The 72,089-nt window shown below is 42.4% G+C and overlaps 1 protein-coding gene across 2 annotated transcripts; it reads left to right on the top strand.

Annotated features, from left to right (window-relative positions):
* The first annotated feature begins 27,391 nt into the window (after nucleotides 1–27,391).
* LOC106568818 (noelin) lies at nucleotides 27,392–54,398 on the top strand. 2 transcript variants are annotated; one of them, XM_014139509.2, is made up of 6 exons: nucleotides 27,392–27,879; nucleotides 39,615–39,764; nucleotides 40,093–40,248; nucleotides 43,156–43,375; nucleotides 48,993–49,099; nucleotides 51,956–54,398. In XM_014139509.2, exons 1-6 carry the CDS (start codon nucleotides 27,814–27,816, stop codon nucleotides 52,628–52,630), a joined length of 1,374 nt encoding a protein of 457 aa, XP_013994984.1. In that variant the 5' UTR covers nucleotides 27,392–27,813; the 3' UTR covers nucleotides 52,631–54,398. The 2 variants fall into 2 exon arrangements, with proteins under 2 accessions (XP_013994984.1, XP_013994976.1); XM_014139501.2 differs by lacking the exon at nucleotides 27,392–27,879 and adding an exon at nucleotides 36,539–37,267.
* The last annotated feature ends 17,691 nt before the right edge of the window (nucleotides 54,399–72,089 follow it).

Below are 72,089 nucleotides of genomic sequence, written 5' to 3' on the forward strand. Positions count from 1 at the left end.
AATGACTACCAACCATGTGTGTGTTAATGACTACCAACCATGTGTGTATTAATGATTACCAACCATGTGTGTATTACTGATTAAAAACCATTTGTGTATCAATGACTACCAACCATGTGTGTATTAATGATTACCAACCATTTGTGTATCAATGACTACCAACCATGTGTGTATTAATGATTACTAACCATGTGTGTATTAATGACTACCAACCATGTGTGTATTAATGACTACCAACCATGTGTGTATTAATGATTACCAACCATTTGTGTATCAATGACTACCAACCATGTGTGTATTAATGACTACCAACCATGTGTGTGTTAATGATTACCAACCATTTGTGTATCAATGACTACCAACCATGTGTGTATTCCTGACTACCAACCATGTGTGTATTCATGACTACCAACCATGTGTGTATTAATGACTACCAACCATGTGTGTATTAATGATTACCAACCATTTGTGTATCAATGACTACCAACCATGTGTGTATTAATGACTACCAACCATTTGTGTATCAATGACTACCAACCATGTGTGTATTAATGATTACAAACCATGTGTGTATTACTGATTACAAACCATGTGTGTATTAATGATTACAAACCATGTGTGTATTAATGACTACCAACCATGTGTGTGTTAATGATTACAAACCATGTGTGTATTAATGATTACCAACCATCTGTGTAATAATGACTACCAACAATGTGTGTATTAATGATTACAAACCATGTGTATATTAATGAAGACCAACCATGTGTGTATTAATGATTACAAACCATGTGTGTATTAATGATTACAAACCATGGGTTTATTAATGATTACCAACCATGTGTGTATTAATGACAACCAACCATGTGTGTATAAATTATTACAAACCATGTGTGTATTAATGATTACAAACCATGTGTGTATTAATGATTACAAACCATGTGTGTGTTAATGATTACAAAACATGTGTGTATTAATGATTACAAACCATGTGTGTGTTAATGATTACCAAACATGTGTGTATTAATGATTAAAAAACAAGTGTGCGTTAATGATTACAAACCATGTGTGTATAAATGATTACAAACGATGTGTGTGTTAATGATTACAAAACATGTGTGTGTTAATGATTACAAACCATCTGTGTATAAATGATTACAAACCATGTGTGTATTAATGATTACAAACCATGTGTGTATAAATGATTACAAACCATGTGTGTGTTAATGACGTCCAACCATCTGTGTATTAATGACTACCAACCATGTGTGTATTAATGACTACCAACCATGTGTGTATTAATGACAACCAACCATGTGTGTATTAATGATTACTAACCATGTGTGTATTAATGACTACCAACCATGTGTGTATTAATGACTACCAACCATGTGTGTATTAATGATTACCAACCATTTGTGTATCAATGACTACCAACCATGTGTGTATTAATGATTACTAACCATGTGTGTATTAATGACTACCAACCATGTGTGTATTAATGACTACCAACCATTTGTGTATTCATGACTACCAACCATGTGTTTATTAATGACTACCAACCATGTGTGTATTAATGATTACCAACCATTTGTGTATCAATGACTACCAACCATGTGTGTATTAATGACTACCAACCATTTGTGTATCAATGACTACCAACCATGTGTGTATTAATGATTACCAACCATTTGTGTATCAATGACTACCAACCATGTGTGTATTAATGATTACAAACCATGTGTGTATTACTGATTACAAACCATGTGTGTATTAATGATTACAAACCATGTGTGTATTAATGACTACCAACCATGTGTGTGTCAATGATTACAAACCATGTGTGTATTAATGATTACCAACCATCTGTGTAATAATGACTACCAACAATGTGTGTATTAATGATTACAAAACATGTGTGTGTTAATGACTACCAACCATGTGTGTATTAATGGTTACAAAACATGTGTGTGTTAATGATTACAAACCATGTGTGTGTTAATGACTACCAACCATGTGTGTATAAATTATTACAAAACATGTGTGTGTTAATGACTACCAACCATGTGTGTATTAATGATTACCAACCATGTGTGTATTACTGATTACAAACCATGTGTGTATCAATGACTACCAACCATGTGTGTATTAATGATTACCAACCATTTGTGTATCAATGACTACCAACCATGTGTGTATTAATGATTACTAACCATGTGTGTGTTAATGACTACCAACCATGTGTGTATTAATGACTACCAACCATGTGTGTATTAATGATTACCAACCATTTGTGTATCAATGACTACCAACCATGTGTGTATTAATGACTACCAACCATGTGTGTATTAATGATTACCAACCATTTGTGTATCAATGACTACCAACCATGTGTGTGTTAATGATTACAAACCATGTGTGTATTAATGATTACAAACCATGTGTGTGTTAATGACTACCAACCATGTGTGTGTTAATGATTACCAACCATGTGTGTATTACTGATTACAAACCATGTGTGTATCAATGACTACCAACCATGTGTGTATTAATGATTACCAACCATTTGTGTATCAATGACTACCAACCATGTGTGTATTAATGATTACTAACCATGTGTGTATTAATGACTACCAACCATGTGTGTATTAATGACTACCAACCATGTGTGTATTAATGATTACCAACCATTTGTGTATCAATGACTACCAACCATGTGTGTATTAATGACTAACCAACCATGTGTGTATTAATGATTACCAACCATTTGTGTATCAATGACTACCAACCATGTGTGTATTCATGACTACCAACCATGTGTGTATTAATGACTACCAACCATGTGTGTATTAATGATTACCAACCATTTGTGTATCAATGACTACCAACCATGTGTGTATTAATGACTACCAACCATTTGTGTATCAATGACTACCAACCATGTGTGTATTAATGATTACCAACCATTTGTGTATCAATGACTACCAACCATTTGTGTATTAATGATTACGAACCATGTGTGTATTACTGATTACAAACCATGTGTGTATTAATGATTACAAACCATGTGTGTATTAATGACTACCAACCATGTGTGTGTTAATGATTACAAACCATGTGTGTATTAATGATTACCAACCATCTGTTGAAACATCTGTGTAATAATGACTACCAACAATGTGTGTATTAATGATTACAAACCATGTGTATATTAATGAAGACCAACCATGTGTCTATTAATGATTACAAACCATGTGTGTATTAATGATTACAAACCATGGGTTTATTAATGATTACCAACCATGTGTGTATTAATGACAACCAACCATGTGTGTATAAATAATTACAAACCATGTGTGTATTAATGATTACAAACCATGTGTGTATTAATGACTACCAACCATGTGTGTATTAATGATTACAAACCATGTGTGTGTTAATGACTACCAACCATGTGTGTATTAATGACTACCAACCATGTGTGTATTAATGACTACCAACCATGTGTGTATTAATGATTACAAACCATGTGTGTGTTAATGATTACAAACCATGTGTGTATAAATGTTTACAAACCATGTGTGTATTAATGACTACCAACCATGTGTGTATTAAAGATTACAAAACATGTGTGTATAAATGATTACAAACCATGTGTGTATTAATGATTACAAACCATGTGTGTATTAATGACTACCAACCATGTGTGTATTAATGATTACAAACCATGTGTGTATTAATGATTACAAACCATGTTCGTATTAATGATTACAAACCATGTGTGTGTTAATGATTACAAAACATGTGTGTATTAATGATTACAAACCATGTGTGTGTTAATGATTACCAACCATGTGCGTATTAATGATTAAAAAACAAGTGTGCGTTAATGATTACAAACCATGTGTGTATAAATGATTACAAACGATGTGTGTGTTAATGATTACAAAACATGTGTGTGTTAATGATTACAAACCATGTGTGTATAAATGATTACAAACCATGTGTGTGTTAATGACTACCAACCATGTGTGTGTTAATGACTACCAACCATGTGTGTATTAATGATTACAAAACGTGTGTGCTAATGATTACAAAACATGTGTGTATTAATGATTACAAACCATGTGTGTGTGTTAACGATTACAAACCATGTGTGATTTAAGGACTACCAACCATGGGTGCATTCATGACTGCCAACCATGTGTGTATTAATGATTTACAAACCATCTGTGTAATAATGACTACCAACCATGTGTGTGTTAATGACTACCAACCATGTGTGTGTTAATGATTTACAAACCATGTGTGTATTAATGATTTACAAAGCATGTGTGTATTAATTATTACAAACCATGTATGTATTAATGATTACCAACCATGTGTGTGTTAATGAATTCCAACCATCTGTGTATTAATGACTACCAACCATGTGTGTATTAATGACTACCAACCATGTGTGTATTAATGACAACCAACCATGTGTGTATTAATGATTACAAACCATGTGTGTATTAATGACAACCAACCATGTGTGTATTAATGATTACAAACCATGTTTGTGTTAATGATTACAAACCATGTGTGTATTAATGATTACCAACCATTTGTATATCAATGACTACCAACCATGTGTGTGTTAATGACTACCAACCATGTGTGTATTAATGATTACCAACCATGTGTGTATTACTGATTAAAAACCATTTGTGTATCAATGACTACCAACCATGTGTGTATTAATGATTACCAACCATTTGTGTATCAATGACTACCAACCATGTGTGTATTAATGATTACTAACCATGTGTGTAATAATGACTACCAACCATGTGTGTATTAATGACTACCAACCATGTGTGTATTAATGATTACCAACCATTTGTGTATCAATGACTACCAACCATGTGTGTATTAATGACTACCAACCATGTGTGTGTTAATGATTTCCAACCATTTGTGTATCAATGACTACCAACCATGTGTGTATTCATGACTACCAACCATGTGTGTATTAATGACTACCAACCATGTGTGTATTAATGACTACCAACCATGTGTGTATTAATGACTACCAACCATTTGTGTATCAATGACTACCAACCATGTGTGTATTAATGATTACCAACCATTTGTGTATCAATGACTACCAACCATGTGTGTATTAATGATTACAAACCATGTGTGTATTACTGATTACAAACCATGTGTGTATTAATGATTACAAACCATGTGTGTATTAATGACTACCAACCATGTGTGTGTTAATGATTACAAACCATGTGTGTATTAATGATTACCAACCATCTGTGTAATAATGACTACCAACAATGTGTGTATTAATGATTACAAACCATGTGTATATTAATGAAGACCAACCATGTGTGTATTAATGATTACAAACCATGTGTGTATTAATGATTACAAACCATGGGTTTATTAATGATTACCAACCATGTGTGTATTAATGACAACCAACCATGTGTGTATAAATTATTACAAACCATGTGTGTATTAATGATTACAAACCATGTGTGTATTAATGATTACAAACCATGTGTGTGTTAATGATTACAAAACATGTGTGTATTAATGATTACAAACCATGTGTGTGTTAATGATTACCAAACATGTGTGTATTAATGATTAAAAAACAAGTGTGCTTTAATGATTACAAACCATGTGTGTATAAATGATTACAAACGATGTGTGTGTTAATGATTACAAAACATGTGTGTGTTAATGATTACAAACCATGTGTGTATAAATGATTACAAACCATGTGTGTATTAATGATTACAAACCATGTGTGTATAAATGATTACAAACCATGTGTGTGTTAATGACGTCCAACCATCTGTGTATTAATGACTACCAACCATGTGTGTATTAATGACTACCAACCATGTGTGTATTAATGACAACCAACCATGTGTGTATTAATGATTACAAACCATGTGTGTATTAATGACTACCAACCATGTGTGTATTAATGACTACAAACCATGTGTGTATTAATGATTACCAACCATTTGTGTATCAATGACTACCAACCATGTGTGTATTAATGATTACTAACCATGTGTGTATTAATGACTACCAACCATGTGTGTATTAATGACTACCAACCATTTGTGTATTCATGACTACCAACCATGTGTTTATTAATGACTACCAACCATGTGTGTATTAATGACTACCAACCATTTGTGTATCAATGACTACCAACCATGTGTGTATTAATGACTACCAACCATTTGTGTATCAATGACTACCAACCATGTGTGTATTAATGATTACCAACCATTTGTGTATCAATGACTACCAACCATGTGTGTATTAATGATTACAAACCATGTGTGTATTACTGATTACAAACCATGTGTGTATTAATGATTACAAACCATGTGTGTATTAATGACTACCAACCATGTGTGTGTCAATGATTACAAACCATGTGTGTATTAATGATTACCAACCATCTGTGTAATAATGACTACCAACAATGTGTGTATTAATGATTACAAAACATGTGTGTGTTAATGACTACCAACCATGTGTGTATTAATGGTTACAAAACATGTGTGTGTTAATGATTACAAACCATGTGTGTGTTAATGACTACCAACCATGTGTGTATAAATTATTACAAAACATGTGTGTGTTAATGACGACCAACCATGTGTGTGTTAATGACTTCAAGCTGTGTGTGTTAATTAAGCAATAAGGCCCAAGAGGGTGTTGTATATGGTCAATATACGATGGCTAAGGTCTGTTCGTAGGCATGACACAACCACTGAGGTGCCTTATTGCTATTATAAACTGGTTACCAACCTAATTAGAGCAGTAAAAATAAATGTTTTGTTTTATCCCTGTTATACAGTCTGATATTCCACAGCTGTCAGACAATCAGCATTCAGGGCTTGAACCACCCAGTTTATAATGACTATTAACCATGTGTAGCCTCAATACCAGTCTTACTTACTCACGCTGCCTTGGGGTACATGTAATATTTTACATTTCATTGTCTGACTTGCGAGACTAAACTTTGTGTTTGTTTGTGAATAAGAAATTTGTGTTCAGCACAGACGACAGCAAGCACCACACACACTGAAAGAGAGAAACAGCACCGCTATCATTGTCAATGACTGCTGGAGTGTGTGTGTGTGTGTGTGTGTGTGTGTGTGTGTGTGTGTGTGTGTGTGTGTGTGTGTGTGTGTGTGTGTGTGTGTGTGTGTGTGTGTGTGTGTGTGTGTGTGTGTGTGTGTGTGTGTGTGTGTGTGTGTGTGTGTGTGTGTAGCTGTGTATGCGTGCATGCGTGCATGCGTGTGTGAGAGAGCGATAGTGAGTGAGATACATAGATAGAGAGAGAAATGCTTCTGTCTGAGAGTAAATGCCTCTTCCATTTTTAGTGTGACCACAACTCTACAAACAACCTAGAGCACAACATAACCAGCCTCATAAACATCCCTGTCATCAACACCTCTACAAACAGCCCAGAGCACAACAGAACCAGTCTCATAAACATCCCTGTCATCAACACCTTACAAACAGCCCAAAACACAACAGAACCAGCCTCATAAACATCCCTGTCATCAACACCTCTACAAACAGCCCAGAGCACAACAGAACCAGTCTCATAAACATCCCTGTCATCAACACCTCTACAAACAGCCCAAAACACAACAGAACCAGTCTCATAAACATCCTTGTCATCAACAACTTTACAAACAGCCCAGAGCACAACAGAACCAGCCTCATAAACATCCCTGTCATCAACACCTCTACAAACAGCCCAGAGCACAACAGAACCAGTCTCATAAACATCCCTGTCATCAACACCTTTACAAACAGCCCAGAGCACAACAGAACCAGCCTCATAAACATCCCTGTCATCAACACCTCTACAAACAGCCCAAAACACAACAGAACCAGCCTCATAAACATCCCTGTCATCAACACCTCTACAAACAGCCCAGAGCACAACAGAACCAGACTCATAAACATCCCTGTCATCAACACCTTTAAAAACAGCCCAGAGCACAACAGAACCAGCCTCATAAACATCCCTGTCATCAACACCTCTACAAACAGCCCAGAGCACAACATAACCAGTCTCATAAACATCCCTGTCATCAACACCTCTACAAACAGCCCAGAACACAACAGAACCAGTCTCATAAACATCCCTGTCATCAACACCTTTACAAACAGCCCAGAACACAACAGAACCAGTCTCATAAACATCCCTGTCATCAACACCTCTACAAACAGCCCAAAACACAACAGAACCAGCCTCATAAACATCCCTGTCATCAACACCTTTACAAACAGCCCAGAACACAACATAACCAGTGTCATAAACATCCCTGTCATCAACACATTTTACATTTACATTTTAGTCATTTAGCAGACGCTCTTATCCAGAGTGACTTACAGTAGTGAATACATACATTTCATTTTCATTTCTTGCATTTTTTTTATTTATTTATTTTTTGTACTGGCCCCCCGTGGGAATCGAACCCACAACCCTGGCGTTGCACACACCATGCTGGCGTTGCGAACACCATGCTGTACCAACTGAGCCACTGAGCCACACCTCTACAAACAGCCCAGAGCACAACAGAACCAGCCTCATAAACATCCTTGTCATCAACAACTTTACAAACAGCCCAGAGCACAACAGAACCAGCCTCATAAACATCCTTGTCATCAACAACTTTACAAACAGCCCAGAGCACAGCAGAACCAGCCTCATAAACATCCCTGTCATCAACACCTTTACAAACAGCCCAGAGCACAACAGAACCAGCCTCATAAACATCCCTGTCATCAACACCTCTACAAACAGCCCAAAACATAACAGAACCAGTCTCATAAACATCCCTGTCATCAACACCTCTACAAACAGCCCAGAGCACAACATAACCAGTCTCATAAACATCCCTGTCATCAACACCTTACAAACAGCCCAGAGCACAACAGAACCAGCCTCATAAACATCCCTGTCATCAACACCTCTACAAACAGCCCAGAGCACAACAAAACCAGCCTCATAAACATCCCTGTCATCAACACCTCTACAAACAGCCCAGAGCACAACAGAACCAGACTCATAAACATCCTTGTCATCAACACCTTTACAAACAGCCCAAAACACAACAGAACCAGCCTCATAAACATCCTTGTCATCAACACCTTTACAAACAGCCCAAAACACAACAGAACCAGCCTCATAAACATCCTTGTCATCAACAACTTTACAAACAGCCCAGAGCACAGCAGAACCAGCCTCATAAACATCCCTGTCATCAACACCTCTACAAACAGCCCAGAGCACAACAGAACCAGTCTCATAAACATCCCTGTCATCAACACCTTTACAAACAGCCCAGAGCACAACAGAACCAGCCTCATAAACATCCCTGTCAACAACACTTCTGTCCTATGACCTAATGAGCTATCATTTCCACCAATTTCCACCAACAAGCATATTAAACTTGCCCAACGGACAGAAAAATAGAGACAACCCAGCGCAAAAAACAAAGACATAAAACCCATTCCTCTTTCCCCTTCCTTCTTTCCTTCATCCTCTCGCCCATGAGGTCTGAAGCCCAGCTAAAATGAGAATGATTGGCGGACATTAGGGCTGAGACATGAGATGCTGCCTGCCCTTCCCCTGTGGGCCCTCTGTCCAGTCCCGTTGTTCAATCCCACTTTTATGGAGCTGGAGCTCTCTCTCTCCCTCTATTATTAATATCTCTATCTCCCTCCCTTTCTCTCTCTCTCTCTCTCCATTTCTCTCACTCTGTCTCTGTCTGTCTGTCTGTCTGTCTGTCTGTTTGTCACACACACACTTCCTCTCCATCTTTTCTCTCTCTCTCTCTCTCTCTTTCTCTCTCGTACTTTGCCAGTCCAGGATTAATCATGAGCCTAAGTTATGGGCGGCCTCAAAAAACCAGAGGCACATGAATGGGACATCTCAGAGACATAAAAGAGCTGAGAATCATATTTTTAATATCTGTCGCTGTATCTCCGTGGAGAGGGCTGCCAAGCTCAGAGGTGTTGGTGATGGATGGGGAAAATAATGGCTGATGGCCCGGGAGGGAGGGACGTGAATTACAAAGGTTCTCTAATTCAAATTCAGATTGCTTTATTGGCATGAAATAAAATGTATAGATATTGCCAAAGCAGTATAATGGTACAGCATTTCAGTAAATACAGTAAAATGCAATGAGGATAATGAAATACAGTTCATTTCAGTAGTTGTAATAATAGTGCATATAATCATGTATACAGGTACAACACTACTGCTGTTGTATTGTGTAATATTCAGTCAATACATTTAATTAAATAAAAATATGATTATGTGTAACGGCCGTCGTAGGAAGTGGACCAAAATGCAGCGGGTACGTGAATGCTCATCTTTATTTTATGACGCACACTATACAAAAACAACAAAACGAAAAAAACGAACAACAGCTAAACAGTCTTGCAGGCTAAACATAGCAGTGCAAAAACAACCTCCCACAATACCCATAACAAACACACCCCTATATATAGGACCTTCAATCAGAGGCAACGAGAAACAGCTGCCTCCAATTGAAGGCCCAATCCCAATTAACTAAACATAGAACTAAACACCCTAGATCAGACATAGAAATACACTAATATAGAACATAGACCAAAACCCCGGAAACTCTAAACAAACACCCCTCTACATAAAACAAATACCCCCCTGCCACGTCCTGACCAAACTACAATAACAAATGACCCCTTTACTGGTCAGAATGTGACATTATGAAAAAGAAAGAAGGGCTAATAAGTAAACAACAACATGTACATGATGATGGTTCCACTATGTATTACTGGCAGTTATATACAATGTAAATACTTCAAGAAATGAATGGTCATGTCTGGCAATAATATTTGCGGTTTCTCCCTCACCCAGAATAATTCCCAGCTTATGTTATTAGTAAATGAACAGACGTTGGGAGTTGATTGAGATATTTCTGTAACGTGTGCGCTGGGAGTTGGGAAGTGTCACAGTATCTAACGAAGGTGGCGCCCCTCCTCGGTCGGGCGGCGCCCGGCGGTCGTCGTCGCCGGCCTATTAGCTGCCACCGATCATTGTTTCTGTGTCTTTTGGTTTTGTCTGTCTATCCCGCACCTGTTTTGTGTCTGTAATTAGTGGGGGGTTATTTAGTGTGCATTTTCAGTTGGGATTCTTGTGCGGGATTGTCTATCTGTCGCTAGAGGAATGGTGTTAGTTAGCGCTGGCTTTATATTAAGCGTGTTACTGTTCTGTACGGTGTTTGCCGGGCTGCGCCCCGTGCGTTAAATGTTTCCGTACGATTCTCCTGTTTTGGGTGTTATGCGCACCCTGTGCTTTTTTTCGGACGCCTTATTGTCTACGGTGGAAATAAACTTTTGATCTACCGGACCTCAGTCTCCTGCATTTGACTCTGCTCCTTTCCTGCTCCTAAGAGAATACGTGACAGGAAGCAATTATTCAGGGAGTGAATAATTGAATAAATGAACAAAACATAATACAAAACAAGAAACACGAACAACACACAGACATGAAACTGAAACAGAAACAATGACACCTGGGGAAGGAACCAAAGGGAGTGACATAAATAGGGCAGGTAATCAAGGAGGTGATGGAGTCTAGGTGAGTGTCAATAAGCGCTGGTGCATGTGACGATGGTGACGATGGTGAGTAATAATCAGCAGTCTGGTGACCTAGAGGCCAGAGAGGGAGTATACGTGACAATTTCCTTGCTAAAATATGATCTTATTTGGGAGTATTTCTCAGAGTAGAGGAAAAAGGGCATCTCTGTCTCTACCTCCCCTGTGGTGCAGGGGAGATAGACGCTACTCTTTGGGTAGCCATGTCTTTTTGTGTCTCCCTTTTTCTATAGCCCATTGGTGATCACTGAGCCTGAATTTGGTCAGGATCTGTCTCTGTTTTGTATCTCGGACAGAATAGAGATATTCTGCCAATTTGTATTCCCTTTTGAGGGCCAAATAGCAATTTAGTTTATTCTGTGTTTTTGTTTATTTTTCCCAATTTGTCAAATAGGAAGTTTCCTTGCTGTAACAACCTGATTGATTTCCCTGTGTGTTTGGTTAATAGGGTTGTTTAGTGCTTTTAACAGCTGACATAGGGGACTCTCTTCAGGGTACAGTTCTTGGGTTTCCAGTGCTTCGATTTGTATGTTTTGGGGCTTCATTTCAAATGGTTCCTTTTTTTGCATGCATTATTTGGTACTTTCTTTTGGTTATTTAGTACAATTCTGCAGAATTCATAGATTTTCTAAGTTGATGTTGATTGCCCAGTTGATATTGTAAAGAACATTAAGTTGTTCCTGTAGACCTTGCTCTATTGGTGACAGTAGGACAAGGTCATCTGCATAGAGCATGAATCTGACCTAATCTTTGAGGGTGAGTCCAGGGGCTGCAGATCAGTCCAACAACACTGCTAGTTCGTTGATGTAGACGTAAATTACACCTTTGGCTCACCACTTGCCCTCGTGCAAAAAACTCTGGTCTTTTATTGTTCAGTTTAATTGTCATACACGTCGTAATGATCGGACCAAACTGCAACCACCCACAAACAAGAGAAAATGAACCCACTTAAATATGGCCTCCAATTAGAAGCAACGATAACCAGCTGCTTCTAATTGGAGGTTGTTCCCAAAACTAACATAGAAATAGACAAACTAGAAAACCCACATAGAAATAGAAAACATAGAACATAAACAAAAAAAACGAAACACACAAAACAAACACCCCCTGCCACGCCCTGACCAAACTACAATAACAAATAACCCCTTTTACTGGTCAGGACGTGACATTAATACTACACTTGTTGTTCAAGTAAATAGATTTTATGATGTCATATACTTTACTCCCAATGCCGCTTTGGGGGGTTTTGTAATATAATCCATAATTCCATGTGGAATCAAAATAATTCTTAAAATCAACAACACATGTTTATACTTTTCCTCTGCTTTTTTGATGTACATGCTGGTTTACTAGTGTGTGTAATGTGTGTATGTGGTCTGTTGTTCTGTGTTTGGGTAGAAAGACTGCTGAGAGCGATATGTTGTGTGAGGAAGGTCTGTATTCGGTCATAGAGAATCTCGCTCTCTCTATCTCACTCTCTACCTCTCGCTCTCTGTCTCTCTCACTGTCGCGCTCTCTTTCTCTCTCTCTGTCTCACTCACTTTAGTAGCTTAATAGGAAAGGAGAGACAGATAAAACGGTAAGCAATCATTGCAGTACTTTAACTGTGTAACGGCTGTCGGGAGAGAGAGTAGACCAAGGCGCAGCGGAGTTAGTGTTCATCATTGACGTAATTTAATGGACGAAAGAACACTACACAAAACAAGAAAACCGACAGCCAAACAGTACTGTCAGGTGCAATACAAAACAGAAACAGAAACAATTACCCACAAAACCCCAACGGAAAAACAGGCACTTATGTGTGACTCCCAATCAGCAACAACACTCTACAGCTGTGCCTGATTGGAAGCCACACGGCCAAAATCAATTAAACAAACCAACATAGAAAAATGCACATAGAACGCCCACTCAATGTAACACCCTGGCCTAACCAAAATAAAGAACAAAAACCCCTCTCTATGGCCAGGGCGTTACAAACTGGCCAATTATCAACCCAGAAAGAATTAGAAAACTTTACAGTTTTTCTCAATTGCTAAAACACCATTTCTGAAACCTTGCTCCATTTCCTGAAAACATTAAACACAAAACCTCATCTTCAAGCACTATTTACATAACCTCTGACTCCTCTCGCAAAATGAAACATTCGCCTCAAAACAGTTTTACCTGTGTTCAAAATCAAACACTGCTCTCAAATCATAAACAAAGTGATCAAAATGATATACACTCTCAAGCAGTCAGTAAACAATACACCGAAAAATAGAAAACACATTGTTCAAAATATACAATTCTCAGGGAGCAGTAAATTCTTAATCTAAACAAAATTCATATTTTTCCGTCATTGTCTTTTGATGAACGAAAACATGTTCAAAATTGATCAGAAATTACTACTCTGCTTTGCTCTTTGCAATTTTGTTTTTTGTTCTTCCTCCTCCTTGTACCCCTATTTTTACAGTACTGTACCCTGCATCTCACAAACTTGTCCTTTGTCTCTGTGATACTGTAATTCTTGTTCTTTGTTGATATGAACCTGCAACCAGTCAAAATCTATTGAGCAGTCAGTACTGTTAATAAATGGAAAGCACAATGTTCAGGGCCATACAATTTGTCCATTATACAGCCTACAATGCACTGTACTACAGTATACAATACTAAAAGGGACAAAAATCAAAGGAGTAAACATGTGATCAATGTGCTTCTTCTTGTCTTTGGGCTGGGTCAGGCCAGAGCACTTCGTCGACATCACAAGCAATATTGTCCCTCCTGAGGCAACGGGGGAAGAAGCTTCTTGTGTGCTGTATCCAGCCCTGACATGATTCCTCACCTATATCACCACAGGCTAAATCCATGGCTTGCAGCAGATTTGCTCTGGTGTAGGGTTGTCTATCATACACTTTCCATCTCCAAGAGGAGAAAAACTCCTCAATCGGATTCAGGAAAGGCGAGTATAACTGCCCATTGATGTTAAACCATTCCCTTACCTGAGCAGCTCGGTGGAAACTGACATGGTCCCACACTATCACATAGGTGGGAATGGGATTCTCATTTAGCTCTTGACCCTGCTGCTCTTGAACCTGCTGCTCAAATAAAATATCTCTTAGACTGGCAATACATCTTAGAAGGTGCTGGGTGTTATATGGCCCGAGTGTAACATGGTGATGTAGAACACCATGGTTGCTGATAGCAGCACAGATTGTGACATTGCCACCTCGTTGACCAGGGACTTCAACAATGGCCCGCTGTCCAATCATGTTTCGGCCTCTCCTTCTCCTCTTTGTTAGATTGAAGCCTGCTTCATCGACAAAGATGAACTCATGGGGTCTGTCCAAGAATTCCAAGTCAAATATTGTCTGTGTAGAAATACAATATACTGTATGTAGGATTTTGTAAGTCGTACAGAGACAGTGCTATATTGTAGAGTACAATTAGGCTTACTGTATGCACTTCTGATTCACATACATTGTATGTACTGAAGAGTAATGTCATTCACATAGTATGTGTTAGTACTGTAGACAATCTGGATTACAGTAAATGTTTCTGAATGTACACTTACTTGCACATACTGAGCTCGCAGTTCTTTCACCCTTGGTGAGTTGCGCTCAAAAGGTACTCTGTATACTTGTTTCATTCGCATCCTGTTACGATGGAGTACATGGTCAATTGTGGAAATGCTCACACTGTCGATTCCCTGGAAGTGTGTGTTGTCTTCTATCACTCGTTACTGGATTTCTCTGAGTCGTATTGCATTATCTTGAAGGACCATGCAACTATAACGGCCTCTTGCTCCCAAGTGAATATAGCTGTCCTTCCACCTGCATGTGGCAGCCTTGCAATTCTACAAAAAGTAGTTGTGCAGTTACAAAACATATTCATGCAGTACAATACATACAGTGATTAACTTTACAAATGTCTATTGAAACAGCTGCATATAGTGTAGTACAGTAAATTTGCAATTACAAAAATACGGTAGTATACTGTACCTGTTCTCTTCTCTGAATGTCTTTACTATGGTGGACACAGAAAATCGGCTCAAATTCGGTTGCACTCAAGTCCTGCTTCCCTCATTGTCAGTCCATGGACAAGAACATGGTCTATAACTGTTGCTCGAATTTCATCAGATATTTCCACTCTTTGTCTTCCTCTTCGTCCTCCTCTTCCTCTTTCTTGCCCTCCTCCTCCCCTTCCTCCTCGTCGCCCACCTTGCATACGCACTTGTCCTCGTCCTCTCACATTGTTTCTTCTATCCATTCTCAGACTTTCTCCTTCCCACCTTCAACAACCTGTTTGCTCTCTGAACTGGCTTATATTGGTTGTGTCGCATCATTTCAAACAGGTTAAATACATTTTTGTTGTGTTCAATCAGTGACATGTGTTCTCTATTTGTATTTGATTGTTGCCACTTGTGTTTACCAGTATGGATGACATGTGCATTAGAGTGCAGAATGTGTTTTGAGAATGAGAATGTGTTTAGAGTTTTGCTGAAAAGTCTAAGTGAGATCTGCAAATTGTGTTTTACCATGTGAAATGGTTTAAGGTATTGACAACAGACTGCATAATTAGCTAAATGAGTCCAGGCAACTGAGAACTTTGTTCAGCCAATGGGTTTTAGTGTTTTAACAATTGAGAAAAACTGTAATCAAATTAATTTTGGGGGGAAACTTCCCTCCGTCTAGTCATTTACATTACATTTACGTCATTTAGCAGACGCTCTTATCCAGAGCGACTTACAAATTTGTGCATTCACCTTATGATATCCAGTGGAACAACCACTTTACAATAGTACATCTATATCTTTTTTTGGGGGGGGGTTAGAAGGATTACTTTATCCTATCCCAGGTTAAAGAGGTGGGGTTTCAGGTGTCTCCGGAAGGTGGTGATTGACTCCGCTGTCCTGGCGTCGTGAGGGAGCTTGTTCCACCATTGGGGTGCCAGAGCAGCGAACAGTTTTGACTGGGCTGAGCGGGAACTGTGCTTCCACAGAGGTAGGGAGGCCAGCAGGCCAGAGGTGGATGAACGCAGTGCCCTTGTTTGGGTGTAGGGACTGATCAGAGCCTGAAGGTACGGAGGTGCCGTTCCCCTCACAGCTCCGTAGGCAAGCACCATGGTCTTGTAGCAGATGCGAGCTTCAACTGGAAGCCAGTGGAGTGTGCGTAGGAGTGGGGTGACGTGAGAGAACTTGGGAAGGTTGAACACCAGACGGGCTGCGGCGTTCTGGATGAGTTGTAGGGGTTTAATGGCACAGGCAGGGAGCCCAGCCAACAGCGAGTTGCAGTAATCCAGATGGGAGATGACAAGTGCCTGGATTAGGACCTGCACTGCTTCCTGTGTAAGGCAGGGTCGTACTCTGCGAATGTTGTAGAGCATGAACCTAACTAACTCCAACTCTTCCCCAACTCCACCAAAGCCTGTAGGTTCACTTCTTAATTTCCCATGGAAGTGGTTACGGTCTGTGTCGCTACATGAACTTACTTTTCTTGCTTTCCCTGTCTGCTTCTTATAACCATCCTCTTCTTGCTCTTCTTCATCATCTTCCACTTTTTTCTCTTCCTCACCATTATTCAGTTTCTCCTTTCTTCCTCTTCCTCCTCATCTTCCTCCTTTTCCTCCTCCCCTTCCTCTTTCTCCTCCTCTTATTTTATCTTACTCCTCGTCTTCCTCTTCATCACTTTCATAGTCTTTCTCCTCCTCCTCTTACTCAGCCTTGCTGTGGATTCTTTCCTGTGACACCGACTGTGAAGAGACAGGTCGCTAACTCTATCTGGGTCACTAGCTCACGCTAATCACAACTGTCAACGCAAGTAGAGGTGTTTTAACTCTGGGATAAAAATAATCTGTCCTGATGAATCTCTGTGGTGCCGCAAGGAGATCTCTGCTGTTAATAATGGATCATATCTACACACACACACACTTAAACGCTTCTCACGTCAATAGACTGTGGCGTAACTGCTCAATAATGGATCATATTAACCAGGCTGGATCTTCGTCACACAGTCATAAAGGACTGAGGGGACATTGTGGCTAGCTATGACTGTGGTTTTTAATAATGCATCATGTCTAGGCACCCTGTAAGAGTAGGATTAGTCTTGGACCGGTTGCTAGACTAAAGCAAGTGGACTGGAGAGCATTGATGAACTCTGTAAAGCAAGTGGGACTTCCTCTTAGTGCACATTGATCTACCATCACTTACAGAATCATCATTTCAACACTTCATAATCACATTCTGATCCAGTACTGTATACTGTAGGCCACACACACACATATGCATGCACGCACACACACACACACACCACTCATACAACATAATGGAAGCAAAATTGGTAATATCTATTTTCTGTTATTCAAGTCCCATGACAGTGAGAGCTCCATTTCATGTGTTCAGTATATCTAGACTGTAGGGATATTGTATTGCTGTTTTTAAGAGAGTGATAATCACAAATGGCACCCTATTCCCTATATAGAGCACAACTTTTGACAACAGCCATATGGGCCCTGGTCAAATGTAGTGCACTACAGGGAATAGGGTGCCATTTGGTATGCCAGCAGAAATGTTCTGCTGCTTGTGAACAATAATATATTTTAGGCTGCAGTTTATTCAAGGGTTTTCCCATTAACCTCTTAGCTAATTTGAGGGCACCTTCTGTAGCTAGTGTTTCCGTTCAAAAGCACACCAGTAAAAATAAACATTTTGTCCAGAAGTCAATAGAGGGTTAAAGTATAATAGGATCTTAACCTGACTTCACCACCTTACCAGGTAGTACAATTGACAACAATCATCAGTCTATGCAGCCTGTTCTTCACATTACATTACCGCACAATATCTCTCTGTGTGCATCTCAGATGGCACCCTATTCCCTATTTAGTGCCAGAACCTGATCAAAAGTAGAGTATAAACTGAATAGGGTGCCATTTGGACGGAGACTATGTATTTCTTTGGCTCAGTGCTTTGTAACCAGAGTGGATTTGAGTGTATATGTTTAGCCAACTACAGCTAGCTGGGTCCCTCTGTGAGCTATTTGCCTGTTTAAGGAGCGTGTGTCTGAGGCTTCATGCCTTTAAGCTATTAGTGTATAATACAATTCAGTCGAGACAGGCAGCCTGGCGGCCATGGAATCGCATCAAAGACTTCTCGGGCACCCAATTGACAGATGCATTACTTTTGGAAAAGAGAAAAGAGGCCATTACAGAGGCACACAATTAAATGGGCACGGCACAGAGAGAGAATGCTCAATGTTCCAATAAAGTGAAAAGGTACATAGAGTTAGACACACAGGCCCCCAAACACAGGCCCCCACACACAGGCCCCCACACACAGGCCCCCACACACAGGCCCCCATACACAGGCCCCCAAACACAGGCCCCCAAACACAGGCCCCCACACACAGGCCCCCACACACAGGCCCCCCACACACAGGCCCCCACACACAGGCCCCACACACAGGCCCCACACACAGGCCCCCACACACAGGCCCCTACACACAGGCCCCACACACAGGCCCCCAAACACAGGCCCCACACACAGGCCCCCACACACAGGCCCCCAAGACATCAAAACTATGAAACAACACATATGAACACATGTAGTAACCAAAAAAGTGTTAAACAAATACATTTCAGATTGTTCAAAGTAGGCACCCTTTGTCTTGATGACAGCTTTGAACACGCTTGGCATTCTCTCAACAAGCTTCATGAGGTAGTCACCTGGAATGCATTTCAATTAACAGGTGTGCCTTGTTAAAAGTTAATTTGTGGAACTTATTCTTCTTAATGCATTTCAATCCTTCTTAATGCATTTCATGCATTCTTAATCCTTCTTAATGCATTTCAGCCAATCGGTTGTGTTGTGACATGGTAGGGTTTGTATACAGAAGATAGCCCTACTTAGTGAAAGACCAAGTCCGTATGATGGCAAGAACAGCTGAAATAAGCAAAGAGAAACGACAGTCCATCATTACTTTAAGACATGAAGGTCAGTAAATACGTTAAGACATGAAGGTCAGTCAATTTTTCAGTCGCAAAAAACATCAAGCTCTATAATGAAACTGGCTCTCATGAGGACTGCCACAGGACAGGAAGACCCAAAGTTACCTCTGCTGCAAAGAATAAGTTCATTAGAGTTATCAGCCTCAGAAATTGCAGCCCAAATACTTCACAGAGTTCAAGTAACATACACATCTCAACATCAACTGTTCAGAGGAGACTGCGTGAATTAGGCCTTCGTGGTCGAATTGCTGCAAAGAAACCACTACTAAAGGACACCAATAATAATAAGAGACTTGCTTGGGCCAAGAAACACGAGCAATGGACATTAGACTGGTGGAAATCTGTCCTTTGGTCTGATAAATGTTATTTTCATGTCTTTGTGAGACTCAGAGTAGGTGAACGGATGATCCCCGCATGTGTGGTTCCCACCGTAAAGCATGGAGGAGGAGGTGTTATGGTGTGGGGGTGCTTTGCTGGTGACACTGTCTGTGATTTATTTAGAATTCAAGGCACACTTAACCAGCATGGCTACCATAGCATTCTGCAGCGATATGCCATCCCATCTGGTTTACGCTTAGTGGGACTATCATTTGTTTTTCAACAGGACAAATACCCAAAACACCCCCAGGCTGTGTAAGGGCTATTTGACCAAGAAGGAGAGGGATGGAGTGCTGCATCAGATGACCTGTTCTCCACAATCACCTTACTTCAACCGAATTTGGGATGAGTTGGATCGCAAAGTGAAGGAAAAGCAGCCAACTCAGCCTATGTGGAAACTCCTTCAAGATGGTTGGAAAAGCATTCCAGGGGAAACTGGTTGAGAGAATGCCAAGAGTGTGCAAAGCTGTCATTAAGGCAAAGGGTGGCTACTTTGAAGAATCTGAAATATAAAATATATTTTCATTTGTTTAACACTTTTTTGGTTACTACATGATTCCATATGTGTTATTTCATAGTTGTACAATGTAGAAAATAGTACAAATAAAGAAAAGCCCTTGAATGAGAAGGTTTGTCCAAACGTTTCACTGGTAATGTACGTATTCAGACCCTTTACTCAGTGCTTTGTTGAAGGACCTATGGCAGTGATTACAGCCACGAGTCTTCTTGGGTATGACACCATAAGCTTGGCACACCTGTATTTGGGGAGATTTTCCAATTCTTCTCTGCAGATCCTCTCAAGCTCTATCACGTTGGATGGGGAGTGTTGCTGCACAGCTATTTTTAGGTCTTTCCAGAGATGTTTGATGGGGTTCAAGACCGGGCTCTGGCTGGGCCACTCAAGGAGAGTCAGAGACTTGTCCCGAAGCCACTCCTGTGTTGTTTTGGCTGTGTGGTTAGCGTCGTTGTCCTGTTGGAAGGGGAACCTTCGCCCCCAGTCTGAGGTCCTGAGCGCTCTGGAGCAGTTTTTCATCAAAGATCTCTCTGTACTCTGCTCCATTCATCTTTCCCCCAGCCCTGACTAGTCTCCCAGTCCCTACTGCTGAAAAAATCCCCACAGCATGATGCTGCCACCACCATGCTTCCCCGTAGAGATGGTGCCAGGTTTCCTCCAGACGTGACGCTTGGAATTCAGGCCAAAGTGTTCAATCTTTGTTTCATCAGACCAGAGAATCTTGTTTCTCATGGTCTGAGAGTCCTTTACAAAGGACTAGCAAACTCAAAGGGGCTGTCATTTGCCTTTTACTGAAGAGTGGCTTCCGTCTGGCCACTCTACCACAAAGGCCTGATTGGTGGAGTGCTGCATATATGGTTGTCCTATATGGTTGTCCTTCTGGAAGGTTCTCCCATCTCCACAGAGGAACTCTGGAGCTCTGTCTGAGTAACCATCAGGTTCTTGGTCAATTTCTGACCAAGGCCCTTCTCCCCCGATTGCTCAGTTTGGTCAGTTGCCCAGCTCTAGGAAGAGTCTTGGTGGTTCCAAACTTCTTATATTGAAGGATGATAGAGTTCACTGTGTTCTTGGGGACCTTCAATGCTGCAGACATTTTTTGGTACCCTTCCCCAGATCTGTGCCTCGACACAATCATATCTCGGGGTTCTACGGACAATTTCTTTGACCTCGTGGCTTGGTTTTTGCTCTGACATGCACTGTCAACTGTGGGACGTTATGTAGACAGGTGTGTGCCTTTCCAAATCATGTCCAATTAATTGAATTTACCAGAGGTGGACTCCAATCAAGTTGTAGAAACATCTCAAGGATGATCAATAGAAACAGGTTTAACGTCTGCTTCCAACTCACACCCTCAAACACTTAGATCCCCTGAAAGCAGCTCACTTTCCAGCCCACTTTCCAGCTCACACTCTCAAACACCTAGATCCCCTGAACGCAGCTCACTCTCCAGATCCTAATCACCTCAATTCTAATCACCTGTTCACACACCTGTATGTCATTATCACACACTATTTTGTTCAGTTCTTTGCACCCCATCACTGTGAGGTATTGTTTGTTTTGAGACACACGTCTTTCAGAGCTCTGGGTTTCCCGTGATTTACTCCTCCCATGTATGATAGTTTTTGCCTGCCTCACTAATGACACCTTTTCCTATTCCCTGCCTGTACTTTAGCCCTTTTGGACCCCCTCTGTATGACCTTCTGCCTGCCTCTGGACCCAGCTACCTGCCTCCTCTTGTTGTCCTTTACAATAAACACCTGCTGCGCCCTGAGCTTGAAACCAGCTCTCAGTCTCCCCTCGTATTCAGTACAACAGGATGCACCTGAGCTCAAATTCGAGTCTCTTAGCAGTGAGTGTCGGAATACTTATGTAAATAACGTATTTTGTTTTTTATTTTTAATAAATGTACAAACATTTCTAAAAACCTTTTTTCACTTTGTCATTATTGGGTATTGTGTGTAGATTGATGAGGGAAAACATTTATTTAATTCATTTTAGAATAAGGCTGTAACGTAAGAAAAAATGTGGAAAAAGGGAAGGGGTCTGAATAATTTCCGAATTAACTGTACACTGATTGAAACAAGTGACATTATTAAGGGGGTCATAGCTTTCACCTGGATTTACCTGGTCAGTCTATGTCAAGGAAAGAGCAGGTGTCCTTAATGTGTTTTACACTCAGTGTAGTTATATTTTCTCTTTGCATTATATTGTAGCACAGTAACTCAGTTACACACACTTGACTGTGTCTGTGCACAGCACACAAACACACACACACATACACACACACACCACCAACATATTTTCAACTAAGTTTGGGGGAAGACGTAAACCAGGTTCCAGTGACAGGTTCTGTAAAACCCTTTCCAAGCTGCCACATATGTTTTATACAGCATGATAACACACTGTATATCACTGTAAAGCACTGTATAGCACTGTATATCACGGTAAATGATATCTGTCACGGGTGTCGTAGGGTGTAGAGGACCAAAACGCAGCGGGAATATGTATACTCATCTTCTTTATTACGGACAAAGAAGGAAAAAACCCGAAACAAACATGTATACAAAACACAACGACAAATAACAGGCCGGTAAGGCACAAAGCTATGCACAGCACAGCACAATCTCCCACAAAAAACCATGAAAAACAAACTCTACTTATAGGACCCTCAATCAGAGGCAACAATAACCAGCTGCCTCCAATTGAAGGTCCAACCCCAATTAACTAAACATAGAAATACACAAGACTAGATAGAACATAGAAAATATACTAACATAGAACAATCTATCAAACCCCGGACTAATAAATCAAATACCCTTCTACCTAAACACATACACAAAACACACCCTGAACCACATAAATCAAACACCCCCTGCCACGTCCTGACCAAACTACAATATCAAATAACCCCTAAACTGGTCAGGACGTGACAATATGACTGTATAGCACTGTATATCACTGTATATCACTGTAAAGCACTGAATATCACTGTACATGATATCACTGTATAGCACTGTATATCACTGTGTAGCACTGTATAGCACTGTAATGCACTGTATAGCACTGTGTAGCACTGTATAGCACTGTGTAGCACTGTATATCACTGTATAGCACTGTATAGCACTGTATAGCACTGTGTAGCACTGTATATCACTGTATAGCACTGTGTAGCACTGCGTAGCACTGCGTATCACTGCATAGCACTGCATAGCACTGCATAGCACTGTATATCACTGTATATCACTGTATGGCACTGTGTAGCACTGTGTAGCACTGTATATCACTGTGTAGCACTGTGTAGCACTGTATATCACTGTGTATCACTGTGTATCACTGTGTAGCACTGTGTAGCACTGTATATCACTTTATAGCACTGTATATCACTGTATATCACTGTACAGCACTGTGTAGCACTGTATATCACTGTATATCACTGTATAGCACATGTGGGCAGGGAGAGGAGGACACTCAAATGAAAAATGTACACTTTCAAACCCAACTAAGGTTGCTGTCAACTTCATAAACGTAGATATCCCTGGATTGTGCTGTGGGGTAAAGCATATCAAGAACAGGCTGTAGTTGTAGCTAATTATAAACTGGGTAGTTCGAGCCCTGAATGCTGATTAGCTGACAGCCGTGGTATATTAGACCATATACTATGGGTATGACAAAACACTTAATTTTCTGCTCTAATTATGTTGGTAACCAGTTTATAATAGCAATAAGGCACCTTGGGGGTTTGCAATATATTCCTAATATACCACGGCTGTGTCCAGGCCATATATCACACCTCCTCAGGCCTTATTGCTTAGGTATATACCACACAGGATGAAGCCACTATTACTGCCATTAGTGGCTGATCAATTTCTCCATTTGGAAACCATTACACCATTCCAGCCTTATTGACTATCATCATATATCATGTATTATTTTATCGTCAATGAACAGAGGTGTATGTGAATGTCAAATAAATACAATAAATGTGGAATTTGAGTCAAATCAAAGAACATACTCTCAATGGACTAAATATGCTCTCTAGTCTAGAACACAAACAGGCCAGATGTATTTTAACAGGGCTGTGACCAACAAATAAATTACACTAAACAAAAATTTTAACCCAACATGCCCCAATTTCATTACTGAGTTACAGTTCATATAAGGAAATCAGGCAATTGAAATAAACAAATTAGGCTCTAATATGGATTTCACATGACTGGGAATGCAGATATATGCATCTGTTGGTGACAGATACCTTTAAAAAAAAGGTAGGTGCGTGGATCAGAAAACCAGTCAGTATCTGGTGTGACCACCATTTGCCTCATGCAGCACGACACATCTCCGTTGCATAGAGTTGACCAGGCTGTTGATTGCGGCCTGTGGAATGTTGTACCACTCCTTCAATGGCTGTGCGATGTTCCTCCCTGACAAAGGCCATGCAGCCAAAACGCATCAGAGTTTTTAAACTTTGTTTCCATTGAACATGCCATACAAATAAAGTATTTTCATTAATTATATGAAGAGTGCCTTGGTCCTCCTTTCTTTTTGATGGCCAATGTACCCTTTTTACCAAAGAGCACCTTCTGTCTACCAAACTTTTTCTACGTGGCTGTGCGATGTTGGATTTTTGACAGGAACTGGAACATGCTGTCGTACACATCGATCGAGAGCATCCCAAACATGCTCAATAGGTGACATGACTGGTGAGTATGCAGGCTATGGAAGAACTGGGACATGTTTATCTCCCAGGAAGCATGACAGATCCTTGCAACATTTTTTTGACAATTGTGCATTATCATGCTGAAACATGAGGTGATGGCAGCGAATGACTGGCAAAACAATGGGCTTCAGGATCTCATCAATGGTATCTCTGTGCATTTAAATTTCCATCGATAAAATGCAATTGTGTTTGTTGTCTGTAGCTTATGCCTGCCCATACCATAACCCCACCGACACCATGTTCACAACGTTGACATCAGCAAACCGCTCACCCACATGACGCCATACACGCTGTCTGCCATCTGCCCCGTACAGTTGAAACCGGGATTCATCCGTGAAGAGCACACTTCTCCAGCGTGGTAGTGGCCATTGAAGGTGAGCATTTGCCCACTGAAGTTTCGAACAGTAGTCAGGTCAAGACCGTGGTGAGGACTAAGAACACACAGATGAGCTTTCCTGAGATGGTTTCTGACAGTTTGTGCAGAAATTCTTCAGCTGTGCAAACACATAGTTTCATCAGCTGTCTGTGTGGCTGGTCTCACACTAAACCGGATGTGGAGGTCCTGGGCTGGCGTGGTTACATGCAGTCTGTGGTTGTGTGGCTGGTCTCACACTAAACCGGATGTGGAGGTTCTGGGCTGGTGTGGTTACATGCAGTCTGTGGTTGTGTGGCTGGTCTCACTAAACCGGATGTGGAGGTTCTGGGCTGGCGTGGTTACATGCAGTCTGTGGTTGTGTGGCTGGTCTCACACTAAACCGGATGTGGAGGTTCTGGGCTGGCGTGGTTACATGCAGTCTGTGGTTGTGAGGCTGGTCTCACACTAAACCGGATATGGAGGTTCTGGGCTGGCGTGGTTACATGCAGTCTGTGGTTGTGTGGCTGGTCTCACACTAAACCGGATGTGGAGGTTCTGGGCTGGCGTGGTTACATGCAGTCTGTGGTTGTGAGGCTGGTCTCACACTAAACCGGATGTGGAGGTCCTGGGCTGGCGTGGTTACATGCAGTCTGTGGTTGTGAGGCTGGTTTCACACTAAACCGGATGTGGAGGTCCTGGGCTGGCGTGGTTACATGCAGTCTGTGGTTGTGAGGCTGGTCTCACACTAAACCGGATGTGGAGGTTCTGGGCTAGCGTGGTTACATGCAGTCTGTGGTTGTGAGGCTGGTCTCACACTAAACCGGATGTGGAGGTCCTGGGCTGGCGTGGTTACATGCAGTCTGTGGTTGTGAGGCTGGTCGGACCTACTGCCAAAGTCTCTAAAACTACATTGGCTTATGGTAGAGAAATGAAAATTCAGTGCTCTAGCAACAGCTCTGTTGGACATTCCTTCAGTCAGCATGCTAAAACTTGAGATATCTGTGGTATTGTGTTGTGTAACAAAACTTTAGAATGGCCTTTTATTGTCCCCAGTACAATGTGCATCTCAAATCAAATGTTATTTGTCACATGTGCCGAATGCAATAGGTGTGTAGACCTTACCGTGAAATGCTTACTTACAAGCCCTTAACCAACAATGCAGTTCAAGAAATAGAGTTAAGAAAATATTTACTAAATAAACTAAAGTAAAAAACATTTATAAAGTAAAAAAAGTAACAAGAAAATTACATAACAAAAACGAGGCTATATACAGGGGGTACCAGTACTGAGTTAATGAGTGTGTCTACATGTTAGTCGAGGTAATTTTCAAAGTGACTATGCATAGATAATAAACAGCCAGTAGCATCAGTGTAAAAACAAACAAGGGGGGGCAATGTAAATAGTCCATGTAATGACCACGCTGTTTAATCAGCTTCTTGATATGCCACACCTGTCAGGTGGATGGATTATCTTGGCAAAGGGGAAATGCTCACTAACAGGGATGTAAACACATTTGTGCACCACATTTGAGAGAAATAAGCTTTTTGTGCGTATGGAACATTTTTTGGATCTTTTATTTCAGTTTATGAAACATGGGACCAACACTTTGACATGTTGCGTTTATATTTTTGTTCAGTATAAATACTAGAATTGAAAAAGGGTCATGTTTTTTCAATCATAAAAATCATTCAATATTATTGCTATCTCTATGTTGTCCTGCTTGAATTTCCCACGCTCTGCCACATCACTTCCTGTTTCAGCACGGTGGACAGCTCCGCGCGCTCTCATTTTACACCCATCGCTTATTCGGCGACTCCAGGCAGGGAGGCAAAGTTTTGGCAATATCTGAGTAACCAGTGCTGCTTCCCGTATTTTAAACCAACGTTTCCCTTCGCAAATGTTTATCAGAACCCTTTGTGGCAATTAGAGTGGAAGAAAGAAAAGAAGAAAGAACAGAAACACCAAGACGGAGGAGCCGAGATGAAATAAATATGCCAAGAGACTCTGATTCCGTAATACCGATTTCTCGCTTTCTACTATTTGGTTGCTGAGGGATAAGAGCGAGCGAGCGAGCGACCGCAGCGCTACGAGGGAGCTGAGAGGAGAGGACTTCCGTGCGGGTGACGCAAAGGGACTGATCTGCATGTGAGAGCGTTGGTTCCACACACCCGGAGGAAAGAGATGCAGCCCTCGAGCAAGATCCTGAGTCTTATCGTCCTCGTGTTGATGGGCACAGAACTCACTCAAGTAGGTTTAAACACACGCCATTTTCCCCGCTGTATTAAAGCTACGCTGTGGTGAGCGCTTACTTGGCTCGAGATCCGATAAAATATTAGTACCCGGTGCCTGCTCGGTAGCCTAGACAGACCTAAAGTGAATTAGCCAGTTTCCGCGCTTGAAGAGATTAACGGGTGGGATTACATGGCGAAGATGTGGATACATTGTGCTACACCGGGGCTGATAGCGCCAGCAGCGCCCAATGAATGTCACATTGCCTAACTCTAACCGGGCGCTGTGTAATGCGCAGGGATAGATGGACAAAATCCTACATGCACACAAATGTGTAAATATACAAATATATCACACACTTATAAATTATAAGCAAATGTAATGAGTGAATGACAAATCAACCCATCCAACCAAATCATCTGTGTGAGGGTTAGGGTTATGTCAGCATGGTTATTGTTTTTCATTCTAAAATCGAATCAGTGTGATGTGTCTGATATATGTATCGCTATTCTGCATGTGTCGTTTGTTTCGAATAACAAGCAGTCAATATCATTGCATTTCAAGTAGCACAGCACACAGCATGGTGCTTTGAATAAGACCGAAGGAGAAGTGACTGAGGAGCTTGAGAACTTGACTATGGAGACGAGAAAGGAGGTCTTTGTTCTAACCAACAAAATAAAATGTTATTGGTCTGGCATAAACGATTATCCACCCCAACATATCAATCCAATCACCTAAGAAGTATCCAAGGCCATAATGGTTGATCATGTAATTGAAGAATATAGTCAAGTGCTGTTCTATTGTCAAATGTCTTAATCACCAGCACAGCATTTGTCAATCTGTGAGACGATGGTGTGCACAGTTAACCCTACAGTTCAAAGTTCATTCCCAAAAGTGTAGCACAAATGTTTACGTAAAGGGTTGCTCAGATATTTTTTACATTATTTTCTGTCTCACTAAACTACAGGTGTATCTGTTCATTCCCACAGACGTACACTGTCCTGTCCCCCTGTGCATAAACAAGCTAACTTCAGGCTACCAAACCAAATTGGCGTTAGTTCAACATAATCATTCGGTCAACATGTCCATTATGCGGAAATCTATTTCTCAATGTACAATCATCAACCACACAATATTCTATCTATTTCTTTTAAACCCTTTTAATCCAAATTCAACCCCAGGGCTCAACATTTACTTCATTTCAGATTGGAGTAATGTTAATGGACAGCTCTGTCAAATCTCACTCAGAGGACGTTGTTGGACTGACGTCAATGCCAAGTGAGGTGTGTGTGTGTGTTTTCTACATCACACAGCCTCAGAGAGAAATAGCTGACCCCACAAAACACATAGACACTCTGCTGCCCTCATCTCTCCCATGCATCTTTCACCATGACCAACACATCACTGGAGTCTCCCTATAACACTGTGACACAAACACTGCGCTGAGCTCTCAGTAATGCTGACTCTGTTGTACATGTTGCCCTTCTGATCTCCTTGATTGAAGAGGAAAAGGCATACGAGGTTGGACTTCATCCTGCATTATACAGTTTGGGTGCTGCATGTTGTGGTGTCTGTAAGGGGCTGTGTTGACACTGTAGTTTGTGGCCCTGGATGGCCTTGGTGTGTGTGTACATGCATGCGTGTGCTTTCGTGTGTTTATATGATTGCATGCGTGTGTTTGAGTGTGTGACTGTTCGTGAGCATTTTGGATGGATGTCATTTGTAACAAGGTCAGTCAATATCTGGCCACAGCCTAACCCCCACCGACCTCCAGCATTATCAGAACCACTATAATACTCACCGTGGCCACAGCCTCAACCCCCACTGGCCTCCATCATTATCAGAACCACTATAATACTCACCGTGGCCACAGCCTCAACCCCCACTGGCCTCCAGCATTATCAGAAACACTATAATACTCACCGTGGCCACAGCCTCAACCCCCACTGGCCTCCATCATTATCAGAAACACTATAATACTCACCGTGGCCACAGCCTCAACCCCCACCGGCCTCCAGCATTATCAGAATCACTATAATACCCCCATCGGCCTCCAGCATTATCAGAACCACTATAATTCTCACCGTGGCCACAGCCGCAACCCCCACCGGCCTCCAGCATTATCAGAATCACTATAATACCCCCACCGACCTCCAGCATTATCAGAACCACTATAATACTCACTGTGGCCACAGCCTAACCCCCACCTGCCTCCAGCATTATCAGAACCACTATAATACTCACCGTGGCCACAGCCTAACCCCCACCTGCCTCCAGCATTATCAGAACCACTATAATACTCACCGTGGCCACAGCCTCAACCCCCACCGGCCTCCAGCATTATCAGAACCACTATAATACTCACCGTGGCCACAGCCTAACCCCCACCGGCCTCCAGCATTATCAGAACCACTATAATACTCACCGTGGCCACAGCCTAACCCCCACCTGCCTCCAGCATTATCAGAACCACTATAATACTCACCGTGGCCACAGCCTAACCCCCACCGGCCTCCAGCATTATCAGAACCACTATAATACTCACCGTGGCCACAGCCTAACCCCCACCGGCCTCCAGCATTATCAGAACCACTATAATACTCACCGTGGCCACAGCCTAACCCCCACCGGCCTCCAGCATTATCAGAACCACTATAATACTCACCGTGGCCACAGCCTAACCCCCACCTGCCTCCAGCATTATCAGAACCACTATAATACTCACCGTGGCCACAGCCTAACCCCCACCGGCCTCCAGCATTATCAGAACCCCTATAATACTCACCGTGACCACAGCCTAACCCCCACCGGCCTTCAGCATTATCAGAACTACTATAATACTCACTGTGGCCACAGCCTCAACCCCCACCGGCCTCCAGCATTATCAGAACCCCTATAATACTCACCGTGGCCACAGCCTAACCCCCACCGGCCTCCAGCATTATCAGAACCACTATAATACTCACCGTGGCCACAGCCTAACCCCCACCGGCCTCCAGCATTATCAGAACCACTATAATACTCACCGTGGCCACAGGCTAACCCCCACCTGCCTCCAGCATTATCAGAACCACTATAATACTCACCGTGGCCACAGCCTAACCCCCACCTGCCTCCAGCATTATCAGAACCACTATAATACTCACCGTGGCCACAGCCTAACCCCCACCTGCCTCCAGCATTATCAGAACCACTATAATACTCACCGTGGCCACAGCCTCAACCCCCACCGGCCTCCAGCATTATCAGAACCACTATAATACTCACCGTGGCCACAGCCTAACCCCACCGGCCTCCAGCATTATCAGAACCACTATAATACTCACCGTGGCCACAGCCTAACCCCCACCTGCCTCCAGCGTTATCAGAACCACTATAATACTCACCGTGGCCACAGCCTAACCCCCACCTGCCTCCAGCATTATCAGAACCACTATAATACTCACCGTGGCCACAGCCTAACCCCCACCTGCCTCCAGCATTATCAGAACCACTATAATACTCACCGTGGCCACAGCCTAACCCCCACCTGCCTCCAGCATTATCAGAACCACTATAATACTCACCGTGGCCACAGCCTAACCCCCACCGGCCTCCAGCATTATCAGAACCACTATAATACTCACCGTGGCCACAGCCTAACCCCCACCGGCCTCCAGCATTATCAGAACCACTATAATACTCACCGTGGCCACAGCCTAACCCCCACCGGCCTCCAGCATTATCAGAACCACTATAATACTCACCGTGGCCACAGCCTAACCCCCACCTGCCTCCAGCATTATCAGAACCACTATAATACTCACCGTGGCCACAGCCTAACCCCCACCGGCCTCCAGCATTATCAGAACCCCTATAATACTCACCGTGGCCACAGCCTAACCCCCACCGGCCTCCAGCATTATCAGAACCACTATAATACTCACCGTGGCCACAGCCTAACCCCCACCGGCCTCCAGCATTATCAGAACCACTATAATACTCACCGTGGCCACAGCCTCAACCCCCACCGGCCTCCAGCATTATCAGAACCCCTATAATACTCACCGTGGCCACAGCCTAACCCCCACTGGCCTCCAGCATTATCAGAACCACTATAATACTCACCGTGGCCACAGCCTAACCCCCACCGGCCTCCAGCATTATCAGAACCACTATAATACTCACCGTGGCCACAGCCTAACCCCCACCTGCCTCCAGCATTATCAGAACCACTATAATACTCACCGTGGCCACAGCCTAACCCCCACCTGCCTCCAGCATTATCAGAACCACTATAATACTCACCGTGGCCACAGCGTAACCCCCACCTGCCTCCAGCATTATCAGAACCACTATAATACTCACCGTGGAGCACTATTTATAGCTTAACCGACAACAGAGACCTTACAACATCAAACACCACACACATCACACTCAAGGATGCCGAGGTAGAGGGAAAGTGGGTGTTTTGGAAAGAGTTGGAGTGAGAGAGATTGGGGACAAAGACAGAGAAATATGGGTTGGAGATTGAGAGGGAGAGGGAGAGAGAGAGAGAGAGAGGGAGAGAGAGAGAGAGTGCAAAAGAGAAAGAGAACAGAGAACAAAGCCAGACTCACCTTTATTGGAAAGATTCTGTTTCAACATAACTTGCTCTAGAGGTGATGATTTATGTCACCCCACTTCACTTTTACCCCTACAGCCTGGACAGATACAAGATACAGATGTCTTTCTGAAAGCATTGCCTCTGCAGGCTATTGTTTTATTTTAGAGAGGACCGTAAAAGTATTTAGCAGATGTCACTGAGGTAGCCAGTGTACATATTCATCTGTGTTATTTCACTGTCCTTAGTCTACAGCAGGACTCTCTAACCCTCTTCCTGGAGAGCTTCCCTCCTGTAGATTTTCCCTCCAGCCCCAGTTGTATCCTGATTCAGCTTATCAACCGGCTAATTATTAGAATCAGATGGACTAGATTAGGGTTGAAGTGAAAACCAACAAGACTATAGCTCTGCAGGAGCAGATTGGAGAGACATGGTCTGCAGTATGCACTGAAATGAAATGGATTATTTCTTCTGTAATCCGTGGAGGATGATTTGTGTCAGGTGCTGTGGTCTGGAGCAGAACAACAAGTCACAATGATGGACATCATCTATCTGTCTCTCTGTCGTTTTATCTCTCTCTATCACACTCATGTACACACTCACTTTCTCTCAGCCACACGAAGACACACACACAAAGACACACACACAAAGACACAGACAGACAGGCACACAAAGACACAGACAGACAGACAGGCACACAGACACACGCACGCACGCACACACACACAAAGACACACACACAAAGACACAGACAGACAGGCACACAAAGACACAGACAGACAGGCACACAAAGACACAGACAGACAGACAGGCACACAGACACACGCACGCACGCACACACACACACACACACACACACACACACACACACACACACACTGGCTGTCAATTCTTCAGGCAATATAACCAACATCCGTCCTCACATCTTGACAGATGTTCTACCATAACACATCAGATGATCTACCATAACACATCAGATGATCTACCATAACACATCAGATGTTCTACCATAACACATCAGATGATCTACCATAACACATCAGATGATCTACCATAACACATCAGATGTTCTACCATAACACATCAGATGATCTACCATAACACATCAGATGATCTACCATAACACATCAGATGTTCTACCATAACACATCAGATGTTCTACCATAACACATCAGATGTTCTACCATAACACATCAGATGTTCTACCATAACACATCAGATGTTCTACCATAACACATCAGATGTTCTACCATAACACATCAGATGATCTACCATAACACATCAGATGTTCTACCATAACACATCAGATGATCCACCACATCCTTTAGTCATTATATTAGCATACACGTCAGACCCCGAGAGCAGTATGTATGCCAGAGTTTTTTAATTAACATGTATTCAGAGCATAGCTAGTATGTGGAGAAGGGTCTGATGGCGGCAAAGAGGGGGATTGGTTTCCCTGAGCGGTTCTTCCCTGGGCGGTTCATCCCAGGAGTTATCCCAGTCTTGGGCCGCAGTCAGACCTTATTGACGATCTGGGCAGTATTTATTCCAGAATTCCTTCATGTTTGAAGCATAGCTAGTGTGGGAAGTATTTGTTGTGTTTCTTAATGAACATGTTTTTGAAGCAGAAATACTATAGTGAGTGTTTGTTGTTGTTGTTGGTTTATGTTGTCAGTTATGCAGAGAAGGGCCAGCTGTTCCCGTGGCAGCTCTGTGAAGGCTTCAAGCCCGCTACACCCACTAGAAGAGAGAGAGAAAGAGGTGTTTATAATGAAAAGTTTACACTATAATCAATTCAGTTCTTGTGAAAGAGAGAAAGATGGAGAGAAAGATGGAGTGTCTTCAGCTGCATTGCATTATGCTGTGATTGACAACTTGGATTTGATTTATTCATAAATCAATGTAAGTGAAACTCTGAAAGTTAGTTATCATCACAGAGTTGTACAGTGTACATATGTTAAACTGTACTTTCTCAGTTGTAGACGATCTGAAATGGCCATATTGTCCTTTTACATTAATCCTATAAACATGTCTCTCTCTCTGTGAAATAGTCAGCCAGGAGTGACAAGACTGAGCAGTCCACCACTGACCGATCTGGTCCACTGGTTTATCCCCTATTAGCTGATCTGTCCATGGGGAGGGTCAGGGGGAAGGTTTCCCGGACACAGATTAAGCTTAGTCATGGACTAAAAACTATGCTGAAGGTCTAGGCTTAATTTCTGTTGGGGAAATCGTCCCAGAGAGTGTTAGTGTAGAGTATTAGTGCTTAGTTCTGATATGCTAACTGACTGGTAGAATTGAGATGGCCCTGGGCTGGGGTGAGCAGAGCTGGGCAGGGGAGGAGAGGTCAGGGCAGGAAAGGGATGGGTTGGATTGAGCTGGGATGGACAGGGCAGGGCAGTAGAGGGCAGGCACAGTGGTGAACTGACCCCCTCTGATACCTCAAATTGTCCTGCAGAGTCACAACTGCTGTGTTCTGTTCACTGAGAAAGGTCGAGAGAGAAGGGGGACGGAGAGAGAGACAGAGAAACTCAGAGAAAGAAAGAGACAGATACAGAGGGGGAGAGCGGGAAAGGGAAGGGGAAATAGAGTGAAGGTGAGAGAGAATGGGAGAGTGAGTCTTTTATTTATATCAGCATATTGCATTACTGCGAGGACAGAAGTAGCCCATATAGCACTGAGGATATTTGGGGTCTTGATGTAATAACTTACTGTATTACAGCTAAGCCTATAGGTGGAGAACAAAACAAGTATTGTAATGCTCTGCTCAGTGCACTGCTCAGGGCTCTGAGTCTTCACAATGTTTACACGAGACAGATTTGCTTTGCTTTGTAATTTAAATATTTATTGAGTAAAATTATTCAAATAATTAAAGGGAGGATTCAAAATATTCACAAGGTGATGAGAGAAAAGAAGTGGACAGGTATTGGGCCTACAATATGGGCCCGTATTCATAAAGCGTCTCAGAGTATGAGTGCTGACCTAGGGCCAGGTATCCCTGTCCATGTAATCTTGGATCAACACTCATACTCTTGAGTGCTTTGTAAATATGGGCCCTGGTGTGTCATATTGGTGTTGTGGCAATTATGGTGAGGTAGATTTCTTAAAGGGGTATGAGTTCACTTGTGATTTTTCTTCTTGATCTTCTTTCGTCCAGTCTCTCATGGTCTCTCTCTCACTCTCTGGTGTTCATCCAGTAGATAACCTCCTAACCGTGTATAATACAGAAACTCATGGGTGGGTTGAGAGAGAGAGATCCATAATCCAGCTGAACATGAATGTTGTTATGTTTGCGTGTAACACCGTCAGAAGGCCGTTGGTGACGCATTTATTCAAACAACAAACTTCAATTGGGTTGTGACATTCATGTGATGTCGCGCGGCTATTTAACGAACAATATTATGACTACTGTCCCTTTAAGATAGTTTGATTTACCAGCAATACCGAAAGCAGCTACACGATGGCGCCAGAGTCTTTCACATAGGCCCTACATCTCTTCAATTTTATTTTATACTCGAATGCAGTGCTGATGATGACAGGTGCGCGCTGTCGGGATTTTTTAAATAAAGACATAAAATTGGCCTATTATGCGTATATATTTTTTATTTAACTAGGCAAGTCAGTTAAGAACAAATTATTATTTACAATGACGGCCTACAGTAGGTTAACTTCCTTGTTCAGGGTAAGAACGACAGATTTTTACCTTGTCAGTTCGGGGATTCGATGCACCAACCTTTCGGTTACTGGCCCAACGATCTAACCACTAGGCTAACCTCCAGGCTACCTGTCGCCCCATATATATCTATATATGATCCTTATTGCCTAGCTCACCTTCATTAAATAAAATAATAACGGACTTTAATACATGGGGCTGTTCATTAAATTAACGTCAAGTTGAGTTATTCTCGGTACCCCAACAGCTCGCGCTCCACGGGGGTGGGGTGAGAAAAATATCACCTGCCCTGGCCTGGAAAATTAAGCACTCAGCTTCTTGCGACCGGACGAGTGGCGCGACCTTACCCGAAACTGCTCTTTGCCCAATCCCCCCGGGGATAATAACTCGCAATCCGAGATAATACCAGCAAGGCAGCCACGGACCCCCGGTGACACCGGGAAGGGCGTCTCGAGCAGCAGGCAAGACGAACCTGGCTGACATCACCGTTGCGCGTAGCTCGTGCTGCTATAGATCCGTAGGCTTTTCCTCCCTCCTCCGCCTTTTGGAACATCCTGTGTGTATTCACTGCACTTAATCAAGGAGCGCGCGAGGCAGGAGGCGGACGGAGGGCGTGAACTAAAGAGGAACGGAGAACGGGAAAGCCACCAGAGCGCGGGACAGCACAGAGAGAGAAAGAGATACCCCCATCCAGATACATTTTATTTTCTCTCTAAACCGCTCCTCAATCTCACTTTCTCCCGGCTTTCGGGACTGTCAGATTCGGCATCGAGGGTTTGATCCAAACCTGCAAACCTGCTCCTGCGGGCTTTTTCCAAACTCCGAACCCTTTAGCCGTTCACCAGTGATGTCCAAGGAACAACCGACCAAACCGGGGCTACGGGTGTTACACCAGAAGGCTATGGCTTCACTAGGCAACATGGATTGCCTTGCTCGTTTCTCGCCGGATTGTGCTGCAATAGAATGAAGCTGGTTTGGGTTAAACGCAGAGTGCAGAGATGTCGGTGCCTTTGCTGAAGATCGGCGTTGTGCTGAGCACCATGGCGATGATCACGAACTGGATGTCGCAGACTCTGCCCTCTCTAGTGGGGCTCAACACCACCAAGCTCACCGCGGAGAGGGCAGGCTACCCGGACAGGAGCACCGGAGTAAGTGGCACTGCTACTTTACGCTTCCCGCGGGTTCATTTTGTCTGCATAAAAAATAACGGGTTTTGCTACCATTATTTACCTAGCTGGAGGATTTTATTTTATTCGCTCGCATTGTTGGTTAATGAATTATTAAAAGTTTATTTAGGCCTATTAGGCTATTGCCTCCTCCAAAATCTCATATTTGTTACTTGACAGAGTCACTAGTATTTATGTTGTGCTGCCTATGTTTTCAGCGCCTGGTTGCTTGTCAGATCTTAGAGAAAATGGAATTTCAGAGGCATGATTAATATCTCTCAGGTTGATCACTCGCGGGATAGATATAGAGACGGAGAGCGAGATAGTCTTGTTATATGTTACTGTATTTTCGAGGAGGGGCGTGGGAGCGCGCTGCGTTGTGAGAGGTGGAGGAGAACAAGGGCGCGCGGTGGAGATTGAGAGAGACAATGTTTTTTGTTGTTGGATGCTGCCATTGATAAAACGCTGCAAGGTAAACATTTTGTGAAAATGAAATTTCGCATCCAGACCTTTCCAGTGAAGTCAGATGGGTTCCTCTTTGTCCCCGGCAGCCAGGCACCCTCAGTTCAGCGGGGTCTGATTATCGAATAAAGGGCGCACCAGAGAAAAAAATGGTCATTTTATTACGCGGGGCATATTACTTCTTGTCTTCTTGTCTCTTTGTCAAGCACAATCTGACTTTTTGGTTAATCAAAGTAAATTGTTATGATTATTATGAAATATAAATCGTCTCATACTTTGTGAGAGATTTTACGTATTAAGGTTGACTATGAAACCATTCATAAAACCCACGCCTTCATGGGTTACATTTATGGCAAAAAGCTATTGGATTACAACATATACAATTTCAATAGAGTCATTTTTAAAACAATACTATCTATTTCAATGTAAAGGCTGCACTGTAATGAATAAAGATCCCTGTGCCTGCATAGTAATTTCAGTTTATTATGTGATGATCAGATGGACAAAATGTTGCGTTATTACATAGTAATAAAGATCAATCGGGTGGAGTGCTTTGCTCTCTCTGATCTGTACTCCCGCGGGATTATTGATAAAAGATTCCTCCAAACGAACTTGCCTTTCATGGTGATATAGTCCTAATGACTGGATAAACTAGTGTAGTAGTAGAGTACTACAGTACATACTGTACCAGGTAATCCAGCATCCACCTTGTCACTATATTCAGTCAATGCCCCTGTGAAGGGAATATGGCAAGGTTGCCAGTTGGTTCTAAACATTCACATAGTTTTATTTTCAATTCATTTACCCAATTTGAAGTACATTATTCGTGACATTTTTGGTGAACTTATAGGATAGTATGTACAGTACTGACTTAAACAGATCCAAGCACTCGATCCATTGACTCTCAGTAGTGTGCCAGACACATCATAATGCACATAGATCAATGTTCACTACTGAAATAGGATGGTCATGATGCAGGCTACAGTGAAACGATAGATTGTGGACGAGTGTGTCGATTCAGGATCAGGATGCTGCTGGCTTTTATGTACTGTGGTAATGGAAGTGCTAATATTTCAGATGAATCAGGCAGATATTCTGTTTAAAGAGACTGAATAGGAGGGAAGTGCCACTGTGGCCAGTCTTAGCCCAGTCTCAATGTGGATTGATTGGACTGTGTTGATTGTTTAGTCTTGACAATCTCACACCTTCTATTCGTGTTGTTTTATAATTGGACACCAATAACTTTGATAATGTACATCGATGAGTATTTGGACAAGTCTCGACCAGTTCGATAGGCTGCCGTTCCCCTCTGATGGCATGTTATAATTTGATGGAGCGGGAGGAGTTTAACGGTTCTCATCGTGGCCAGATGGCGCCGTGCGCAATCCTGCGTGCGTGTGCATCCCACAGACAGACTGACATTATGTAAGCGCTGGCTGTATCTATGTAGTAGTGAGGGTTTAACGCACGACTCCACTCCACCACTCCAACGGTTGCGACACGTCACCACAAGCCTACACCGTGTGATTGAAACGTACTGCTAAGATAAGCCTATTCAGTCAGAGAGCAGGCGAGAAGGGATGGGGTACAATACTTTATTCAACAAATCCCTGACAATTGGATTATAGGATGAATGCTTTTGTTATTCTCTTGTCTCATCTGTTTTCTCTTATTTTTTTCCTTTCATCCCCTCATCTCTTTTTATCCCTTCCTTACCGCTCTTACCTCTCTCAAACACTCTCCTGTTTTCTCTCTCTTTCGTCCTCTTCTTTCCCACTTTATGTAACATCACTTTCTTTCTTGCTTCTGACTCTCTCTATCTTTCTCCCTTTCTCTGTCCATCCTTCTCTCCATCTCTCTCTTCCAGGTGTTGCCAGCGAACCCAGAGGAGTCATGGCAGGTGTACAGTTCTGCCCAGGACAGTGAGGGGAGGTGTGTGTGCACCGTGGTGGCACCGCAGCAGTCCATGTGTTCACGAGACGCCCGCACCAAACAGCTGAGGCAACTACTGGAGAAGGTAACTATGGTGACATAATGTCCACAGCAACACTAATGACCTGCCACGTCTTACCTCACAGACTGCAGATCACCCCCCCATCCTGGACAGCAGCCCAATCATGCATGCACACAAACACAGACACATGGACAGCATCCCCAGACAAGCTACAGGAGCAGCACCCTGCCTCAACCTGTTCAACACCACAGACTCTGAGCCCATGCTATAGAAATATAATTTCTAGAATGGGCATCCCCATTCAAGTCAATGTTCTGTGATGGATGAATCGGTGGCCATATTGAGTGTATGCATGCCCATTTCCATGTCTCCCTGATCTCCCCTGTGATAGGTCCAGAACATGACCCAGTCCATCCAGGTGCTGGACCAGCGGACCCAGAGAGACCTGCAGTACGTGGAGAAGATGGAGGTGCAGCTGAGAGGTCTGGAGACCAAGTTCAGACAGGTGGAGGAGAACCACAAGCAGAACATCGCCAAGCAATACAAGGTACAGCAGCAGCCCAGCACACCTAAACCCACCCTGCTGGGGCTATGGGGCTATCACCATGACCACCGCCACTCATCTGACACAACCACCTCCACCCTCCATGGATGGGTTTATGTGTGTGCCCACGGCCCACTCAGGATATGGTCCAGCATCACATGATAAACAACAACATTCTTATTCTAAAGTTATTCAAAAAGATACTTAGGTGCTGGATCCTCCCAGATTATCAACAGATTATCAACAACAAAAAATGCAATTTCAATACTTATCTATTATCTATATTTAATTACTGGTTAATGAATGAGTGTTGAGATTGAACCATTGGATTGAACCATTTCCTTTTCTATGGTTCAGCATCACCAACCTCACCCAGAGTGTTTTCTATAGTGTCTAGGAACAGCTCTGAGTTTAATGTATCAGGACTGTATCAAAATTAACTAAAGCCCCGGATTTAGGACTTTTGATAGGAAGGTTTTGGATTCAATATCTAAATAGTCTTCTTCCTCCACAACAAAATCTGCTTGTAACCGTTATTACAACTGCAACTACCATTTCCACTAACACTAGTACTTCTACTAATAACATTAGGAACCATAATTCATTCTGGTGTACGAGCTGGAGGGATATTGGACAATTCACTGGGCGCATGCAAAAACTATCATCAACCAGATATTAATTCATTGCTTGGCTCACCTTCCTTCCTCCCTTCCTCCTTTCCTCCTCCTCCTCCTCCCTCTCCTCCCTTTAAAATGATTATCACCAATGACAATTTAGCACCACACATTTTTTTGATTGATTGATTGGTTGATCGGTTGATTGGTTGATTGATTGATTGAACTAATCAATGAGAGAGGGTAGTAGATTCACCAGTAAGTCACAGCTAACTTTTAAAACCACATAGGATGCATTCGTAAATTCACTCTGGCTATCTACTCCGATTTAGAGCACCTCGCCAGTGTGCAGAATAACTGATGAATTTACGAACGCTCAACACCCTTTGAATATGGCTGGTGTCAGTAAACGTCGGCAAAAAAGCGTAATTAAATTGATGCCAGCAGCACAGTTACAGTCACCAACACTCTAGATAACATGAAAACAGCCTAACCAGCTCTGCTAGGGGGAGTAAAATGGTCAGAGTGAGGTGTTGACTTGTTCATGTCTGGAAGTAGCTATCAAGCTAGCCAACGTTAGCCAGTTAGCTTGGGTGCTTGACTGCCGTTGTGTGGTCAGAACGCTCGGATCAACCCTACTCCTCGACCAGTGCATCCAGTGTGCGCTCTGAACGCTCCGAGAGCGAAACGCTCTGAATTTACTAATGTACAATCTGACAACGCTCTGAATTTATGAACGCCCAGAGCGCACTCTGAGCGCACTCTGGCGCTCCAGATTAAATTTACGAACACACCCATAGTCAGAAGCTACATGCACATTGATGTAAGTTTCCTGGCACTCAGACAAATACTGTAGATCCATTTTCCCACTCCTCTCCAGTTACCTGTCTAATGATGATAGACTGAACCTCAGCATGTATTGTAGTCTCAACATTAACAGCAGTATCAATGACAAAACAACTATTTACACCCCCTGCATCCCTGACTGACTGTCTACATTTCCAATGCATGCCTTCCACGTTCATATCATGAGTGCAAAATCAAAGCATGCTTAACATACTCTCTAATCCAGTGTGTGTTGTTCTGTGTCTGTTTGATAGGTTAGTGAGCTAGATGTCAACAGTATGTTATTTTCTTGCTTGCAGGGCTAACTTTAGGACATGTAAAGAGAGAAGAAGAGGCAGGTCAATCCCATGTTCCACCTGAACTGGGCTACCACAGTACTGCGAGATTTACGAGCGTTCATGATTTACCTTTCGCACCATTAGTACTACTACTAAGAAACCCCACCTACCCCTTTCCCAAATAACCAACCAGCCAGCTCTACCTACCTGAAACCCCACCTACCCCTTTCCCAAATAACCAACCAGCCAGCTCTACCTACCTGAAACCCCACCTACCCCTTTCCAAATAACCAACCAGCCAACTCTACCTACCTGAAACCCCACCTACCCCTTTCCCAAATAACCAACCCGCCAACCCTACCTACCTTCCCTACCTTACCTACCTACCTACATTCTTAGAAAAAAGGGTTCCAAAAGGGAACCCTCTGTAGAAATGGTTCTACATTGAACCCCAAAGCATTTGGTACCTGCAACCAAAAATGGTTCTTCAAAGGGTTCTCCTATTGGGACACCCAAAGTTCCCTTTAAGGTTCTAGATAGCACCTTTTTTTCTAAGAGTGTACCTACCTACCTACCTACCTACCTACCACAGATCTATTTCTGCATGTTACTGATAGAACATTTCCATCAAAAGGCTTTTTCAAAAGAAAACAATTAGTTGTTTATAGTTATTATTATTATTTTTACTTTTGGTTTTTGTCTATGCATACTTGGTTACTAAAGACTACTACGTACCTATAAACATTAGTGATAATAAAATCTGAAACCCTTTGTTGTGTGTGACATGTAAAAGCATGTAACTCTGTTGCATTTTAAACGATGATGACCAATAAAGAGCTTTCCCAATTGTTTCCTGGTGTACTGAGGGCTTGTGTTTAACGTACCGGCTCGTCTGCATCAGGACGGAGCCTCTGCTTGCTCGCCAATACGGTGGAACACACACAGGATTTGTTTGCTCAGACACACACAAACACACTGTACACACTGTATACACACACACACACTAACACACAGGGCTTTTGTGTTACTGTGAGAGAATGTCAGTGTAGGCCAGGCTAGAGTAGTCAGGGCCAGATAGGTGTTTTCTCCTTAAAAAAAAAAAACCTTTTTGGGAGTCTTTTCTTTTTGTCTCCACGCATGACACTGAACCCAGCTTATTTTAATCCTTTCAGGCCATAAAATCGAAAATGGAGGAGATTAGGCCGTTGATACCAGTGTTGGAGGAGTACAAAGCCGATGCCAAATTGGTATTGCAGTTTAAGGAGGAGGTCCAGAATCTGACGTCAGTTCTAAGCGAGCTCCAGGAGGAGATGGGAGCCTATGACTACGAGGAACTCCACAACCGAGTGTCAGGTCTTGAGGAGAGACTCCGAGCATGCATGCAAAAATTAGGTAGGCTGAGAAAGTTTCTGACACACACTCTAACACACACACACACACACACACACACACACACACACACACACACACACACACACACACACACACACACACACACACACACACACACACACACACACACACTTGTACACATTGTTCATGGATAACTTCTGTATGGGGTTAGACCAGAGTGAAAGCTTCAGGCACATGTAGTACACACCACAGAAACATTCTACATCAAGGTGCACTACATACACACATGAAACACCTGAAAAGAAAAACACAATCCTTTCTCAACACACTGGAACACACCGTAGCTTCTTTCCAGATGTCATGAGCAGACATAATACTACACAGTCTATCAGTTAAATATGTATTACATGTATGTCTCACAATTGTTTCAAAACACCTGTTTCTCAATATTATACAGTCCGACCTTTGCTTAATCCCAATTTACACTGAGAAAAAAATATGATCGCATATTTTTGCCTTTCTCTGTTTAGCCAATGTGTCAAAGGTGAATTTGATAATTTAACACATACCAGTGGAGGGTGCTGAGGGGAGGACGGCTCATAATAATGGCTGGAACGGAGTAAATGGAATGGCGTGGAAACCATGGAAACCATGTGTTTGATGTATTTGATACCATTCCACTTATTCCTCTCCAGCCATTACCACAAGCCCGTTCTCCCCAATTAAGGTGCCGCCTGCCGCCTGTGACACATACGTAGGTGAGTTGTATGTTCAAGCTAACCAATTTGAGGTCTAATTCTTCGTCACCCTCTCAACTCTATACAACCACCTCATCTGTCTACAACATCCTAGTGATTTATTACAGTGCTAATAAATGCACTGCACACCTCCGATGTAGTCTCACAAGGTTGTCTAGTGGCTGCTGGTGGAAAACACTGCTCAGAGCAGTAGTAGAGTTTGCATTTCAATAGCCTGCTGAATTACTCTGCTATGAATGCAGGGACACGCACACTGTCTGACCTACAAACACGCACGTACACACACACACGCACGCACGCACGTACACACGCATGCACACACACACACGCACGTACACACATACACACACAAACAGAAATTCACAAACACACAGACACACAAACACACACACATACACACACACACATACACAATTCTGCCATCAGTCAAACACAGAGCATGGTAAGTAGTTGGAGAGCATGGTAAGTAGTCGCCCCCCCCTCACTCATTCATACACAGCAGGAAACAGTTCACAGAGTTTAGAGATCAGATGAGATAAAGGAGAGGTCAGAGGTCACTCAGCAGGAGACAGTTCACAGAGTTTAGAGATCAGATGAGATAAAGGAGAGGTCAGAGGTCACTCAGCAGGAGACAGTTCACAGAGTTTAGAGATCAGATGAGATAAAGGAGAGGTCAGAGGTCACTCAGCAGGAGACAGTTCACAGAGTTTAGAGATCAGATGAGATAAAGGAGAGGTCAGAGGTCACTCAGCAGGAGACAGTTCACAGAGTTTAGAGATCAGATGAGATAAAGGAGAGGTCAGAGGTCACTCAGCAGGAGACAGTTCACAGAGTTTAGAGATCAGATGCGATAAAGGAGAGGTCAGAGGTCACTCAGCAGGTGAGAGTTCACAGAGTTTAGAGATCAGATGAGATAAAGGAGAGGTCAGAGGTCACTCAGCAGGAGACAGTTCACAGAGTTTAGAGATCAGATGAGATAAAGGAGAGGTCAGAGATCACTCAGCAGGAGGGAGTTCACAGAGTTTAGAGATCAGATGAGATAAACGAGAGGATAGTCACATCATTGCTATGTTCTACTTCATCACTGCTGTCCTCTCCCTTTCCCTCCTTCTCTTATTTATATCTCAGTAAACATTCCTCCTTCTCTATCCTATAGTTCTTCTCTCTGAGCCCAGCTCTCTATGTAACACCTGAAATATGTATCTGTCCCCTTCCCTCTCTAATGTGTCTACATTCACACTAGGATCAGGCTGATCCCTCTCTAATGTGTCAACATTCACACTAGGATCAGGCTGATCCCTCTCTAATGTGTCAACATTCACACTAGGATCAGGCTGATCCCTCTCTAATGTGTCAACATTCACACTAGGATCAGGCTGATCCCTCTCTAATGTGTCAACATTCACACTAGGATCAGGCTGATCCCTCTCTATTGTGTCTACATTCACACTAGGATCAGGCTGATCCCTCTCTAATGTGTCAACATTCACACTAGGATCAGGCTGATCCCTCTCTATTGTGTCAACATTCACACTAGGATCAGGCTGATCCCTCTCTATTGTGTCTACATTCACACTAGGATCAGGCTGATCCCTCTCTAATGTGTCTACATTCACACTAGGATCAGGCTGATCCCTCTCTAATGTGTCTACATTCACACTAGGATCAGGCTGATCCCTCTCTAATGTGTCAACATTCACACTAGGATCAGGCTGATCCCTCTCTAATGTGTCAACATTCACACTAGGATCAGGCTGATCCCCATCTAATGTGTCAACATTCGCACTAGGATCAGGCTGATCCCTCTCTATTGTGTCTACATTCACACTAGGATCAGGCTGATCCCTCTCTAATGTGTCTACATTCACACTAGGATCAGGCTGATCCCTCTCTAATGTGTCAACATTCACACTAGGATCAGGCTGATCCCTCTCTAATGTGTCTACATTCACACTAGGATCAGGCTGCTCCCTCTCTAATGTGTCTACATTCACACTAAGATCAGGCTGATCCCTCTCTAATGTCTCTACATTCACACTAGGATCAGGCTGCTCCCTCTCTAATGTGTCTACATTCACACTAAGATCAGGCTGATCCCTCTCTAATGTCTCTACATTCACACTAGGATCAGGCTGATCCCTCTCTAATGTCTCTACATTTATTCACTGATTCCATAATCCTCAAATCATCATTCCATTCCAGAATGACTGACTGATGGTTTTGGGGTTAGATTTCCCTGTAGTCTAGCTCTGGTTGGCTGGAGCCATATTCAGGCCAATAGGAGATTAGATTAGACCTCATGTGCGTCTCTCTCTCTCTCCCCGAGGTCCAGACCGACCATAATCCAAAGATAGGAACATGGTGATTAGAGGAAATAAATAAATAAACACAGATTATTACTATAGTCTGTAATCCCACGGAGGTATTATGTAAGGTGCTGATAGTAGTGGTTTTTGTTTGCGCATGTGATGTTGTGGTTGCCTCGCTGCTGTTAACCTGCTGAAGTCTCATAGTCACAGCTTGATATATTTAATTTAATTTAAACCAGAATCAAAGTGTGCTAAACACACAAATGTTGTAGTTTTAACTTTCAAAACTGTCAAAATATGAGAGAATAATACAGTTTTAGTAGAAAGAGTGAAGCTAGATAGACATGAGAGAAAGAGTGAGGGGTGAAGCTAGATAGACATGAGAGAAAGAGTGAGGGGTGAAGATAGATACACATGAGAGAAAGAGTGAGGGGTGAAGATAGATAGACATGAGAGAAAGAGTGAGGGGTGAAGATAGATATGAGAGAAAGAGTGAGGGGTGAAGATAGATACACATGAGAGAAAGAGTGAGGGGTGAAGATAGATAGACATGAGAGAAAGAGTGAGGGGTGAAGAAAGATACACATGAGAGAAAGAGTGAGGGGTGAAGATAGATAGACATGAGAGAAAGAGTGAGGGGTGAAGATAGATATGAGAGAAAGAGTGAGGGGTGAAGATAGATACACATGAGAGAAAGAGTGAGGGGTGAAGATAGATAGACATGAGAGAAAGAGTGAGGGGTGAAGATAGATAGAAATGAGAGAAAGAGTGAGGGGTGAAGATAGATACACATGAGAGAAAGAGTGAGGGGTGAAGATAGATAGACATGAGAGAAAGAGTGAGGGGTGAAGATAGATACACATGAGAGAAAGAGTGAGGGGTGAAGATAGATACACATGAGAGAAAGAGTGAGGGGTGAAGATAGATAGACATGAGAGAAAGAGTGAGGGGTGAAGATAGATAGACATGAGAGAAAGAGTGAGGGGTGAAGATAGATAGACATGAGAGAAAGAGTGAGGGGTGAAGATAGATTGACATGAGAGAAAGAGTGAGGGGTGAAAATGGATACACATGAGAGAAAGAGTGAGGGGTGAAGATAGATAGACATGAGAGAAAGAGTGAGGGGTGAAGATAGATACACATGAGAGAAAGAGTGAGGGGTGAAGATAGATACACATGAGAGAAAGAGTGAGGGGTGAAGATAGATACACATGAGAGAAAGAGTGAGGGGTGAAGATAGATACACATGAGAGAAAGAGTGAGGGGTGAAGATAGATACACATGAGAGAAAGAGTGAGGGGTGAAGATAGATAGACATGAGAGAAAGAGTGAGGGGTGAAGATAGATAGACATGAGAGAAAGAGTGAGGGGTGAAGATAGATACACATGAGAGAAAGAGTGAGGGGTGAAGATAGATAGACATGAGAGAAAGAGTGAGGGGTGAAGATGGATACACATGAGAGAAAGAGTGAGGGGTGAAGATAGATACACATGAGAGAAAGAGTGAGGGGTGAAGATAGATTACATGAGAGAAAGAGTGAGGGGTGAAGATAGATAACATGAGAGAAAGAGTGAGGGGTGAAGATAGATACACATGAGAGAAAGAGTGAGGGGTGAAGATGGATACACATGAGAGAAAGAGTGAGGGGTGAAGATAGATACACATGAGAGAAAGAGTGAGGGGTGAAGATAGATATGAGAGAAAGAGTGAGGGGTGAAGATAGATATGAGAGAAAGAGTGAGGGGTGAAGATAGATATGAGAGAAAGAGTGACAGGAAAATAAGAATCAGAAATCAATCAAATCTGGATTCTATGACTCCGTCCCATAATTGAGTTTCACAACCACATTAGTGCCAGAGAGATAATGAGAGAAAGAGGGAGAATCGCATGAAGAGAGAGAGAAGCATAGAGAGGAAGAGAGAGTATAATGGGGGACGGGACTGAAGCTGTTTGTTCGTTAGTTAACATTAAGATCTAACAACAAGAACGAGGTTGTTAACCATCTGTTCATAATGATAAACCCATTAATCAAACTACCTGGCTGTCATCAGGGAACAAGGCGCAGCTAAGCATTCAGCGCTAGATATGTCAACTTCATATCAACACCTCAATCAAGCCTAATTAACGATACGCTCAGCTCAAACAGCCTAGAACAAGTAGCAGCAGCAGCATGAGCTCAGTGGATCCTACATAACCTGGAACAACAATCATCTCTCTCTCTCTCTCTCTCTCTCTCTCTCTCTCTCTCTCTCTCTCTCTCTCTCTCTCTCTCTCTCTCTCTCTCTCTCTCTCTCTCATCACTCAGACAAACATAATGCACAGAATACCCAAGACCATTACCTTTATACTCTGAGGAGGACAGACAGATGGAGACATAGACACAAACAACAATACACACATGCTATTGTTCTTTTGTGAATGAAGGCTGAGTGAATGTTTTGTAAATTATGTTATTATGTGTAAGTACAATATGATTTCTTTATTACAGCATGTTAGACAATATGAATCATACAGATGCAGTGTTTAATCTATGAGAATTATATGCAGTATCTATGAGAGGTATTTCTATGTTGGTTATTCGTTCACAGCATGTGGGAAGTTGACGGGCATCAGTGATCCTGTCACCATCAAGACGTCTGGATCCCGATTCGGATCCTGGATGACTGACCCTGCAGCACCGGAAGGAGATACCAGGGTATACACACACACACACATTTCAGCCGTCCATGAACATGGAGAAAATACAATTACCCCTCTTTAACGCTCCGGTAGCGTCTAAAGCTACGTTAAGGTAATGATTTCCTTACTTCGGTAGTATGTAAAGCCCAGATACGTTAAGGTAATGATTTCCTGAGCTCGGTAGCGTCTAAAGCCCAGCTACATTAATAAGGTAATGATTTCCTGAGCTTTGTAGCGTCTAAAGCCCAGCTACATTAAGGTAATGATTTCCTGAGCTCGGTAGCGTCTAAAGCCCAGCTACATTAAGGTAATGATTTCCTTACCTCGGTAGTGTCTAAAGCCCAGCTACATTAAGGTAATGATTTCCTTACCTCGGCAGTGTCTAAAGCCCAGCTACATTAAGGTAATGATTTCCTTACCTCGGTAGTGTCTAAAGCCCAGCTACATTAATAAGGTAATGATTTCCTTACCTCGGTAATGTCTAAAGCCCAGCTACATTAATAAGGTAATGATTTCCTTACCTCGGTAGTGTCTAAAGCCCAGCTACATTAAGGTAATGATTTCCTTACCTCGGTAGTGTCTAAAGCCCAGCTACATTAAGGTAATGATTTCCTTACCTCGGTAGCGTCTAAAGCCCAGCTACATTAAGGTAATGATTTCCTGACCTTGGCACTGTGTTTTACGGCGGTAGCTACTGGAAGATCACACTAAGTGCTTTACATTATACTCATTCGCTGTATCCCAAATGGCACCCTATTCATATATAGATCATTACTTTTGACCATGGCCCATAGGGCTCAGATCAAAATGCCCTTTGGGATGCACCCTATATTACTCAGATGACATGACTAATGGTACTCAGTTGAAGAGGCCAGGCTGTTAAGAGTCCTGACACACCCATAATAGAGTTGCCTCTTCAGAATCTGACCTTAATAGAAGCTTTGATTAATGTTCATGTGTTTACTCTACTGTCTGTCTGTCCGTCCGTCCGTCCGTCCGTCCTACTAAACGGCCATGTCTGAGTTAGCTCTCCTGGGCTGGGCATCTGTTGGAGGAATAGACAGACGAAGCTTTCATTACTAAAACACATTCAAATGCAAATGCAGAGAATAAATGCATGGTTTACACCCGAGCCCCAACAGCAAGGTCGTTAATGAAGGGAGGGTGTCAGCCAAGATGTTTATATGGCTTTAAAACGTACACATGGATCTGTATGCAGATCTGGGGTTTAGAGGTTATAGCACAAATACATAAAGCATACGCAAACATAAACATACATGACCGTCATAGTCATAATATCATCTGTACATCGATGGAAAACTGCACGCCACATATGTGGGTCTCCCTGGTATTGCTCTATACTTCTGGTTTCTCTGTGTAACGTTGGACCATGCTGCTTGTGAGATACAAGGTAGTGTGAGAGTGTCTGAGAGTGTACAGTAAGGCAAGATAATAATTTAAAGGCAAGGTAGCTAAGCTGGACGGTAAAATATGTGCTATGCATGTAAACTATGTATCCATGAGACCATGTCTAATGTGTTCTAATGGTACCAGGAAGACAGATAAATATAGGTTGTATATTCAATGTTGTTTGTGCTCCACTTGTTGCCCTTTTCTCATGGCAACGGGCCACAAATCTTGCTGCAGATATGGGAGTTTATCAATGTTTAATTTTTTTTCAATTCTTTGTGGGTCTGTGTGATCTGTGGGAAATATTTATCTCTAATGTGGTCATATATTTGTCAGGAGGTTAGGAAGTGTAGCTCAGGTTCCACCTCATTTTGTGGGCAGTGTGGACATAGCCTGTCTTCTCTTGAGAGCCTATGGCGGCCTTTCTCATTAACAAGGCTATGCTCACTGAGTCTGAACATAGTCAAGGATTTATTAACTTGGGGTCAGTCCCGGTGGTCAGGTATTCTGCCACTGTGTACTCTCTGTTTAGAGCCAGATAGCATTACAGTTTGCTCTGTTTCTTGGTTGATTCTTTCCAGTGTCAAATAGTTCTCTTTTTGCTTTCTCATAATTTGGTTAGGACTGGGGCTCCATGGGGTCTGTTTGTGTGGGTCTCTCTCTCTGTAAGAGGAGAACATTAAAGGTTGTCGATGGTGTTTCCTGGACCCTTAAGGCCCTTACATCCGGGCTCTCAAAGATCCATTAGCCAATCAGATTGTCTGGAGAGGGAATGGGAAGGTTGAGGTGTGTCAGAACTTGGAGAGATGGAGGATGAGGGGATGGAGGAAATGGGGCAGCAGGTAGCCTCGTGGTTAGAGCATTGGACTTGTAACTGAAAGGTTGTCGGATCGAATCCCTGAGCTGACAAGGTAAAAAAATCTGTTGTTCTGCCCCAGAACAAGGCAGTTAACCCACTGTTTGTAGGCTGTCATTGAAAATAAGAACTGACTTCCCTAGTTAAAAATAAATAAATAAATGAGGAAATGGTCTAGGCAGGTACCCTGGAAGCTTCCTTAATGCCAAAGCCACAGGTGAAAAAAGATGAGCCTTTTATCCGGAATGATCCGCATTATCCCTGTGGGGCTGGGCTCATCCCCAACCCCGGCCTGCCTGCACCTGCCTGTCATTCCTGACTGTTTGTATTCTGAAGCAGAAGGCAGGAGCTCTGCTCCCTGCTCTGCTCCGAGTCAAGCATCCCATTTAATTAGGCTTTCTGTTGACAGCGTGATTTGATTTACAGTGTGAAATGATGCGTGATCCACATGTATATAGCGCCCATCTACATAATGGTGCATTGAGGAGTTTGATAGGAGGGTTTTAACAGGACTGCAGGGTGTGTTTTATCTTGTTTGTATTATAAAGTTGCTACTGACTCTGAGTTAATATTTACTCTCTACTCATCTGTATCTCTGGCTGTTAGGTGTGGTACATGGACGGTTACCACAACAACCGCTTCGTGCGGGAGTACAAGTCCATGGCGGACTTCATGATGACGGACAACTTCACGTCTCACCGCCTCCCCCACCCGTGGTCCGGGACAGGTCAGGTGGTCTACAACGGCTCCATTTACTTCAACAAATTCCAGAGCCACATCATCATCAAGTTCGACTTCAAGACCTCCGCCATTAGCAAGTCACGCCAGCTGGACAACGCTGGTTACAACAACATGTATCACTATGCCTGGGGCGGCCACTCCGACATCGACCTCATGGTGGACGAGGGTGGGCTCTGGGCTGTCTATGCCACCAATCAGAATGCTGGAAACATCGTCATCAGCAAGCTCAACCCCAGCACGCTTCAGATCATCAAGAGCTGGACTACCAACCACCCCAAGAGGAGCGCTGGCGAAGCCTTCATGATCTGTGGTACTCTCTATGTTACCAACGGTTACTCTGGCGGGACCAAGGTGTACTACGCCTACAGCACTAACTCCTCCACGTACGAGTACATAGACATCGCCTTCCAGAACAAGTACTCCCATATCTCCATGCTTGACTACAACCCTCGGGACCGTGCGCTCTACGCCTGGAACAACGGACACCAGGTTCTGTACAATGTCACACTGTTCCATGTCATCAGCTCACAGGAATTGTAACCATGGAGACAGGACTATATACAATATACTATATAGAGAATAGAGAGAGAGAGAGATCATCCTATATTTGAATATACTGTATATCTATAAGAGAAAGACTTTATGGAAAGAGCAGTATATGTAGTATGTAATATCGTAAGACTGTCTTTAGAGAGATTACATCAACCATGACTGGAACTACAACGTGAATTCATGTGCACATCGATTGAAATTAAAAAGAGAACTGTTTACTAAAAAGGAAGGGAACCTGATACATCTAGAGTTCAAAACTATATATTGGACTGAAAATAACAGATGCCAAAAAAATATCACGCCTTTCTTTTTTAAATAATGGATAGTAACCATCATGGAAGATTGTCTCTGTGCCTCTGTGTCTGTCTCTGGAAGTACTGTCACGCCCTCCTCCCTTCTCCCTTCTCTCTCCTGGACTTTACTCTATGGGGATCAGTGGGGTCCTAGCAAAGGACTATGAGATTGGTTATAAACTGTTTGCCAAGCAGGAACCCCCATTGGCCCCCGGACAGAGAGAGGGAGAACCTCGATAGATAAGGGGAAAAATTGGGAGAACCTTGTAAAACAAGGAGAACTGGGACATTATTTGGAGAATGGTGGGGTGAACCAGCATATGGTGTGCAGAAGACCACAGAGCCTACAACCACCGTCTGTCACACACACACACATTCTATCCCTTTTATCCCTTCAGTAGCAAATAAAGAAGTCTGTAAACAAGTAAACAACAACATCATCAACATCCATGAGAAGACCTGGGCCTGTGTTCACAAAGTGTCTCAGAGTAGGACTACTGATTTAGGATCAGGTCCCCCCTCTTATTTATTATGACTTAAAGGGCAAATCGGATCCGAGATCAGCACTCTTACCCTGAGACGATTTTTGAATACGCTCCCTGAAGGCAGTGACTGTTGGGGCACACTGTTGTACTGTACGAGAAGTAGGTCGGTATTCAATCAAAGCTGTGTAGTAGCGCACTTGACATTTAAAGGGAATTTCCAATTGAGTCAATATCGGCAGCGTTTTCAGTGAATGCAATCTCTGCAAACGCGGGAACATTGACTTTAAAAGCCACGTTGTCAACTGCGCCACAGCGTGCCTCTTGGATTGAATCCCGGCCAAAGACTTTCCTGTTGTTTGTGACTGTGTAAAACAGCCTTGATTTGCATGAGTGTTTTTTACCATTCTGGTCTGCTACCTTCTGAATGTCTTTTTGCTATATGATGCTGTACCTATAAAAGAGAGGGATGTGGGGTGGTTGCAAAAATTGTAGATTTTTCACTTGTTTGTTTTTAGAACGTTTATTTTTCCAGTCGGAGGCTTTTTTTAATGTTCTTGTATCACCCCCTTGCTGTTGGCACCGGCTTTGCTTCTCTGTCTATGTTTAGTTGGACCGTGTGGGAGGAACCTATCTCATATCCAGCTCATTTCTTTCAGAAGACTACAAAACAATATAATATATCAAGTAATGTATCCTGGAGACCTGGGTTCAGTCCTACAGCTCTTCTCTCTTCAACTGAATTATCATCACCCTATTCTGTTAACTAAAGTATCCCTTATAGTCGAGGGTAATGCTGTTAAATGTATCTCCCCCTCCCACTCACCTAGCAAAGGATAATGCTGTTTAAATGTAAAAAAAAACCTTGCAGAGGACAATGGCTTTTCACTCTTTTTGTGCTTTTGCTGGACGTGTGTTGTACCTGAGATGAGATAGTTAATGATTTGTGTCAATAAACAGAGAATCTTTGTTCTAAGCTCATTCCTCGCGCAGTTTGAATTATTGATCGTCATGGAGCCACAAAGGGGCAGTTAAAGAGCCCCACGGGGCTCTACAGTAGAACCACAGGTTGCAGACTCCTGGTTATGGTAACAGCGCATGTGTCTGTCAGGATCAGGCTGTTGTGTGTGTCTTTGTTTGTGTGTGTGCTTGACTGACCATAAGACCACATCATGGGTCTTACTAAGAATAATACTGAGAGGTCATGTCTTTTCATGAGTTCATTCTGCTTCAGATGAGAGAGAGAGATTACTTCATTACTCCCTGGATATACATTACCTCGTGTTGATAGCTCCCTGGATATACATTACCTCGTGTTGATAGCTCCCTGGATATACACTACCTCGTGTTGATAGCTCCCTGGATATACATTACCTCGTGTTGATAGCTCCCTGGATATACATTACCTCGTGTTGATAGCTCCCTGGATATACATTACCTCGTGTTGATAGCTCCCTGGATATACATTACCTCGTGTTGATAGCTCCCTAGATATACATTACCTCGTGTTGATAGCTCCCTGGATATACATTGCCTCGTGTTGATAACTCCCTGTATGTGGATAAGTGATGCAGAATAGAGGATTATTACTCTTCATATGCACTAGCTGCTTGCCTGTCGGTCACATTAAATACACAGTAGGAAAACACAAGTATTTTATAATACTAATCTGCCACACATCATTACCGGTATGTGTCATAATTGTGTTATAATAAAGTATGTCTAACATCAAACATCACAAAGCACAATGTAACCCATTAAAAATAGACCTCATTTTAAGCATCTTTAAAAACATTTTCTTTATCTCACAGTGGGTTCCCAACCATTCCAGAAAACTTCAAAGGCCATTTCCCTTTCAAATTATTATTATTATTGTTGCAACAATAAATTATAGTGATTCATTCTATGTGATCAAACTTTCAGAGAGACTGATGGGGATTGGTGGTGGTCATGTTTTCTCAGTACCATCTGTGGAGCCTCCTGGGTCAAGTAGAATCAATGTTCTCTTCCTGTAGATTAAAGAATCCCAACGCTTGGCTTTGGTTTAAAGCCCATGTTTCACTTTAAAACCACCCAAACAATAATGAATAGTGCATGTATTTAAGAATCTGATATGTCACTTATTTTTTCAATCCAACATTGTAAATTGGAGATGTAATCGATTATATACTTCTGGGCTGCATGCGCACCATAAAAATATGAAATAGAATGTTATCCAGGCTTGACGTAGATTCCGGCGAACACTTTTGGACTTCCTGGCTGCACCAGATGGAAGTGTGCAAGTGGGTTTCTTTTGACAATGAAGCACCAGTGTTAAAACAGACAGTTTCAGTCAGCCGATTCTAGCCATCCCTTCTGGTTAGTTCTAGTCGGGCAGGACCCCCACATTCAGAGGACCCACACTTTTGTTAGTGTCTTATTGGTCAAGGTCACGCCAAGTACTTATCACCACATCTCCTTCAGCCTGTCAGTGGCCTTGATTCCCGGGACTTCAGTTTCAGTTAGTTGTGTAGTCTGTGTGGTCAGAAACCTGCTTTCCCCATCACGATGAGCACTTCCACAGTTTTCCCTCCTGCTTATCTTTTCCTCCTCTGGTCCCGATAGTCTGATATTCAAATGTTCGTGCATCTCAACGTAAGTGCCTTGAGATCTGTGTCATATAATGTGGAGCTAATTTTGGTGGTTTATTGTGTACAATCACCGTGTGTTGAGCTTGTTAGCTGTGTCACGAACCGGCTCAAAGCTCGTAACAAAAGGGAGACAATGTGGAGACAAGGAATAACAAAATATATATTTATTAACTAAAGTAACCTATATAGAAATACACCATAGTGTCTGCATGGAGAGTGTCTCCTCAATGAATGTGGCAGAGATCTATTTATCCTGGGACACACCCAGGCCCAGGTGTTTCCCATGTAGCTGACGACCCTCCCAACTCCGCCCACCGGCATCCTAATAAGGAAACAAGAGCAAAGAGAGAGAATACGGCAGACAGAGTGGGAGGGTCGTCACAGCTGGCTCGCGCTCCCGCTAGTGTTAGCATTTTGCATGGGAATGCATGAGCATTTTAGCATGACTGTTAGCGATTAGCCATTTATTAGCATGATTTAATTATGGTGCTATGCTATTTTTATATATATATATACAGTTGAAGTCTGACGTTTACATACACTTAGGTTGGAGTCATTAAAACTCATTTTTCAACCACTCCACAAATTTCTTGTTAACAAACTATAGTTTTGGCAAGTCAGTTAGGACATCTACTTTGTGCATGACACAAGTAATTTTCCCAACAATAGTTTACAGACAGATTATTTCACTTATAATTCACTGTATCACAATTCCAGTGAGTCAGAAGTTTACATACACTAAGTTGACTATGCCTTTAAACAGCTTTGAAAATTCCAGAAAATTATGCCATGGCTTTAGAAGCTTCTGATAGGCTAATTGACATCATTTGAGTCAGTTGGAGGTGTACCTGTGGATGTATTTCAAGGCAAACCTTCAAACTCAGTGCTTCTTTGCTTGACATCATGGGAAAATCAAAAGAAATCAGCCAAGACCTCAGAAAAAAATTGTAGACCTCCACAAGTCTGGTTTATCATTGGGAGCAATTTCGAAACGCCTGAAGGTACCACGTTCATCTGTACAAACAATAGTACGCAAGTATAAACACCATGGGACCACGCAGCCGTCATACCGCTCAGGAAGGAGACGCTTTCTGTCTCCAAGAGATGAATGTACTTTGGTGCGAAAAGTCCAAATCAATCCCAGAACAACAGCAAAGGACCTTGTGAAGATGCTGGAGGAAACAGGTACAAAAGTATCTATATCCACAGTAAAAGTCCTATATCAACATAACCTGAATGGGCTCTCTGCAAGGAAGAAGCCACTGCTCCAACACCGCCATAAAAAAAAGCCAGACTACGGTTTGCAACTGCGCATGGGGACAAACATTTTACTTTTTGGAGAAATGTCGTCTGGTCTGATGAAGCAAAAATAGAACTGTTTGGCAATAATGACCATCATTATGTTTGGAGGAGAAAGGGGGATGCTTGCAAGCCGAAGAACACCATCCCAACCGTGAAGCACAGGGGTGGCAGCATCATGTTGTGGGGGTGCTTTGCTGCAGGAGGGACTGGTGCACTTCACAAAATAGATGGCATCATAAGGAGGGAAAATTATATGGATATATTGAAGCAACATCTCAAAACCTCAGTCAGGAAGTTAAAGCTTGGTCGCAAATAGGTCTTCCAAATGGACAATGACCCCAAGCATACTTCCAAAGTTGTGGCAAAATGGCTTTAGGACAACAAAGTCAAGGTATTGGAGTGGCCATCACAAAGCCCTGAACTGAATCCTATAGACAATTTGTGGGCAGAACTGAAAGCGTGTGCAAGCAAGGAGGCCTACAAACCTGACTCAGTTACACCAGCTCTATCTTAAGGAATGGACCAGAATTCACCCAATTTATTGCGCGAAGCTTGTGGAAGGCTACCCAAAATGTTTGACCCAAGTTAAAACCTGTTTGGGATAGGGGGCAGTATTTTCACGGCCGGATGAAAAAACGTACCCGAATTAAACTGGTTACTACTCTTGCCCAGAAACTAGAATATGCATATTATTAGTAGATTTGGATAGAAAACACTCTGAAGTTTCTAAATCTATTTGAATGGTGTCTTTGAGTATAACAGAACTCATATGGCAGGCAAAAACCTGAGAAAATTCCAAGCAGGAAGTGGCCTGTCTGAGAATTTGTAATTCTTCTTTTGATTCTCTATCGAAACTACAGTATCTGTGGGGTTACGTTGCACTTTCTAAGGCTTCCATTGGCTCTCTAAAGCTTTCAGAAAGCGGATTGAGGCATCTTCTGTCTCTGGGCAGAGTATAGTAGCTCAGTTTGTCAGTGGTCTGCCTGGTGACAAAGAGATTGGATATGCGCCTTCACGTGAGCACGATGTTTTTTCTTTTCCTCTTTGAATGAATACACTATTGTCCAGTTGGAATATTATCGCTATTTTATGAGAAAAATACCATAAAAATGTATTTTAAACAGCGTTTGACATGCTTCTAAGTACGGTCATGGAACATTTTGCATTTTTTGGTCTCGAAATGCGCTTGCGCGTTACCCTTTGGATAGTGACCTGAACGCACGAACAAAACGGAGGTATTTGGACATAACTATGTATTATTTGGAACAAAAACAACATTTCTTGTGGAAGTAGCAGTCCTGGGAGTGCATTCTGACGAAGATGTGCAAAGGTAATAAAAATGTTCTAATAGTAATTCTGAGTTTAGTGAGCTCCGAACTTGGCGGGTGTCAAAATAGCTAGCCGTGATGGCTGAGCTATGTACTCAGAAAATTGCAAAATGTGCTTTCGCCGAAAAGCTATTTTAAAATCTGACATAGCGATTGCATAAAGGAGTTCTGTATCAATAATTCTTAAAATAATTGTTATGTATTTTGTCAACCTTTATGATTAGTAATTTAGTAAATTCACCTGACGTTTTGGGTGGGAATGCATGTTCTGAACATCACATGCCAATGTAAAAAGCTGTTTTTGGATATAAATATGAACTTGATTGAACAAAACATGCATGTATTGTATAACATAATGTCCTAGGAGTGTCATCTGATGAAGATTATCAAAGGTTAGTGCTTCATTTAGCTGTGTTTTGGGTTTTTGTGACATATATGCTTGCTTGGAAAATGGCTGTGATTATTTTTGTCTATGTACTCGCCTAACATAATCTAATGTTTTGTTTTCGCTGTAAAGCCTTTTTGAAATCGGACAATGTGGTTACATCAAGGAGAAGTGTATCTTTAAAATGGTGTAAAATAGTTGTATGTTTGAGAAAGTTGAATTATGACATTTTGTTGTTTTTGAATTTGCCGCCCTGATATTTCACTGGCTGTGTCCCGCAGGTGGGATGCTAGCGTCCCACGTAGCCCATAGAAGTTAAACAATTTAAAGGCAATGCTACCAAATGCTAATTGAGTGTATGTAAACTTCTGACCCACTGGGAATGTGATGAAATAAATGAAATCTGAAATAAATCCTTCTCTCTACTATTATTCTGACATTTCACATTCTTAAAACAAAGTGGTAATACTAACTGACCTAAGACAGGGATTTTTTTTACAGTTGAAAACTGAGTTTAACCTCTCTAGGGTCGGCGGGACGAAATCGTCCCACCTACGTAACAGCCAGTGGAATCCTGTGGCGCGTTATTCAAATACCTTAGAAATGCTATTACTTCAATTTCTCAAACATATGACTATTTTACACCATTTTAAAGACAAGAATCTCGTTAATCTAACCACACTGTCCGATTTCAAAAAGGCTTTACAACGAAAGAAAAACATTAGATTATGTCAGCAGAGTACCCAGCCAGAAATAATCAGACACCCATTTTTCAAGCTAGCATATAATGTCACATAAACCCAAACCACAGCTAAATGCAGCACTAACCTTTGATGATCTTCATCAGATGACACACCTAGGACATTATGTTATACAATACATGCATGTTTTGTTCAATCAAGTTCATATTTATATCAAAAACCAGCTTTTTACATTAGCATGTGACGTTCAGAACTAGCATACCCCCCGGAAACTTCCGGTGAATTTACTAAACATTTACTAAATTACTCACGATAAACGTTCACAAAAAGCATAACAATTATTTTAAGAATTATAGATACAGAACTCCTCTATGCACTCGATATGTCCGATTTTAAAATAGCTTTTCGGTGAAAGCACATTTTGCAATATTCTGAGTAGATAGCCCAGCCATCACAGGCTAGCTATTTAGACACCCAGCAAGTATAGCACTCACCAAAGTCAGATTTACTATAAGAAAAATGTTATTACCTTTGCTGTTCTTCGTCAGAATGCAGTCCCAGGACTTCTACTTCAATAACAAATGTTGGTTTCGTCCCAAATAATCCATAGTTATATCAGAATAGCGGCGTTTTGTTTGTCCGTTCAAGACACTATCCGAAAGGGTAAATAAGGGTTACGAGCACGACGCATTACGTGACAAAAAAATTCTAAATATTCCATTACCGTAGTTCGAAGCATGTCAACCGCTGTTTAAAATCAATTTTTATGCCATTTTTCTCGTAAAAAAGCGATAATATTCCGACCGGGAATCTCTTCAGAGACGAACGAAAATAAAAACATGGGGTCGACTCGTGCACGCGCCCATTGTCCTCTGATAGAGCACTTGCCAAAAGCGCTAATGTGTTTCAGCCTGGGGCTGGAATTACATCATTCAGCTTTTTCCCGCCTTCTGAGAGCCTATGGGAGCCGTAGGAAGTGTCACGTTACAGCAAAGATCCTCAGTCTTCAATAAACAGAGTAAAGAAGCTCAAGGAATGGTCAGACAGGCCACTTCCTGTAAGGAATCTTCTCAGGTTTTTGCCTGCCATATGAGTTATTTTATACTCACAGACACCATTCAAACAGTTTTAGAAACTTTAGGGTGTTTTCTATCCAAAGCCAATAATTATATGCATATTCTAGTTACTGAGCAGAAGTAGTAACCAGATTAAATCGGGTACGTTTTTTATCCGGCCGTGCAAATACTGCCCCCTATCCCCATCAGGTTAAATGTATTTGGCTGAGATTTCTTATTAAATTCATGGTCCTTCGATTCACCACAACACTACCACTATTTTTCAATCGGACGACAGTCATATCATTTTGAACCTAGAAAAAGACCTATAGAAGGGAGTAGGCAAAAATAAGTCGTATTGTCTAGTTGGTCAGAAAACTGTCTTTGTTAATGGCCTAGTAGGTTAGCTAGCTAGCTAGCTGTGTTTTTCACTTTGTTAGCTTAACTCAGCAACAAAAGAAACGTCCCTTTTTCAGGACCCTGTCTTTCAAAGATAATTTTTAAAAATCCAAATAACTTCACAGATCTTCATTGTAAAGGGTTTAAACACTGTTTCCCATGCTTGTTCAATGAACCTGTAAGGGTCCTGTGTGTAGCTGGTGTAGAGAGTCAGGTGCAGGACAGCAAATATGAGTAATCAACGTACTTTACTCAAAAAGACAAATTTACGAAGTAACATCACGAGCCCACAAAGACGGACTGAATTACAATAAACAATCACTCACAAACACAACATGGGGAACAGAGGGTTAAATAATAAACAAGTAATTGGTTGAGTGAAGCCAGGTGTATAAGACAAAGACAGAACAAATGGAAAATGAAAAGTGGATCGGCGGTGGCTAGAAAGCCGGTGATGTCGACCGCCTAACGCCGCCCGAACAAGGAGAGGGACCGACTTCGGCGGAAGTTGTGACAGTACCATAAACAATTAATGAATATGCACCTGTGGAACGGTGGCTAAGACACTAACAGCTTATAGACGGTAGGCAATTAAGGTTACAGTTATGAAAACTTAGGACACTAAAGAGGCCTTTCTACTGACCAAAAGAAAGATGCCCAGGGTCCCTGCTCATCTGCGTGAACGTGCCTTAGGCATGCTGCAAGGAGGCACGAGGACTGCAGATGTGGCAGGGCAATAAATTACAATGTCCGTACTGTGAGACGCCTAAGACAGCACTACAGGGAGACAGGATGGACAGCTGATCATCCTCGCAGTGGCAGACCACGTGTAACAACACCTGCACAGGATCGGTACATCCGAACATCACACCTGCAGGACAGGTACAGGAGGGCAACAACAGCTGCCCGAGTTACACCAGGAAGGCACAATCCCTCCATCAGTGCTAAGACTGTCCGCAATAGGCTGAGACAGGCTGGACTGAGGGCTTGGATGCTTGTTGTAAGGCAGGCCCTCACCAGACATCACCTGCAACAACGTCGCTGGACCAGACAGGACTGGCTAAAAGTGCTCTTCACTGACGAGTCGCGGTTTTGTCTCACCTGGGGTGATGGTTGGATCCGCATTTATCGTCTACAACATGAGCGGTACACCGAGGCTTGTACTCTGGAGCGGGATCGATTTGGAGGTGGAGGGTCAATCATGGTCTGGGGCGGTGTGTCACAGCATCATCGGACTGAGCTTGTTGTCAATGCAGGGAATCTCAACGCTGTGTGTTACAGGAAAGACATCCTCCTCCCTCATGTGGTACCCTTCCTGCAGACTCATCCTGACATTACCCTCCAGCATAACAATGCCACCAGCCATACTGCTCGTTCTGTGTGTGATTTCCTCCAGGACAGGAATGTCAGTGTTCTGCCATGGCCAGCGAAGAGCCCGGATCTAAATCCCATTGAGCACGTCTGGGACCTGTTGGATCAGAGGGTGAGGGCTAGGGCCATTCCCCCCAGAAATGTCCGGGAACTTGCAGGTGCCTTGGTGGAAGAGTGGGGTAACATCTCACAGCAAGAACTGGCAAATCTGGTGCAGTCCATGAGGAGGAGATGCACTGCAGTACTTAATGCAGCTGGTGGCCACACCAGATACTGACTATTACTTTGATTTTGACCCCCCCCCCTTGTTCGGGGACACATTATTCCATTTGTGTTAGCCACATGTCTGTGGAACTTGTTCAGTTTATGTCTCAGTTGTTGAATCTTGTTATGTTCATACAAATATTTACACATGTTAATTTTGCTGAAAATAAACGCAGTTCACAGTGAGAGGACATTTATTTTTTGGCTGAGTTTAGTTAGCTAGCTAGATAATGAACTAACTGCAATTATCATAAACCATTATTTTGTAACTAGCTACAGTAGCTAAATATCTGTCGAATGTCTGTCAAGTAAGCAGGGTTGTGGCATGTCAAAAACAATGTATGTTGGCTAGTTAGCTCACATAGTATTGGAATTTTTCCAGAACATGTGTGGCCATTATACATTTCAGGATAGTCCGCAAGATGAGTGCATGCACCTGTCTTAGGCGAGAACATGTCTGTATTTTGGAACTATTGGTGTGGCTCTAAAGTTTCCATGCCCTAATATGAAACCAAACTAAAATTAGTGCAAGGCAAAAAGATAACGGTGGCTAAATGCCAGAGGGGATGAGTCATTAAGAGGAGTTACTGTGTGTGACGTAATGAGGAAAATGTATAAGAAGTGTGTGCCAAGATTGGAAAGTTAGTTGTTTTCATGAACCAGCTCAGCATTTATTATGTCGTAGTAAAAGTCTATTTGAACTCACAGGCTCCGGTATTTGTGAAATATTATTGACTATAATATTTCCACGACAGTAGCTAGCGAGTTAATGCTTGCAGATGTAACTCAGAGGTGAAGCCTACTTTCTGATTTAAGCAATAGTCAATACTTCTAGAATTAATAGTGTTATCATTTAGCTAGCCAGCTCCCTAGGCTAATCACCCTATTGGACGCAGTTTGGCTTAGCCTGATGCAGCCTCAATCACAGGCTGCATCTGCAGCTAACTACAGTCAAATAAGGAACATCTTGTCATTGATGTCATGATAGAATAAGTCAAAGTAGAAAATGTTAGTGAAATGATACATAGTGCTATAATATAAATAATAGCTTAGCTATACATTCACATGGATTTTCCTTTATTATTTTCCCCTAACCCTACCATCCCTCCCTTAATTGGAGTAAACTAATGGACAACAACTCTTAGGCTTCTACTTCCAACTTATACATACTATACATCAAAACCATTTTTTTGTGACATCCAATCACTAGTTACAGTCTTGTCTCATCACTGCAACTCCCGTACGGACTCAGGAGAGGCAAAGGTTGAGAGCCATGCGTCCTCTGAAACACAATCCTGCCAAGCTGCATTGCTTCTTGACACACTGATCGCTTACCCAGAAGCCAGCCTCACCAACGTGTCGGAGGAAACACTGTACAACTGGCGACCGAAGTCAGCGTGCATGCACCCGGCCCGCCACAAGGAGTCGCTAGAGCACGATGGGACAAGGACATCCTGGCTGACCAAACCCTCCCCTAACCCGGACGACGCTGGGCCAATTGCCTTCTGAGCTCCAGAGCCTTCTGACCAACTACCTGCGATCTCTCCAGAACACAGAGAAGTAAGCTCCAATCATATTTGGTATGCTTGATGCACTGTGTAAACCTCCTTCACTATGGCAGTCTGCTTGTGTGATGCTAACGCATTATCCAGGACCAATGGTTGGATTGGATTTACTGTACTCACTCAAACTCATGCTCTCTCCTTCCTGTAAAAGTCCCAGAGTTTATTCAAAACTAACATGTGTCCATCCCTCTTTCCTCTAGGTGAGTTTGTTGGGCTATGGAACTCTAGAGAGAGCACATTAAAACACCTGCCATCCTGTTGTCAGCTATCTGCAGACTTTCAATTAACACATTTTGGGGATGACCAAATGCAATAAAGTTTGATATTAACAATTCAATTTTTTATTGTAAGATTACTAAACAATAGCTTTTTCATAGCATTTGTCATGTTGGTGTTACATTTTTTACTAACTTCTGAGATAACTTAAACATCAAGACAAATACACTTAGAGCGTATGATTTAAAACGTCTAAAGAAAATGCAAGTCTCATGTTTAGAGTGAATTCTTTTTTATTAAGGTATATAATACAGGTGTCTCAACTAAAATATATATCCCACATGAGTAAAGAATGGCACAAAGTGAATATAAGTTGGTGCTTGCGTCCGTAGCATCTTTATATGAATTTGAGTGGTTACATACAATACATGTTGACAGAATGGCTGCAAGACAGAGAGACTGTTTCTGTACTCTCAGGTAAGGCCCTTCGTATTTCATTAGGATCCCCATTAGCTGTTGTAAAAGCAGCAGCTACTCTTCCTGGGGAACACATGAAACATGACATAATACAGAACATTAAAAGACAAGAACAGCTCAAGGACAGAACTACAGTGCTTCCGGAACCACTGAGACCCCAGTATTCAGTCAGGAAGCTTGAAGAAGATGTGTGTCACCATCCAAGCCCATGTCACAGCATGTAGTGGCCTGGGCCATGTTCACTGCACATGTTGCTGAACTATTCAATACTTTTGTTAGTGGAAATTCACATACAATATTCAGTTCATAAGCATTGACTGTAATACCTCGAGGGTCCTGTGATCAAGACTGCTGTGTAAGGTATTGGGCAACAGTTTTCTTCCCGGGCCCGTATTCACAAAGCTTCTTCAGAGTAGGACTAGTGATCTACGACCAGCTCCCTTTTGTCAATGTAATCAATCATTGTGATATAAAAGGCAATACTGCTCCTAAATCAATACTCCTACTTTGAGATTCTTTGTGAATACTGCTTTCTAGTGATCTATTTCCCTCTTCATCTGAAATGCAACAACACCAAAAACATGAATAAGAATTAGCCAGTCACCTGGAATGCATATCAATTAACAGGTGTGCCTTGTTAAAAGTTAACTTGTGGAATTTACTTTCTTCTTAATGCATTTGAGTCAATCATGTAAGGGTCGACCCAGGAGATGAGCAGCAGGTACAGGGAGTGAAGGTTTAATAGCTGACGGACATGAAATGGAACAGGAACTGCGTCTGGACAGGAACACTTAACAACAATTAATGCGGGCACAGGGAACACCACTGAGGAACAGACAAATATACCGGGGGTAATCAACAATGTGAAGGTGTCCAGATGAGTCCAATGAGTGCTGCTGTGCATAATGATGGTGACAGGTGCGTGTAAAGAAGGGTAGCCTGGCGCCCTCGAGCGCCAGAGAGGGCATTTATTTGGGCTGCAATTTCTGAGGCTGGTAACTCTACTGAACTTATCCTCAGCATCAGAAGTAGCTCTGGGTCTTCCATTCCTGTGGCGGTCCTCATGAGAGCTAGTTTCACCATAGCGCTTGATGGTTTTTGTGACTGCACTTGAATAAACTTTAAAAGTTCTTCAAATGTTCCGTATTGACTGACCTTCATGTCTTAAAGTAATGATGGACTGTCATTTCTCTTTGCTTATTTGAGCTGTTCTTGCCATAATATGGACTTGGTCTTTTACCGAATAGGGCTATCCCCCCCCACCTTGTCACAACAACTGATTGGCTCAAATGAATTAAGAAGGAAATAAATTCCACAAATTACCTTTTAAGAAGGCACACCTGTTAATTGAAATGCATTCCAGGTGACTACCTCATGAAGCTGGTTGAGAGAATGCCAAGAGTGTTCAAAGCTGTCATCAAGGCAAAGGGTGGCTATTTGAAGAGTCTCAAATATAACATATATTTTGATTTGTTTAACACTTTTTTGGTTTCTACATGATTCGATATGTGTTATTTCATAGTTTTGATGTCTTCACTATTATTCTACAATGTAGAAAATAGTAAAAATAAAGAAAAACCCTTGAATGAGTAGGTGTGTCCAAACTTTTGACCGGTAGTGTAATTTAAAAACAAATCGCTAGGTGTAGGCAAGGCCATAAGAAAATAAGTAAACTGGGATATGACTAAAGAGTTCATCAGGGTAATTTTTCCAGAAGTAGACAGGTATTTTCCTTTCCACAGTAGCAAGATCTTATCTATGATCCTGAGTGTCACAGTGGGATAAGCCACTGCATTGCAGTGCTAGAGGTGTTACTACAGACCTGAGTTTGATCCTGGGCTCTACCACAACCAGCTGTGATCAGGTGTCCCGTAGGGCGGTGCACAATTGGCCCACCGTTGCCAGGGTTAGGGGAGGGTTTGGCCGGCGAAGCCTGTCATTGTAAATAAGAATTTGTTCTTAACTGACATGCCTAGTTAAATAAAAGGTTAAATAAAATAAATGTTCCTGCTGACAAAGTCATACATCCTGCCTATTTCCACAATTTCTCTTCTTAAAATCTGATTTTAAACCTAAGCCTAACCTAACCACACTGATAACTTTATACCTAACCTTAAATTAAGACCAAAAATCTACTTTGTTTTCATACATTTTTACGATTTGGACAATTTTGACTTTGTGGCTGTGGTAACTAGAGCAAACCCAACAGAGCTGATAGAAATATGCACACCTAGCCTCCCAAGTGGTGCAGTGGTCTAAGGCACTGCATCACAGTGCTTGAGGATTCACTACAGGTTCAATCCCAGGCTGTGTTGCAGCCGGCTGTGACAAGGAGACCCTCGTTAGAGGAGGGTTTGGCCGGCCAGGATGTCCTTGTTCCATCATGCTCTAGCGATTCCTTGTTGCAGGCCGGGCGCATGCACACTGACTTTGATCGCCAGTTGTACAGTGTTTCCTCCGACACGTTGTTGAGGCTGGATTCCAGGTTTTTGTTAACTTTCTATTAAAATGTATGGTAATGATATCATTCCTTTCTTTCGGGATATAAATACCGAGTATGTCCACTTCACCGTCAGACCATTTTATGTGTAAACTACCAGGTAATATGAAAGTTGTATTTTTTTGTGATCTAATATGTAATATATTACATTTATCACAATTTGGTTGGAATCAAGAGAGGTTAGGAAAATTATCTAGATCATCTATGAGGCTGTCGAAGGATCCAAATTGTGGATTTTAAAGTAAATATGAACGATCAGCGTACAATGACTTCTTTGTTTTTAAGCCCTGGATTTCTAGCCTCCATTTTTTTCTTTAGCAGCCCTGGGGGAAAAATAAACAATTTTTTTGTAATATTCTGTTTATATTGGCAAATTTTCTTGCAACATTGCCTTTAAAATAGATATGACTTCTCTATGTCCACCTATATCTTTCCCTCTCTGATTGTATCAAACTCTTCTCACTCTCCCAATCTTGTTCCATTTCTCTCCTCTCTCCCTCTCTCCTTTTGTCTTACCTCTCTCTTCTCTCCCTGTTTAACCCTTGCACTGTCACTCCCCTCCCTCTTCCTGTCCCCTCTTTCTCCGTCCCCATCCTTCAGGCATTCTTCCCTCTCTCACTCTCTATCACTCTCTCTTGGTCCTCTGATGTTTCAATCAATGAATAAATAAATATTTGCTTCTATTTTCAGTGAGAGTGTATAGCCAATACATGCAGCCTTGGTCTCCACAAGGACACATATAGAGATGGAGAAAGATGGTGAGAAGGAGAAAGATATATATAGTACATGTTCTGAACAAGGCCTCTGAGTATGTGTTACAATGTGCTGTCAATCAAGAATGTAATACATTACCATGTTTTAGAATGTGATTGGCAGACACACTGAGACGCACCACACCCCTCCATCTACCCCCCAACATTCTCTACCCCCATCTCTCTCACACACAGCATACCCCCTAGCACTCTGACAGTTGCATTTAATTTTATAATTATATGTCATGTTTGTGTTCTGTATCTATTCCTGTATCATATTGTCTGGGTATGCCAGATTCCTCTAGCTATGCCGCTTGCTAGTTATTTTTCAACAGTTAAAAGCCTACCGCAAATGAGAAGCATCAGATATGTGTTGTGACTTTACCAGGAGCACAATCAAACAAAGCAGAGGAGAGTAGAAGGAGAGGAGAAGGAAAGAATAGAAGAGAGGAGAGGAGAGGAGAGGAGAGGAGAGGAGAGGAGAGGAGAGGAGAGGAGAGGAGAGGAGAGGAGAGGAGAGGAGAGGAGAGGAGAGGAGAGGAGAGGAGAGGAGAGGAGGAGAGGGGACGGAGAGGATGAAGCGGAGAGGAGAAGTAGAGGAGAAGAGAAGTAAAGGAGAGAAAGGAGAGGAGAGAGGAAGGAGCGGAGAGGAGAGATGAGACGTAAAGAGGAGAGGAGAGGAGAGAGGAAGGAGGGGAGAAGTAAAGGAGAGAGGAATGAAGAGAGGAAGGAGATGAGAAGTAAAGGAGAGAGGAGTGGTGAGAGGAAGGAGGGGAGAAGTAAAGGAGAGAGGAGTGGAGAGAGGAAGGAGATGAGAAGTAAAGGAGAGAGGAGTGGAGAGAGGAAGGAGATGAGAAGTAAAGGAGAGAGGAGTGGAGAGAGGAAGGAGGGGAGAAGTAAAGGAGAGAGGAGTGGAGAGAGGAAGGAGGGGAGAAGTAAAGGAGAGAGGAGTGGAGAGAGGAAGGAGATGAGAAGTAAAGGAGAGAGGAAGGAGAGGAGAGAGGAGAGGAGAGGAGAGGAGAGGAGAGGAGAGGAGAGGAGAGGAGAGGAGAGGAGAGGAGAGGAGAGGAGAGGAGAGGAGAGGAGAGGAGAGGAGAGGAGAATGAGTAAGAGAGGGAAAGTAGAGGAGAGGAGAATGAGTAAGAGAGGAGAAAGAGAGGAGAGGAGAAAGAGAGGAGAGGGGAAGGAGAGGAGAGGATAGGGGAAGGAGAGGGGAGGAAAGGAAAGAGAGGAGAGGAGAGAGGAAGTAGAGTTGATAGGAAGTAGTGGAGAGAGAAGGACCCTGGCCTGTATGCCCATGTTTAGCAAGTTTCATAATCCCCTGAGTGCTAAGACACTTAGTGGTGACATTTACTGAAATCTATGAAGAAGTGGTGTGTGCGTGCGTGTTCACGTGTGTGTGTGCATGCAGGGACAAATAAATCATTCTGCAGCTATAAATTATATATTAGAGTGAGAAGCAGCTTTTAGGATTTATTTTGGAGAGCTGTCCATACTGAGGGCCATACGGAGAGAAGCATCCAGCTGAAGATTATACGCGCTGACACCGAGTCTTCTGCGAACCTCGAAGCGCATGGGCGTCAGTCTGATGGTATTTTTGCTTCTCAAATGGTATATGCACGTAACCTGTAGATGTTTGTTGGTCTCGTGTATCGCATGAGTCAATAGCTTTGTTCCAGTGTGTCAGTGTGCTACGCACATTATGTTAATCACTGTTGCTTGTGCAGCTAGCTAGTACATAAAAACTAGTACACACTAGCTAGTACCTACTGTAGCTTCTAATTCTAAGGGACATACGGCTATAGTGGCTTGTCAGGGGCTGTTGGCCATGGTGCTGAACATACTAAGGGACATACGGCTGCAGGGGCTTGTCAGGGGCTGTTGGCCATGGTGCTGTTGTCCATGGTGCTGAACATACTGAGGGACATACGGCTGCAGGGGCTTGTCAGGGGCTGTTGTCCATGGTGCTGAACATACTGAGGGACATACAGCTGCAGGGGCTTGTCAGGGGCTGTTGTCTACACAGTTCTAAAAAGAAGAAGGTATTGGATCCTTCTCAGGGGTTGCTGTTCAGGGAGGTCTGGTGCTAGACAGACAACTCCCGGTTCAGGCACGGGTCCCAGGTCCCGGGTCTCCTCTCCTTTCATTTCGTCTGTTTTAATCTGACAGGCCGAGTTGAAAGCATACTCTCTCTCCCCTGCTTTGTAGTCTTCAAACTTACTCAGTCATTTCTTTAAGTTCTATAAAAGGTTAATGATCCTAATGCCGTAAAGAGAACCAAAACAGTCATTGATTCCTACAGTCTTAAAGCTGCTCCATCAGCAGCTCTCTACCAATTACTACGACTCCTTTCACTGTTAATAAAGGATGACACACACAGGCTGAGAACCAATTTCACTGTTTAGTTCCGTTGTCAAGGCTACTTTCCTTTCCTATTGAATTTCATCAATTTTAGAGCAGCAGAACGAAAGCAGAAATAATAAAGGCTTCAGCTCTATGACTCCATTTGTACTCGGTGGGGATCTTCCAGAGCTAAACTATTACAACCCCAGCATGGATTGGAATAACAGTCTATGATAAATTAATAGAGCCGTAACGCTAGAGTACTGGGAGAAAAACACCCATAAAAATCAATTCATTTTAATTACGGTGCCATAAAAAGGGGAAGTAAGGAGAACTCAAGCGTCCCTGTTGGTATTCTCTCTGCACTGATTTCATTAAGAATGTGTCCTTGTCAGCACTTCAAACATCTGCTACCCAAACCAAACAAAATGTCTGCCTCCCAATTAGCATTTTCTCAGACATATCCACAGAGAGAATAGTTTCAGACTAAATAACAGCTTGATTGTCAAGAATAGGACACACACACACTAAGGTAAAACGTTTTAAGTTATTTTCCATTTCCTGTTACTTATATAATAAGTATAGTTTAAACCCAATGACTGTATACAATGCCTTCAGAAATTATTCAGACCCTTTGACATTTTTCACATTTCACATCCATCTACACAAAATACCCCATAACCTCTAGGGGACCCCTTCCCGTTCTTATCCCGTTAACGGGATTGATTTTGACAACAGCCAGTGGAAAATCAGAGCGCCAAATTCAAAACAGCTAAAATCTCATCATTCCATTTTCTCAAACAATCAACTATTTTACACCATTTTAAAAATAAACTTCTCATTAATCCAACCACATTGTCCGATTTCAAAAAGGCTTTACGGCGAAAGCATAAAATTAGATTATGTTTGGACAGTTCCAACACAAGAAAAACCACACAGCCATTTTCCTAGCAAGAACAGGCGTCACAAATACCAGAAATTCAGCTAAAATTATGCACTAACCTTTGACGATCATCATCAGATGACACTCCTAGGACATTATGTTACACAATACATGTATGTTTTGCTCGATAAAGTTAATATTTATATCCAAAAACAGCATTTTACATTGGCGCGTAATGTTGAGAAATGTTTTCCCTCCAAACCTGTCGGTGAATGAGCACAATGAGCACACATATTACAGAAATACTCATCATAAACTTTGATCAATATAGAAGTGTTATGCACAGAATTATAGATACACTTCTCCTAAATGTAACCGCTTTGTCAGATTTCAAAAAAGGTTCACGGCGAAAGCACAATTTGCAATAATCTGAGTACAGCCCAGAAGAGACCAATAACAAGCAAACTGAAACCCGATATCTTGGAGTCAATAAAACTAAGA

Source organism: Salmo salar, chromosome ssa01, assembly GCF_905237065.1.
Source record: "Salmo salar chromosome ssa01, Ssal_v3.1, whole genome shotgun sequence".
Taxonomy (NCBI): domain Eukaryota; kingdom Metazoa; phylum Chordata; class Actinopteri; order Salmoniformes; family Salmonidae; genus Salmo; species Salmo salar.

What these genes read in the sequence shown, in the direction of transcription:
- LOC106568818 (XM_014139501.2), top strand. Translation starts at nt 37,118, where the DNA reads ATGTCGGTGCCTTTGCTGAAGATCGGCGTTGTGCTGAGCACCATGGCG. An exon ending in ACCCGGACAGGAGCACCGGA is followed by an intron (nt 37,268 to 39,614) that starts GTAAGTGGCACT and finishes TCTCTCTTCCAG; the next exon opens with GTGTTGCCAGCGAACCCAGA. An exon ending in ACATCGCCAAGCAATACAAG is followed by an intron (nt 40,249 to 43,155) that starts GTACAGCAGCAG and finishes TAATCCTTTCAG; the next exon opens with GCCATAAAATCGAAAATGGA.